Source organism: Bos javanicus, chromosome 14 (genome assembly GCF_032452875.1).
Source record: "Bos javanicus breed banteng chromosome 14, ARS-OSU_banteng_1.0, whole genome shotgun sequence".
Lineage (NCBI taxonomy): Eukaryota > Metazoa > Chordata > Mammalia > Artiodactyla > Bovidae > Bos > Bos javanicus.
In genome coordinates, this window is record NC_083881.1 from 16405617 (window position 1) to 16477705 (window position 72089).

At 44.2% G+C, this 72089-nt stretch overlaps 1 long non-coding RNA gene and 1 pseudogene across 2 annotated transcripts; one reads left to right on the forward strand and one right to left on the reverse strand.

Moving 5' to 3' along the window:
- The first annotated feature begins 6313 nt into the window (after positions 1-6313).
- Positions 6314-9408, forward strand: LOC133260381 (ribonuclease H2 subunit C-like; annotated as a pseudogene).
- A 10958-nt stretch (positions 9409-20366) lies between these two features.
- LOC133260384 (uncharacterized) lies at positions 20367-47027 on the reverse strand. 2 transcript variants are annotated; one of them, XR_009740799.1, is made up of 4 exons: positions 46762-47027; positions 34366-34611; positions 33994-34092; positions 20367-22526 (listed from the first exon to the last, which is right to left on the reverse strand). It is a non-coding gene; the product is annotated as an uncharacterized LOC133260384 (long non-coding RNA). The 2 variants fall into 2 exon arrangements; XR_009740800.1 differs by lacking the exon at positions 46762-47027 and adding an exon at positions 45878-46212.
- Positions 47028-72089: the final 25062 nt, after the last annotated feature.

Sequence of the window (72089 nt, forward strand, 5' to 3'; positions counted from 1 at the left end):
GAAGACAGAGTCTCAGTGCCCCATAAACCCCTGGGCCAAGTTCAATCACTGCTTGGCACTCAGACGACGCTGAAGTGCTTGTGGAATGAACGAGTGCCTGCACAAATGAACAGACCCTAAACACCACCAGGGTGTTCATGCTGCTGTGGGTGAGAACTTATGCACTGGTGCTTTTAAGTCAGGAGTGAACCCTGATGGTGCTTAAGTTTTAAAAATTATTATTGCAGACCGACCTGACAACAATGAAAAACACAGATTAGAACAGTATGAAATATGATGGGGAAGAAAATGACATTGATTTTTAACCCTGAGAATGTTATTCAAAATGGCACAGCTGATGGCCATCAGGCCATCCAGGTCCCCAGAACTCCACATGCCCACCTGGATCATTTTTCAGAGAATCTTCCCCTTCCCCTCACCCAATCCAGTCATCTGGACTTGGATGGCATTGAGTCCTTCCCCAGCCTCAGGGACCCCAACGACCTTCCCTTGCCAACAAGTGTTTATTTGTGGAAGCAGGCACAGAAATGTGGGAGCAGGAGAAACCTGGGCCGGGATTCAGGGTCTGTCACTCCCTGGCAGTGCAACGTCTAAAAAGTTACTTCACTTCTCTGAGCCTCAGTTTCCACATCTGGAAAATGGGTGGACTTTTACCTACCTGAGGGATTGTTTGGAGAATGACAAGACAGATGATGGCCATTAACAGACACAGTACAATGTCTGACATTGAGTGGACAATGGACACAGTCAAGTTCCCTTCTCTTCCTCTGTATTAGGTATTTCTCTCTGTCTTCTTCACTGGCCAGTCTGCACGTCCCCCATGAAAAACTTCACTCAGTACCCACTTGGACCAAGGAGAAGCAGTTGACACAGATAACCCTTGGCAGCCCCTCCCCTCTGGCTGCCACAGTTTCTCACACCTGAGAACCCATTTCCTGCCTCTGCTCACTGATCCTCCTTTGAAAGCACTGCTCTCTTCTTCCTTCATTCACTTATAAGCTATTATGCATTCAACAAGTACTGAGCAGAAACCCCTACTTGCAGGCACAGTGGTAAGGAGGTGAATGAGGCTCCTGCTGTCATTGACCAATGGAGTTTCCCCAACTGCATGTGCTCCAACCTGGGGAAAGAGTGTGGGAATGAGGGCAAGGCTCTGATACCTCCTTTAGGACTCAGCTCAGACACTGTGTTGGCTCCCAGGGGTTCCCAAGGCTGCCATAACAAACTCTACCAACTCAGCAGGTTCTAACAACAGAAATTTGTTCTCCCACGTTCTGGAGGCTAGAAATCCAAAATCAAGGTATCGGCAGGGCTGGGCTCCCTCTGAAGGCTCTAAGAAGAATCTTGCCTCATCTCTTCCAGCTTCTAGGGGCTCCTGGAAAACACTGCCATTCCTTGGCCGGTAGCTGCATTGCTCCAATCTCTGCCTCCATCATCACACAACCTTCTCTGCATGTCCTCCTCTGTCTCTTATTGGACTTGGGGCTTACCCTAACTCGTATGATCGCATCTTGATCCTTACCTTATTACGTCTGCAAAGACCCTACTTCAACCAAGGTCACATTCTGAGGTTCTGAGTTGTCATGAATTTGGGGAGGAGGCATTATCTATCCCATGTAGACAACATCTCTCCCCAGAAGGCATCTTGCTGACCTGCACCATCCTTGGTCCCAGGCTGGGCCACCACGACAGACACCTCCTCATCTTCCCTTTTCATCAGGGGCATCTCATGGGTGGGGACCATGTCTGAGAAGGTACTCAGTAAATGTGTATTGAACTGAACTAAACCATTTCACTGGAGAAGGAAATGGCAACACACTCCAGTATTCTTGCCTGGAGAATCCCATGGACAGAGGAGCCTGGTGGACCGCAGTCCATGGGGTCAAAGAGTTGGACACGACTGAGCGACTAAACCACCACCAAACCACTTCATAGGGACTGCTGCTGCTAAGTCACTTCAGTTGTGTGCGACTCTTTTCGACCCCATAGACAGCAGCCCACCAGGCTCCCCTGTCCCTGGGATTCTCCAGGCAAGAACATTGTAGTGGGTTGCCATCATAGGGACTAGCAACTCTTTAATGAACTCCACGGTCAATGTATACAAGATATAGCTTTCGAGCAGCTTCCCAAAATCCCAAGTTGAGCAACATTTGCCAAATGCCTATCAAGGAGGAGTTAGAGTCCGTGAAGAGAAGCCCAGAATCAGGCACGAGAAATGATCTAAGAGAACTCATCTGTTAGCACAATGTCACCACCACGTCCTCTTCTCCGTCTAGCCAACATAAGCCTTTGGGATGACGTCGTGAGAGGCTGCACGTTAACACAGAAGCCAATGCCGAGGGGGCTGGAGGGAGGGGTCTGGTTTCTGAAATGTCAGCTCTCATGCAATCTTATAGGAATTCTAGTCTTCCATTCAAACACCGTATCATTCTCTTCTTGCAGGGAGTTTGGGTTTTGTTTTCCCTAAAGATACCCATGAGTCTCTTTTGTTCTTCATTTTACTTATTTGATTTAATTAGGATTCCAGGGCCTGTGGTCCAGAAATCCCCAGTGATGCTCCCAGAACAAGTTGATGGTCCAGAAAATGGTGATTTGAGGACAGAGATTCAAGAATCCCAAGTGTTTGTAAGTTAGGAGGATGCAAGCACAAGAGCCTAGTCCTATTCAAAATTGGAGGCTGTTTCTGCATTTCCCCCCAAAAACCCTCTGGCTCTCCTTACGTTCAGAGACCAGAGGCCACCCCAGGGCAACTGCAAAATCAAAACCCTTGGAGACAGCCTGGAAGTGAGGCAATGTGGAGACATCTATTCTCAAGATAAGACTGAGGAGAAAATAGTAGAATTCACTAGCAGAGCCTCTGAGACACTTATCTTTGGTGAAGTGTTGGAGAAGAAAACAGAATTAATCCCCACTTTGGCTATAGATGTGTTTGACTTAACTTATCTGCAGGGCAAAACTAAGAATGCTGGTGGTTTGAGAGGGCCCAGATAATTCTCCACTTGAGACTGAGACCACCAGGGTCTGTGCACACAGGTGTAACAATTGCTTTTTACTTGATAAGCTGTATCCAACTCTTTTGAGATCCCACGACTGTAGCCTGCCAGGCTCCTCTATCCATGGGATTATCCAGGGAAGAATACTGGAGTGGGTTACCATTTCCTTCTCCAGGGTATCTTCCCAGACCAGGGATCGAACCAACATCTCCTCCATTAGCAGGCAGATTCTTTACCTGTTGAGCCATCAGGGAAGCCGGTATAACAATTAGCCTTCAGAAAATGTTTGCTGACTGAAGTAATCCACGAATGACAATGACTAACATTTCCTGCCCCCTTACTAAGCACTGTACCCACATTACCTGGCTCAGGTATCACAAGACTCTTCCAGATTCTCCTCAGCACCTTCCTGAAACCCTTTATCAAATACCTTCTGGAATTTCCCTGGCAGTCCAGTGGTTAAGACTCTGTACTTCCAATGCAGGGGATAAGGGTTCAATCCCTGGGCAGGGAACTAAGATCTTGCATGCTGCAAAGCCAAAAAAAGAAAAAAATCAACTGTCTAAAATAAAATACAGCCTCCACCCCACCCACTGCATTATTCTTTCTCACCCCTTTTGTCTTTATTTCATACCTTTAATCATAACTATTTATTGTTTAATTTGTTTTCGTGACTTTATTTAGCTGATGCCCTCACCCAAATGGAAGTCCCATGAGGACGGAGAACAGGGTTGCCTTGGCCACATCTGCCTCCTTGGTTCCTGACACAGAGAAGGTAACCAACACAGGTTTGCTCAACAAATGAATACTCAACCCCTCCAGAGGAGGGCTGCAGGAAGACCACTCTGCGGGCAGCCAGGGGAAGGATGGAGGAATCCAGAGAGTTTAGATGCGCTGCTATCCCCATCCCACGATGAGCTACAGCTGTTAATAGAACAGCAAGGACTTAGGAAACAAGGAAACAGAATCCATAGGGAGCTGGACACTAACTGATGCACAAAGGGGAGGAGGTGGGGAGCAAAGAAGAGAGAGAGCACGCAGTTGCTAGCTTGACTGACTCTCAGGATGACTGTGCCATCAGCAGAGAAGTGCAGGACAAAGGCAAAGGGAGGTTCGCCTTGGGGCTGCTAGCCAGGAGGTGAGAACCCAGAGACAGGAACTGAGGTCTCCCATGTCCAGAGCAGGGTCCCCTGCACCCCGGAGTTGGCACAGCCCTGTGGATCTGTAATCTTGCCTACAGTCTGTCTGGGGCTTCCCAGGTGGTGCAGTAGTGAAGGATCTGCCTGCCAATACAGGAGATGAAAGAGAGGCAGGCTCGGTCCCAGGTTGTGAAGATCCCTTGTAGAAGGAATTGGCAACCCACTCCAGTATTCTTGCCTGGAGAATCCCATGGACAGAGGAGCCTGGTGGGTTACTGTCCAAGGGGAATTACAAAAAGTCGGACACTATTGAAGTGACTGAGCACATAGCCTATCTCCCCCACTAGGTCTTAGGGACCCATCTCAGAACCCCCTTTTGAGACTTTCCAGTCCCCACTCCAGTACTCTTGCCTGGAAAATCCCATGGATGGAGGAGCCTGGTAGGCTGCAGCCCACGGGGTCACTAGAGTCGGACACGACTGAGTGGCTTCACTTTCATGCATTGGAGAAGGAAATGGCAACCCACTCCAGTGTTCTTGCCTGGAGAATCCCAGGGACGGGAAGCCTCGTTGGCTGCCATCTATGGGGTCGTACAGAGTCGGACACGACTAAAGTGACGCAGCAGCAGCAGTCGCCACTGAAAACACCTCTAACAGTGGTTTGCGTGGTGACCTTTCGAGTCTGCAGAGGAGGCTATATGGCAGTTTCTGAATGGACAACAGCACAGAGGGAGCCAAAGTGCCTGGCTGTGTGACCCTGAGAAAATTAACCAACCTCTCTGTTTCTCAGTTTCCTCCTCTCTAAATTAGGGATTATGATAACACGTGCCTCCTCATAGAGTTTTTGCGAGGATTAACTGAATTAATATACATAAGTGCTATCTGTGGGTTGGCCGTTAATACCATTTCTGCTATTAAACATAATGCATTACAAAGAGCCATCTGTAGCTATATGGCTTTGGGGACATCTCTTAACCTCTCTGAGCATCAGGATCCCCTGTGGTAAAGTGGAGATGAGGATGCTATCTCACTGTAGTGGTTTGAATCATGGCCCCAAAACATAAAACCTTATTTGGAAAAAAAAGAGATCTTTGCAAATGCGGTTATATAAAGGATCTCAGGATGAGATAATCCCGGATTAACTAGGCAGATCATAAATCAAATGGCAAGTGTCCTTTAAGAGAAAGGGTGAGGGAGATTTGAGGCACAGAGGCAAAGATGAAGGCAGAGACTGGAGTTACGCAGCCCACAAGCCATGAAACGCCTGAAGCCATCAGAAACCCGAAGAGGCAAGGAAGAGTCCTTCCTCATCTAAAGCCTCTAGGAGGGGAGCAACCCTGCCAATACCTTGATTTGGGGCTTCTGGACTCCAGAACTTGAGATAATGCATTTCTATTGTTTCAGACCATGGGATTGTTATAGCACCCACAGAAAAGCAGTAACTCCTTCATAGGATTCCTGCAAGAATTAGAAGAGATAACATCCATAAGGGCTGCCCTGGTGGTGCTAGGGGTAAAGAATCTGCCTGCCAATGCAGGAAATGGGTAGGGAAGATCCCCTGGAGAAGGAAATGGTAACCCATTGCAGTATTCTTGCCTGGAGAATCAGACAGAGGAGCCTGGCGGGCTACAGTCCATGGGGTTGCAAAAGAGTCGAACAGGACTTAGCGACTAAACAGCAACAACATTGTTATAATTTACCTACCTTCCCTGGACCTTTGTCTCCCCACCTGTAAAATCAGAATTTACATGCAATAAAGGTGTCCAAGTTTTTGCTACCTTCTGCCAGCTCCTTCACCCTTCAGCTCCCTCACATGGCAAGTTGGGACCATGTTATAATAATTCCTTTTCTCTCTCTTTCTACCTCTGTCCATCATCTCAAAGATCCGTGATGGACAATGTCCCCAGTGAACAGTCTTCATATCTCTATATCCATCATGGAGGATGGTGAGCACTTGCCTTTATCCCCATCTTCAAACTGGAGGTGATGATGAGATCACAGAATCCTGAGCAGTCACCCTCCAGATCTTCCAGTCTGAAAGAAGACCCTGGGCAAGCTACTCAACCCCACTAGGACATGACTGCCCAAATTATATTTTCGGAATGATAATATCCTCCTCCTTCTCAGGGCTTGATGAGGAGGAAGCACTTAAGGTGACCATATAAATGTCGAAGGCAAAAATAATATGGTGGAGGTAATAACACATAGAGAAGTAAAAATGTGCAGTGACATTAAGAATGTCAATGCCATTTGAAATATAAATATACAGTGACTCTGTAAATGTCGATGATAGCAGAAAGGACGAGAAGAAGGAGATGGTGATGCTTCATGGGTGTACTGGATGGGAATCTGTCGCCAGACTATGCAAAGGGGCTCCCCCTAACGACTCTCCCTGGCTCCATTCTCTCCTCTCGTCACTCTTGCCCTGCCACCAGGAGCCAGGATTGGAACGACACTCCTAGCAGAAGTGGGGAAACAATGGATTCATTTATTTTTCAAAAAAATAAAGCTGGCCTGCGAGCTACGGAGTCGCGACGGACCATGGAGAACAGCGACAAGGAAGGCATCGCCAAGCGCTGCGTCCACCTGCGCCCTGATGCCCTGGCCGACCCCGCCCTCGTCTCGCTGCACCTTCTGCCCTGCGGGGTCTGGGTTACCACCCCACCCCCACCCCCCACCCCCGCTCCGTGGGGCGCTTCTTCGGCCCAGCCATCCATCCGCCAGGGTCTTGATGCACTGGAAGTGTCATTTCGGGGCCGTAGTCTACGTGCCGAGGAGGTGGTGGTGCTGCCCGGCTTCGTGGGATATGCGATGACAGAAGAGAAGGCAGAGGTGTTGGGGAGGCAGGATGACCACAGCGAGAGGAGCAGGAACTGGTGGAAACCCCGGAGGCACTGGAGCGGGACTTTGATGGCTTGATTGGGACCTCGACCGCTTGCTTGGAGCCACAGCCAATTTCAGCAGCTTCACCCTGTGGGGCCTGGAATCTATCCCTGGTCCGGAAGCCAAAGTGCGTGGGCGCCTAACCTGGTGCACCCTAGCTGCAGCGATTCATGTACAGGTACCCGAAGACTGAGAACCAGAGCTTGAAATTGAAAGCCACCGATGCCTTCACCCCAATAAACCCCTTCTTCAGTGTGGAGCCAGAGTCCCTCAGGCAATAAAGGAGCTCTTCACAGAAAAATCAATCAATCAATCTGACCTGATCACTCCCTTTCTTAAATCTCTTGCATGGTTAGGAAGAAAGTCAAACTCCACTTCCATACCCAGACTCTGATGCTGGGAGGGATTGGGGGCAGGAGGAGAAGGGAACGACAGAGGATGAGATGGCTGGATGGCATCACTGACTCGATGGACGTGAGTTTGAGTGAACTCTGGGAGTTGGTGATGGACAGGGAGGCCTGGCATGCTGCAATTCATGGGGCCGCAAAGAGTCGGACACGACTGAGCGACTGAACTGAACTGAACTGAACTGAAAGGTCCTTTGTATGTGGAAGAATAAACAGCCTCTACTTGTTTAGGTAACAAATAACATGATAGCAGAGGGCCCACCCAAGAGGCACTCAGCCAATACTAATTTCCTTGATGCCCCCACACTTCCTATTCTCTTCAACAGGGCAGAAAGAGAACTCTCTTATTTGCCTATTAACAAACAGTGTTTAGCTATTAGCTGCAGTTGACTAAATCTCAGATTGTTGGACACTGGTTCCCCATCCTATGGCCTGTGGGGACACAGTGACCTGCTTTTTCACTCTAAGGCCTCAGTCCCAGCGAATGTGGTCAAAGTCTTAGATTCTCAAGAAATTTTTAAGGAAATATTTTTACCCTCAAAATTGCTTCCATCTTTTCACCTAGAATGTTGATTTATTTTATTATTCACTGACTGAAAATTCATGAAATTTTGTGGTTAGAGTAAAAATGTCACACACAGTTCCATATGTCCATGCAGTGGGGCTGAGAAAATCTGACAATGAAAAAAACCACCATTTCTTCCCCTAGAGTTTAAGGGCCTCCAGTCTCTCTCTTTCTTTCTTTTTTTTGCTTATAATATTTATTGCCTTAATCAGCAACATTGCTTTAAAAATTATAAATAGATACAAGACTCTATAAATAAGGATAATGGTCAAAGCACTGTATTTTCTTAAATTAGTTTCAAAATTCAAATTCTCAAATGCAAATGTAATATTTTGGAGTCATGGAGCTAAAAGGGGGCCTGAGAAACCAATTGTTCCAAATCAGACAGGCAACATGGAGAAATGGAAACAATGCTGGCTTCCATGAGGCACAGGACTTTGGGCAGATCACTTAACAACAAAGTCCTGGCCTGTAAAATGGGTGAATCTCATCTGCTCAACACTCCTGAGAAAACTGTGATAGTAAGTAGAAAAGTTGACCATGCTCTAGTGGCCAGGGATAAATACTCTCCACCTTCTTCATCTCTCTGGGCTCAAGGCCCATTTGGCTTGGGGAAGCAAGAGTAAAGAGATAATTAGAGAAAGTCATTGAACACATGTATGTAAGCAGTATTCAGATTTAGAAACAGGATACGATAGTACCCCAGAAGGCCCCTACATACCTCTTTCCAGGCATTAGACTCTCTGGGGGCAGCCACTATCTTCATTTCCAACACCTCATTTTATTTGGACCTGTTTATGATGTTCGTGTACATGGAACTAGACAGTTGAACCTTTGGTATGGCTTCTGCTCAACACTGTTTGTGAAATTCATTCTCATTGTTATGTGTTGTTATAATTTGCTTACACTTGTTCCCTGTAGTTCAATTACATAACAATATCACATTCATGTATCTGTTTTACTCTCGATGAGCATTTGGGGCTATTATGGACATTCGTGTGCGTATCCTTTGGCAAATATATGTGTGCCTATCTGTTGAGTGTATATCTAGGAATGAAATCACTGGGTCATGGGGTATATATATAAGTTCAGCTTTAGAGATACAGCCAATTAGTTTCCCAATTATTGTATTCATACCAATCTCTCCCCTCATAACCAGTGTGTGAGAGTTCCAGTTGCTCCATATCTCAACAGTTGATATTGTCTGTCTTTTTAATTTTAGCCATTTTGGTGGGTTGGAAGTGGCATCATATTGCAGAATGATATTTTTAAGGTGTAAACTGGGTTATGTTACTCCACCAATAGTTTTGCTTTGCATGCAGAATAAAACTTAACTCTTCAGCTTGACCTATAAGGCCTTGGTTACCTCTGACTTTCTCATTGACCTCTCCCTCTACTCACTATTCCTCCACTCCACCAGGTTCTTTCTAGTCTTTGGATATGCCATGGTCATTCCCAGCTCAGGTCCTTCATATATTCTGTTTCTTCTGTCTAGAATGTTTTCTTTCAAATCAAACCATGAATGACTCTGCCTGGCTCATTCATACATTCAACAAATATTATGGAGTGATTATCAGATTTCTTATCAAATGTCACCTCCCTCCAAATATCCTTCCCTGATCACCATCAAGTGAGTCAAGATTACTCCACACCACAACCACCACCCCACGTTCACTCTCTAGACCCTTATAGCTAAGTCACTTCAGTCGTGTCCGACTCTTTGTGACCCTATAGACCATAGCCTTCCAGGCTCCTCTGTCCATGCGATTTTCCAGGTGAGAATAATGGTATGGGTTGCCATGCCCTCCTCCAGGGTATCTTCCCTACCCAGGGATTGAACCTGCGATTCTTATGTCTCCTGCATTGGGAGGCAAGTTCTTTACTACTAGCGCCACCTGGACCTTATCTTGCTTCATTTTCCTCGCAGCACTTATCACTACCTCCCATTTCCTCTTTTAAGATTTTGGCCTTATCACACAAGAATATAAACTAAGGGCAGATACAATCAGCGTATCTTCAACTAGAACAATGTACACAGTAGGTATACAATAAATAGTTATTGGATGAATAGAGAATAAAAGGGAAGGAATTCAGATAGCCTTCTCAAGGATAACAGAATACTAAAGCTAATGGAGTCTCTCCTATGTTTTTCTGTCTTGCTTCACACCATCATCCCACTTGACTGACAAAAATGAAGCTCAGAAAGATAAAGTGAATTGGCCAAGTCAGCAGCAAAAATGGGGTTTGAATCCAAACTCATGATTTCAAGTTCTAGTACACTATTCTGCCTATAAAAACAGGGGACAAAATCTGATCGCATTTGAATGACTCTCTAATTATTGAATGCTGGACATGAGGAACTGCTTCAACCTGGAGAAGTCCTCTCTCGTACCATAAAGGTTGACAACACATCAAGAGACTATGACACAGGAATCACCTCTGGTTTTTCCCCAGATCATCTCTGTCCTTGGTTCAGAGGAAGAGGATAATATTGGGAGGATAAATATAGATGAGGGTAGCTCTGAGTCTCCCATTCTCTCAAGAAAGGTACATAAACCATCTTGGCAGGAGCAATTTTACTGGGCTCCAAGGGCCTGAGATCTACCAGGAGATCATGCCCTACCGGGTGAGGGCCCTGTCTCATATGCTTAGTTTGGGTGAGAATCAGTGTGTACCACAATGTGATCCTCCGTGGCCAGTTGCATAATTGGATATGTAATCAGTACCTTCAAGAACTTAAGCCAAAAACACTCCTGACACCACTTCGATCTTGCTGAATCACCTCCAAACCCCATGACTGGGTGATTCATTGGTCTCCTCTGGGATCATGACTATCAGGTGCTGACCCAGAAATGAGAACTAAAGTCATAAGGAGAAAGATCCACTAGCTGGAACTCTGGTTTTTCCAGTGCTTCAACCTACTACTCCCTGAATCTCCAAGCAGTGATGAAGACCATGTTGGTCCATCCTTATAATCTAAATAAATAGAAAAAGATAACCAGAGACCAAGTAGATAGGATATGGAGCTAACAATTGAGGAAAAGTCAACTTGGGATGACAAAAAACATACAAATCAACAACCTTCTATCACAATTCCAAAATCCAAAAATCTCTGAAAACCTAAACTGTTTTGTTTTGTTGCTTCTTTGTTTTGTACATTTGCAGCAAATTCATTTGGCAGCAGATCATGACAACAAAAACTGACATGAGACTATTTTTAGGGGCTGAATCTATACTGTGTTCCAATGCCTGTGTTCATGATTAATTGATCCAGGGGTTGACAACTGACCCAAGTGGAGTACAGCAGAAAGTCTTCAAAGATGGCCACCATCTATTCCTTTCCTCCTCCTGTGAATTTGCTACTCCTTACATCCAGATAAGTCTATTTTCACCTATGCTTGAATCTGGGTTAATCTTAGTGAATTTTTCAACCAAAGATTATGGCAGAAGTGATGCTATCTGACATCAAAGTCTAGGTCAGAAGAAGCTTTGCAGCTTCAATCTTAGTCCTTTGGAACATTTGCTCTTGAAACTCCACTGCTACACTGTAGGGATATCAAGCAGCCCCCATAAAGAGGCTCACATGGGGAGAAAGTGAGGTCTCCCCATTGATGGGCTGACTGAGCTCCCAGCTGACAACCAGGAACCACCTGCCAGCCATGTGAATGCACCATGTTGGGAGTAGATCTTTCAGCAGCACCAGCTGTTGCTGCATGAGCTACACATCTGAGCCCTGCCCAAATTCCTGACCTGTAAATCATGAGATGAAACAAAATTATTGTCTGAAGTCACTACGTTTTGGGATAATTTGTTGTTCAGCAACGGATCACTCGAACGTGAAGCTAACCATAGTCTCTCTCTCTCTCTCCCAGGAATTTGAAATTTCAATTGGGGTTAAACAGATATTGGAAGTTTTAGGAGCTGAGTCTCATTAAAAGCAACCCTTGGTGTGCATTAGAATCACATGGAAAAGCTGTGTAAAATGTATAAAGTTCTAGGCTACCACCCTTCTCCCAAATTTCTAACCTAGTCAGATTGGGTAGAACTTAGGAATATTTTCAGCAAACATTTTAAGCAAGCATCCCAGCTGATTCTGACATTATGGATTAAGAGTATGATTTGGATAAACAACTTAGAGAACCAGCACACACACATTCCCACTTAGACTTTCCCTCCCCCTGGGTCCCCAGATTAGCCTTGACTCAAGCCCCTGACAATCAGTGCTAGTTATTTGTGGCCTAAAAACAGGTTGGATCTCAAGGTCATGTGTATTGACAAAAGCCTATGTCAATTAAAAAAAAAAAAAACTCAGTAGAGGAGATGGTGGTGCTTGAATGCTCATTAACCCACAGTTCCCTCTAAATTGAATTTGAAGACTTAATCATCTTCCTAATTTTAGAATCCTAAAATATCTAGGATTGTGAGATTAAAGGCCTCTTTAAACTGCAATGTGAAATGCTATATATATTTTTTTTCTCCAAAAGGCAGAGCTCAGCAGCCACCTTGGGGATTCTTCTGGGTTATATCACAGACAACAGGATCCTCTCAGTAAGACAGGCCGGCTGTGACAGCCATTATCTGCAGACAGAATTTTCAAAGGGCTCGTCAGTGTGCGTGAACTCTGGCTGAGGCAATTGCTTTGGGGAAAGATTTTCTTTGAGGAGTTCAGATAGGAGAGATGATTTACAGGCACTGGACTCCCACAGCCCTGCTCTAGTCAGACATGAATCGGGTCAAGGGCTGTGCGTTCTTTCCTATTTGAAGGTTTATTTGAGAACAAGAAAAAGAGAGAAAAAAAATCTCTGCAAGTTAAATTCGTGGACTATTCTTTTCCCACAGCCAGTCCAAAGAGGCAAATACTGTGTAAATGGACATTCGATAAGTCTCAAAGTGACAAGCCTGGAGTTTTCAAATATGGGGTCAATGTTAGCAAACTTGGCAAGCAGGTGACATTTACTTCAGCAACCTTCTCCCAACTCTGTGTTTGGTATTACCTCTCCTTGCTTTATCCTCTGTCTTCAAATTGTCCTTCTGTTCCTCCACTGTTCCCCACACTTAGTTTCCCCACCTAGAGGTGACTTCTTTAGGAAATAACTGAAGCTCCAGCAGTGTCTTCCTCTCCGTTCTTCCATCAGCCCACCTCCTCCAGCAAAACATAACTTTCTCATATCCATGCCCTCTGGACCCTCCCCGTGCCTCACCAATCTGATGATTCATCCTTTTGGCAGCTCTAATAGAAGAGAATTTTTATTACTATCCTTCACATTTTGGTTTTGCAATTTATAGGGACCTCACAGAAGCAATCCCTTGGGAGTAAACTAGTAGTTAAAGCTTCAGGCTCACTGCAGTGAGGTGATAGGGAGACACTGTACACTGTTGATTCTATACATAAAACAGATAACTAATGGGAACCTACTATATAGCAGAGGGAAATCCACTCAATGCTCTGTGGTGACCTAAATGGGAAGTAAATCCAAAAAAAAGAGGGAATGTATGTAAACATATAGCTGATTCACTTTGCTGTCAGCAGAAACCAGCACAACATTGTAAAGCAACCATACTCCAATAAAAACTAATCAAAAAGAAGATATGGTGCAATATAGAAGATATAAAGAAAATATATACACACACACAGTGGAATACCACTCAGCAGTTAAAAAGGACGGAATTTTGCCATGTGCAGCGCCATGGATGGACTTGGAAGGTATTATGCTGAGTGAAATAAGTCAGACAGAGAAGGACAAATACTTCTCTTTGTATGACATCACTTATCTGTGAAATCTAGGAAATACAATAAACTAGTGAATCTAACAAAAAAGAAGCAGACTCACAGATACAGAGAACAAAGCAGTGGTTACCAGTAGGGAGAGGGAGGGAGAAGGGGAAAGATAGGAGTAGGGGAATAAGAGCTACAAATTATTAGGTATCAAATAAGCTACAAGGGTACATTGTATAACACAGGGACTATAGCTAGTATTTTATAATAACTATGAATGGAGTATAACCTTTAAAATTTTGAATTATATTATATGCCTATAACATATAATATTTACAACAACTATATATGTGTCAATTTAAAAAAAAAAAAAAAGACTTTGAAGGGAAAAAAGGGCAATGTATGATTCCTTCTCTGTACTAAGCCAGCTCAGAGGCTCAGGGAGTTGCAGGGTCCTGGGTACTGAAGAAAGGAGAGTTCATTCTTAATGAGGGTATAATTGAGTATGTCCAGACTTTTGGAGTAAAAATGACCTTTCCTGTAACTTAGAATCTATTTATTCTTCCCTATGCAAATTTAAAAAACTTCTTTTTTAAATCTGGAAAATAAAACCCACTCAAAAAATTAAATTTCAAGAAATGGAAACCTGAGACTCACCCTCCCAAGGTTCTACTGGCTGATTCCATGGCATGTTTTTGTGCATGGTTTACACTCAAGACACATCACCACCCTCAGCCCTGCGTGGAAGAAAGAGGACACTGATCAGTTCCTCTGACCAAAGCTAATTTTCTAACTTGTCTACCTTAGACCCCAAGACTTCCTCCATGACTCTCTTTTCACATTAAAAAAAAAAAAATCCAGACAAGAAATCAGAGCTGACTTCTAACCCAGGTTCTGCTGCTCACTATGGGGTTTTGAACTTAACAGAAAAATGAAGACTCCAAAACTTGGAAATTCTCTTCACCTTAAAATATCTAGGATTCCAAGATTGAAGGTCTCTGTTTAAAATATGAATTAATTCTCTGAAAAGACAGACACATTCATTGTGTATTGCCTACTCCCCCTTACAGATTTCCCTGGTGGCTCAGACGGTAAAGAATCCACCCACAGTGCAGGAGACCCAGTTCAATCCCTGGGTCAGGAAGATCCCCTGAAGAAGGGATTAGCTGCCCACTCCAGTATTCTGGCTTGGAGAATTCCACAGGCAGAGGAGCCTATAGAACAGCTAATATTTGCCCGTTTCACTGCTGTGGAACCCAAGGTTAAGTAATGTGCCCAAGGACATATGGTTAGATAGCGAAGATTGAAGCCAGACAATCAGACACCAAAGACCAAGATCTTAACCAGTGTGCAAAGCAAACTTATCTTAGTCCAGTCTCCCATAAATAAAAGTGTGTTACTGCTCAGTGTATTAAGATGGATAAAGCTAAAGGGGATTTGAGCTATGATCCAGGCTGTTGACAGATCCCGAGATCATTCTGACAGCAGCTCGGAGTGACAGAGGGGTGAATGTTTTTGGAGTGACAGTCCTGTCCCCAGAGCTTTTCAGGCCCCCAAAGAAAACCTTCTCTGTGTCCCTGATGTTCTTAAAAAGCACAGCAGACCAATTTCAACCATCCTGGACAAATGGTGGCCACCATCCCCCAGCCTGTGGAATGGCACCCTGACCCTCCCCTGGAAAATGCTTCTGGCCCTTTTCTAAGATGGGAAACTGGAATGAAAAGGAGGCAGGGAGGAGATGTGAGGAGTGGAAAAAAAACAAACAAAAACTAGTGTCCACATCTGTAAAACGCAGAGAGAAGCTGGACGAATGAGAGAACGTATTTCCACAAATGGAACCCAAACACGTTTCACACACTCTCTCGGCCTGATGAAGGATTAGCTGCTAAAGGCCACAACTGCGGGTACCACACTCTGTTTACAAAGCTCCTCCGCCCTGCATGGAGACGTGACTTTCCGTGTCCTCACTGAAGGGCTGGTTGTCTGGTTACCTGAGCTGCTTCAACCCAAACAATTCTCAGAGTCTCTAGGACAGGAGTCAAGGAACAAGGCCTGGAGCCAGGTTGTTCACACAGGTTCACCGTCAGCTGAGCTACGTGTGTCTTCAAGAGTTTTCTGTATGCTTCAGAAAAGTCAGTGTCATGAAAGGTGAAAAAAGGTTGAGGAACTGCTCTTGATTAGAGGAGATAAAAGAAGCATGACGACTATGATCCTCCATTGCATTTTGGACCAGAGCAGGGGGAGGGATGGATATTACCATAAAGGATAAAATTGGACCAACTGACAATATTTGAATATGAAGTGTGTGTTAGCTAACAGTGTTTTACCCTAAAGCTAAATCTGATTAGGCCAGATACTGTTAAAAAATTTTTTTTTGACCCACAACTTGTAGCCACTTGCCCAGGAAACCAACCTTTTATCTACAATAAACAGCCCAGGTAGCAGCCTGTTATAAGTCAGACTTGTAGAAAGCCAGATTGCTCTCTCTAGTAACAATGCAGGATGCCAAACAATAATTCAGTAACAATTGGTCCCAAATGGCCAGGACTTGATTAATAAGGGACACCTTCCTAATGCTTGTTCCTGCTCCCAACTTAGGATCAACTAGAGAAATTCAATCATGCACCCCTAACCAATCATGTGGATCCCCCACTTCTAGTTAGCCCACCTCCAGCATCCCCTTGTCAACAGCCTCCAATCAGGGTATACTTGAAGCCTTCCTTTTTCCCCACTATAAAGCTTTCCCACTCCTCTGCCTGCCTTTGCACCTCTGCCAAAATTCAAGTGATGTTAACCAACTCTCTTGCTATAGTAAGCTCAGCATAAATAGCCTTTGATATTTTTCATTTGGTGGGTCTTGGTTTATTTCCACAGTTCTGCAATTACATGAGAGAATGTCCTTACTCATGGGAAATATCAATGAAGAGTTTAGGAGTAAAAGGTTTTCTGAATGATTCAGAAAAATTCATATACATATATATATAGAGAGAGTGATAAAGCAAATGTGGTTGCAAATTAACGATTAGTAAATCTGGATGAATGGCAAGAAACTTCTTTGTAATCTCCTTGCAACTCTTTTCTAAGTTTGTAATTATCTCCAAATAAAAGAATTTTTTTTGAAGTGTCCCCAGCTAATTGCTTATACTGAGCAGACAGACCACACCTGTTCAATAGATGATGGACTTATGTCTTGTCTGTGGTTCTCCCCTTACACAACCACAAAGGCAGAAGCCAGAGGCTCTCTCGACCCCATCCCTGAAGAGCAATCCCATCGTCCCCACACCCACACTTTCCTAACCCTCTCTGGCATTTATCTGTTTGGATCACTGGCTGCATGGAGAACCAGAGTGATCTTGGAGTCCCTTCTTCCCTGGGCCATGGGGCACAGAAGCAGCAAGATACTCTTCTCATTGTCAGCCCTCACAGACCCTGGGGCTCGTGATGCAAATGGCTCGTGAACTAAGGATTGCAAGGATGTTTGGAGATTGGCCATCAATTTCTTAAACTGAGTTCTTGGAACTGGATGAACTTAACTATTATCTTCCAAAGCTGCTGTAGATGACTGTTTCCTCATCTTACCTTCTTCTTCTTCTCTCATGCAACATATTGTGGCCCCCTCTTCTTTATTAGGGTTTCCCTGGTAGCTCAGATGGTAAAAAGGATCTGCCTGCAATGCAGGAGACCTGGGTTCCATCCCTGGATCCGGAAGATCCCCTGTAGGAGGGCATGGCAACCCACTCCAGTATTCTTGCCTAGAGAATCCCATGGACAGGGGAGCCTGGTGGGCTACAGTCCAGAGGGCCGCACTCTTATCCCTTCACCCACTGGTTCCTAAACTTTGCTACCAGTGGAATCATCTGAGGAGCTTTAAAACATACCGATGCGGGATACTGTGTCCCAGAAATTCTTATTCAATTGTTCCAAGATGAGGTCTGAGGTTTTGGGCTTTTGTTGTGTTTCTTTTGATTTTTTAAGTTCCCTAGAAGATTCTAAGGTCTCAGCCAAGATTGAGAACCACTACCTTAATGCACTGTCAAAGCTCTTCTCTCCCAGACTTCCCACCCTTCTGATTACTCTGGGGTGATTTCTGATCATTTCCTCAGGCCTCACTGAAGCTCCCACATAGGGGGAACTTCCCTGAAGTGGTTAGAATTCACTTGGCCTTTCTTTGAAAATCTTTCCACAACAATGAATTAAAGAAAGATGAGACACATGAAAACCTGCTCTGGTCAATAACAATCAAAAGGAACCATCATCATTTCCTATAAATAAACTCACCCCAGCATATATTTACAGGACAAAACCCCCAGCGGTGGAACAGCACACAGCACACGTCCCCTTGTGACTGCACAAACTGCCACAAGGCAGAAAACAACAGACAGTCCGTCCAGATGTAGATACAAGATACTGACGGTACGTGGGGCAGAGCGATGATGCAAGTGCATCAGATTTACAGCAGCAGGTGGTGGCCCTGCCTAGCAGGCGTCTACATGGTCATCCGACCTCTCAGTCACAGGAAAGAGAGAACAAGAAGGTCCAGCACCAGGGAGTCTGTTGAAAGATCTGCAGTTTGGATTCAAAACAGAGGGGTCTGGAAGATGCTGGGAAAGTATGTACTTGTACAGTTTTCAGTCCAGATATTTGCAGAATTATGAAGAGGGCTTCTAAAAATGACTTGTCTCTCTCCTGTCCCTGGCTTGGTCCAATTAAATGAGTCCCTGTAGGTAGGCTATCCCAGGTGGCGCTAGTGGTAAAGAATCTCCCTGCCAATGCAGGAGACACAAGAGACATGGGTTCGATCCCTGGGTCAGGAAGATTCCCTTGGAGAAGGAAATGGCAACCCACTCCAGTATTCTTGCCTGGACAATCCCATTGGCAGAGGAGCCTGGGAGGTTCATAGGGTTTGCAAAGAGTTGGACACGACTGAAGTGACTTAGCGTGTGGGTAGGGCTCAGACACTGGTATTTGGGGAATTTCAGGGTTTTTTTTTTTTTTTTTTTTGGTTGTACTATGCAACTTGCAGGCAGTTTGTGGGATTTTAGTTCCCCAATTAGGGATCGAACCCAAGCCCTCAGCAGTGAGAGCGAGGAGTCCCAACTGCTGGACCACTAGGGAATTCTCAGCACTGATATTTTTTAAAGCTCCCCAGATAGTCTAGGGTGCTGCCACTTGACTTTGAGTGTCACCTCCACAAGGAATCCTCTTGCCTCACCATCCAGGCAGGACCCTGGGCTCCCAGCCCCCTCAATGGCTCTGCAGTCTCATCATTTCTCCTACAGCCATCCCCTTAGCACTGCCATCTCTTCTCACACTCCTGCTCCTGTTACACACATGTACGCATATACGCACACTCATAAACACTCACACTAACACAGACTCTCACACACAGGGACCCAGAGAACAAACCTCTCAGCAAGTCCATGTGAGTCATAAGAGGCTCTTGCATGTGAGTTGTTCTCTTAACTACACTGTGAGCTTCCGGAAGTAACTGTGTCTTCTCACCCTGTGAGGGTCCCCACAGCATCTAGCAGAGTCCCAGGCTCCAGGAACTTTAAGTGCTAAATGTCCAAAGGGTCCACTGATCCCTTTAGCCAAAACTATCAGTGGACAATTCACCTCCTTGAGCCCCAGACTTGGTATCCTGAAGTAGACTCACATGGCTACTGAATATTCCATACCCTAGCCTGGGTTTGTGTTTTGGCTCCAAGGCTTATGAACTCTGTGGCCTTCAGCTCAACCTGTTCTCTAGGCCTCAGCTTCTGTAGCAGCCAAATGACAACAAGAATGGTAATCCACTCTTGGCTGGGAAATCCCATGGATAGAGGAGCCTGGTAGGCTACAGTCCATGGGATCACAAAGAGTTGGACATGACTTAGCAACTAAATGACAATAATTTTTTAGAGTAGCTTTGGACTCACAGCAAAATTGATTAGAAAACATGGACAGTTCCCAAAAACATAGATAGTTCTCTCCTCCCCACAAACTCCCCAATTATGAATGTTTCCCAACAAAGTAGTACATTCATAATAATTAATTAATTTTGACACATGATTATCACGCAAAGTTCATAAATTGTGTTACAGTCTGATTTTGCTGTTACGTATTACTACCCACATCATAGCATTGTTAGATAATACTACAATAAAGTACTTTGCAATTACATGCATGCTAAGTTGCTTCAGTCGTGTCTGACTCTTTGCAACCCCATGACCATAATCCACCAGGCTCCTCTGTCCATGGGATTCTCCAGGCAAGAATACTGGAGTGGGTTGCCGTTTCTCCAGGGGACCTTCCTGATCCAGGGATCAAACCCACATCTCTTGCATCAGCAGGCAGGTTCTTTACCACTAGCGCCACCAAAGTGTCTGGCAGATAGAAAACACTCAATGAATGTTTCGATGAATGATTTCAGTAGTCACATCTACAGACCAAAGTTTGCTCTGAAATGATCCTTAAAGCCCAACTTGAGTGTGTGTAGCGTCTTCTCTAAACAAGGACAACCGCAAAAACGGTCTCCAGATGGTACAGTGCCTAGCGCCGGTGTCCTCTCTGGGTGACTTTGCAGCTTGGGCTCTGACAATTTTCAGTTTAAAACAGCTACCCAGGAAGTGCCGATCCATGGCTCATCTCTTTAATTCTTCCCCTGTAAGGGAATACAGAGCAAGTGGCAAAAATGTTTGAGATTAATCCTAGAAATTGGACCAGTCTCATAGATGCTGGGTTTCCCTGATGGCTCAGCAGGTGAAGAATCCTCCTGCAACGCAGGAGACCCAAGAGATGCAGGTTCAATTCCTGAGTTGGGAAGATTCCTGGGAGAAGAAAATGGCAACCCACTCCAGTTTTCTTGCCTGGAAAATTCTATGGACAGAGGAGCCTGGTGGGCTACAGTCCATGGGGTTGCAAAGAGTCAGACTGAGCAATTAAGCATGCATGCATGCTTAATCAGCCACAAGGCATGGGGTGGGGGGGTGGGGGTGAGGAGGTTAAGTGTGAATGACCTCAGAATCACCGGCAGAACTTGTTACATAGACAAGGGGTGGGTTCCACTGTCAGAGACTCTGATTCCAGAGGTCTGACTCAGTGGTTCTTCCAAACAACAGTCCAGGTGATTCTGGGGCAGGTAATTCGGATAATTGTTGAGACATTGATCTTGTAGACTAAACGAAGGGGGTTGTGAAGGAATGTGGTTCTGATGTCAGACACTTCAAGTTTGAATCAGTTACCTAATCTGTGAGTCTTAGTTTTGTCATTTGTAAGAGTAATAAAACCCATTTTGCAGGATTATTATGAGTGTCAAATGCCTGGCATTCCCACAAGGGAATCTATAAGATGGGAAGAGGAGGCCTGTTGGGCAAACACATAAAAGTTTCAGGCTTCAGAATCCAGGTGCAGGGTGTATCTTGAAGACATGTGGGCTCTTTCCAAGCTTCTGTCTAGTTGTGGCAAGGGTTTAGTTGTCCCACAGCATGTGAGATCTTAGTTCGCCCAAACAGCAATTGTACCAGTGCCCCCGTGCACTGGATTCTTAACCACTGGACCACCAAGTAAGTCCCTCCTCTTGTGTTTTTTTAATATGGTACATATAGGAAGGGGGCTTCCCAGGTGACTCAGTGGTAAAGAACCCGCCTGCCAAGGCAGGAGACACAGGCTCAATCCCTGGGTCTGGAAGATCCCCTGGCGAAGGGCATGGCTACCCACTCCAGTATTCTTGCCTGGAGAATTCCATGGACAGAGTAGCCTGGTGGGCCACAGTCCATAGGGTCACAGAGAGTCTGACACAACTGAGCATGCACATAGATATATATGACAACGAATATGTGCTATGAAGGGAATCATCCAGAATGAAGAATATGTGACGGTGCAGAAGGAAGAGGAAATAATTAGGAAGGCTAAGTGCTAGAGACGGTGGTGGGAGCTGGACTCAGTGTGTCTGGGTCTTGCCAGGGAGCAAGGACCACAGAGGGTTGGAGCAGAGGGGAACAATTGTTGGGAGCTTTGTAGACTTGGCAGTGAAAGAAGAGGAAGTTCTCCTCTAATTATTTCTGTTTTCTCCATGAAAGTGAGAATGAGGGCGGAGATGGGAGAGATTGGAGAAGACAGGTGGTGAAATCACCCTTTGGGAGAATGGGACAAAAATTGACCAGAGAAATAAAGTTGAAAGGCTGTGTGTGTCTGAGAGCCCTCTTAAAAATGATGGCCCCCAATTTGAAGTGAGGTTACTCAACATTACTGAGTGCTCTTCTCCAGCCTTATTCAGCTCACTTGGTGTACAAGTCAAGAAGAGAGGGAGAGAGGGCAAGGGCTGATTGACACAGCGATCACGGATTCTAGGCTGAGCAGGAAAGTACATGCAGATAAGCACACGTCACATTCACCATCACCGCCGTCTTCGACTGCTGGAGCAGTTGTTACTTTCACTTGTGTTTTAAAGCTACGAAATAGAATTTACTACAAGACATAGCATTTTATTTGCTTTTAAAACTTATTTTTTATATCTATAAAGATATGAAAGACCTTGGGAAAACTGGATTTTTTTTAATCTGTCATGATAGGCTCCCGGGTTTTTTGTTGTTTTTTTTTATTTTGACAGAGTACAGATAAGACATAGGGAAGCCTGGGAACGACTTTCTCATGCAGTCTTCACCCACATAAGGGTCAGTTTCTGAGAAACCATGTGCTCTGCTGATGAACAACTCAGGTAGCGGTGGGAGGCAGATCTGGCCTCCAAGCCACTTTCCATCACTGACTGACTCTAGCCAGGTTCCTTCACTTTTTCACCCCAGTCTTCTCAGTCATGTAATCAGGAAACAGTAGCATGTACCTCCTAGAATGGCAATAAGGATTAAGTAAGAAAATCCATGTAAAGTGCCTAGCAAAGTGCCTGGTATATACCAAACATTCAGTAAAAGATAATCCTATTCTTCTATTAGATACTGACTTTCCCAGTCTCCCTTGTGCCCAAGAATGTCTAATTGACCTTGTTATGGCTTATGAGAGATAAAGAGAAGTCATCTGAGAGGCTTCTGAATTTTTTTTTTTTTTGGTTTCCTATAAAGGAGGCAGACATGATATAATACACATAAGAGTCCCCAACCTGCATATGCACACACACACACACACACACACACACACACTTTCTTTCATCTTTCTTCCTTGAATTGAGATGAAATGCTTGGAGTTGTGGTAGCTATTTTGTGATAAACATGAAGGCAACAGTCAAAAGCTAAAGACAGAAAAGCTGAAATGAAGAATTGACCCTAGATCCTTGATAAGACCCAGAGCTGATGAACCAACCTCAGAATGCTCTTCAGAGTTTTTAAGTGAAATAATAAATGCTTGAGTATTTAAGCCACTATTAATTAATTGCCACAGGACTTCCCTGATGGTCCATGGCTCAGACTCTGAACTCCCAATGCAGGGGGAAAGTTCCATCCCTGGTCAGGGACCTAGATCCCACATGCTGTAACTAAGAGTTTGCATGCTGTGACTAGGAATCCGCATGCCACAACTAAAGATACCAAATGCAGCAACAAAGATCAAAGATCTCGCGTGCTGCAACTAAGACCCAGCACAGCCAAATAAATATTTTTAAAGAATTAAAAAATCACATGTACCCCCATGGTGGATTCATGTCAATGTATGGCAAAACCAATACAATATTGTAAAGTAAAAAAAAATAATAATAATACTAAATTAATTGATTAAATAAAATAAAAAATCAATCATCACTCACAGCCTAAAGCATCCCTAATTGATTCAATAATATTGTCTATTAGGATTTATTCCAAGCTCCCATCATTGTTCCTTTTTTGACTTGGAGCAGGGAGTCACATCTCTGAGCACCAACTGGGCATTATGAGAGGCAGTACTTAAACCAGGTCATCCACAGTAATGTTGAGCTAACCTATTATTTTCCATAAAGTCCTCCTCTACAAAGGCTCCAGTAAATGATGTCAGATTCGTGATCTCCAAAGAAGATTTAGCTTCGGGACCAGGGACCAGGCTTGATCACTCAAGAGCTTTTGAGTAGCAGAGTTTTATTAAAGTATAAAAGGGACAGAGAAAGCTTCTGACATAGACATCAGAAGGGGGACGGAGGGTGCCCCAGTTGCTAGTCTTAGCAAGGCCTTATATACTTTTACCAGACCCACTCCCACAACATACATCTTAAGATAACAACATTAGTCAGAAGATTCTATTGTTATATTGACAAAGACAAAGCAATGTAGAAAAAAGTTTGTCCTTTTCTTCTGCTTGAGAGCCCCAGACCCCTGTCTCTTTCTCAAGGGCCCCGGACTCCTTATCAACCTACCTAAGGATGAACTCTCTCACCAACACGATCAGCAAATGAGGGGCTCTTAGCCCTGCATGACTCAAAAATGCTTCTCAGAGATTCCTCCTTATGATACCATATTTGCAGTCCCCCTGGACCAATCCCAAGTTTCATGTGTCTCATATCATATTAACACTATTCTCACTATTCTGGGTCATTTCCTGGGTATTCTAGTCTGCTTCAAAAGAAAATAGAAAATTTTTCATAATATTTTCAAAATAGAAAGTTTTTCAATAGAAAAACTTCTAATTCTGAGAACCAGGTTCCACAATTGCCCACAAGGGCAGAGAGATGTGAACATGTGAGCAAACACACAGAAACTAAACACAGTGCTTACTTAGCACAAGGGCTGGTCACAGTGGTCTCTCAATGAAAGGCCACTGTTATTACCACGGTCATGACCATTACCAGTATATAACACAGTGGTTGTCACTTCTAAAGTCAGCTCCTCCACAAAGGAAGGAAAGCCCTGTCCTTCCAAGTCCACCCACCCTCTGTGACTTAAAGATCAGGACTTCTTCTGAGGTGGTGTGTTCCCAGGGCAGGAGGGGAATCCCAGGTGCTGGTAAGTGAGCAGGTACCTGATAGGTTACATGAAGAAAGAGGCGGGACTTAGACTGACCATTCAGAAGATGAGTCAGAGCCATGGTGAAGAATCACACCCTATCTTCCCAACCTGGGCTGAAAGTCAAGATGAATTTTGCATTATTCATCACCCAACAAGTATTTATTGAGGTACATGGCAAGTGCTCAAAATTGTACTGTAAAATTCCCCTAGAAAACAAGGGAGACAGTGAGATATATCCTGCAGAGGGGGTTTATGGCTTGATTAAAGGCATTTATTCCAGGAAAACATCCTCAGGTCTCGGCCATTCACTTTCCCGGAATTCTAACTGAGGTACTAAGCTGGAAGATCCCCAAAGATACACAGCAAGCTTCCAATGTGCTCTCCTCTAACACATACACTGCACCTCTAAACAAGCCAGTCCAAGGCAACTAAATGATGATGTGGTGGGACTCCCCTTTATTTGGGGCCAAAGCAATAAGCAACCTCCTTGTGCTCTGGTCTCTGCTCTGCCCCGGTGGGGAAACACCACAGTGCCTGAAGTAGTGCAAGAGGGCAGGACCACAGCCAGGACTCCTGCATCTCCATTGGCAAACCACCCCACCACCTCCACCACTGAGTTGCTGCACAACTACAGGAGGATCACAGAGCCTCCCTGGACCGCCATCGCCCATCTCCCTAAGTGCCAAGTGAAGGGGCTGAAATCAATGACTTCTGTGATGGTTATTTTCACATGTCAATGTGGCTAGGCCATGGTGCCCAGGTATGTGGTCAAACATTATTCTAGATGTTTATGTGAGGGTGTTTTGGGTGAGACTAAGCTTTAATCTGTGGACTTTGATAAAAAAACAAACGTATGGATACCAAGATGGGAAGGGGAGTATGGAATGGATTGGGAAGAGATTGGGAGTGACCTATATATACTGTTATGTATAAAATAGGGCTTCCCAGGTGGCACAATGGACTTCGAGTAAAGCAGATTCACTTCCCCAAGCAAGAGGGAATTCTGCGAGCAAATGGCCTTTGGACTCAAACTCATCTCTTCCTAGGTCTCCAGCCTGCCAGCTTACCCTGTAGATTTATTTTATACTCTTTCTGAGCCCATAATTATAAGAGCCAATTCCTTTTTTTTTTAAGTATATATGTATATATGTGTGTGTCTATGTTAGATATAATACGTATATGTATGAATGTGTGGTTGTTTGTTGGTTGTTTCTCTAGAGAATCGTAACTAATACACTCCCCCAAACACTTTTCTAGTTCTAAGATGCTGGAGTCTGACTGGTGGCAGAGGGGAAGGTGGGGGCCTATTTCTCAGGCTGTGGCTCCCCAGGGCCGGGATGTCAAAATGATCAGGACAATGTCCTCTTTCAGGAGGACTTATGCAATGGGCCTCCTCAGCACAGCAATAAATGCCAGCAGTTCCAGAACTGGGACACTATGTACTGTGGGGTACAGACAGAGATAAATTGATATGAATCCAGCCAAGAGGAATCCAAGGTAGGATGTTAGGCAGCCCACCAGGTTTGCCATCCACTGTCAGGACCTCCCCAGATACTCACTGCATTAAGATGCTGTTACCTCAGAGGCAGGAAGAAAGGTTTTTTGGTGTTTTTGTGTGTGTGTGTGTGATGGATGAGGTGTTGCTGTACAGCAGTGTCTGCTGTAGAGTAGACAAAGAGCCTGCCTCTGCGAGACAGAACTGGGGGAAGGAAGAGGGAGGGAGAGCAGACTGATACTGAAACCCATCTGAAGACCACAGCATCAGAAGCACCTGCCCCACACCAGCTGTCATCTGGATGCTCTGGGACTGTTTCAAGGCTATTTAACAACTCCAGGCAGATCCCAGCCATGGCTTTCAGAACTGGAGAGGCCACAGGTGGGAGATGGCAGCTCACTCTCAAGCTCCACTGCAGTCTCTTCTTCCTCCTTAAGTCCTGTGTGTCCTGTGTCCCATCCAAGGCCCTCTTCTCTTCCATTCTACACCCTTCTATGTTGTCCCAAAACTTCACCCCTCCTGTTCTGCTGTGCTCCTGAGCAGAGCTGCCAGAGAATGCAAGCATCATGAGAGCAAAGACAGTCACCTCCTGTTCTCTGCTATGCCCCCAACACCTGGAACAGCTTCTGGACCATAATCAGTGATTAATAAATATCTGTTTATTAATCTATGAATTGATGAATGAACTGCACACAGCCACGTGTAGACATCTCCACTTGGGCTCTCCTGGACTGAGCGTGTATAAAACCAAACACTTGATTTTCCCTCAAAACCTGGGATCGTCTCTCCACCACCCATTTTCTTGCTAAGACCTGACATCTGGGCATCACCCTAATCTCCTTTGCTCTCTTATCACCTCCCAATTTCAATGAGTCTCCAAGTTCTAATCTTCTTAATATTTCTTACGTGTTCAGTTTTCTCTTCCTTCACCTAGAATGAGGAAGGAGGCACCATCATTCCTTTTGTAGTATAGTCATCTGTTGACCTTTCTGCTTTAGCAATCAGCCATGTGACAGCAAAGCCCTAAAGTTCTGACATTTATCTGTATGCGTGACGGGGTGGTGGTAGAGGAGGTAGTTCCCAGAATCTGAATACTCCCTTCTTATTTGCAGAAAATCCTCCACTAAGTGAGAGACAGTGAAAAGCCAGGCCTCTGACTTCCCCAACAGAAGTCAAGGGAGCCATCGTACTCTCCCTGCAGTCATGATCACATGACTTGGCCCCAACCAAACAGAGGCCTCCTCCCCAGGAATAAAAATCTGGGGGGAGGAAAGCAAAGAGGGAGGTTCACTCAGAACTTTTCCGTGCTCCAGCCTTCGTGGGGGCTGTCCCAGCAGGGTGGCGCTGGCAGTGAGTCCTAACCAGCAGACTGCCCCTGGGGTAGGCCCTGGGCTGTGTTCTCTGCAGCCTGGCTCCCTTGGCCCTGCCTGCTGCCCAATTCCTGCTCTCCATCACTCTGAGAAGTGAGCAGTAGTCTTCTGACACATCCCTCTTATTCATAAGTTTATTGGAATCAGTTTCTGGGCTATAGCTAAGAACTCTGATGGCCAAACCTCGTGTTGCCTGTCCTAAACTCCAGCATCTAACAGAGTGCTTGGTTGTTGTTGCTGTTGTTTAGTGGCTCAGTGTGTCCATCTGTTTGTGACCGCATGGATTATATCCCACCAGGCTCCTCTGTCCATGCTATTTCCCAAGCAAGAATACTGGAATGGGTTGCTATTTCCTTCTCCAGGGGATCTTCCCTACCCAGGGATGGGACCCATGTCTCCTTCATTGGAAGGTGGATTCTTTACCACCAAGCCACCAGGGAGGCCCAGAGTGCCTGGCAGCTAACAGGTAATGTGTTCAGTTCAGTTTAGTTCAGTCGCTCAGTCGTGTCTGACTCTTGGTGACCCCATGAATCACAGCATGCTAGGCCTCCCTGTCCATCACTAACTCCCGGAGTTTACCCAAACTCATGTCCATCAAGTTGGTGATGCCATCCAGCTATCTCATCCTCTGTCATCCTCTTCTCCTACTGCCCCCAATCCCTCCCAGCATCAGAGTCTTTTCCAATGAGTCAACTCTTCGCATGAGGTGGCCAAAGTATTGGAGTTTCAGCCTCAGCATCAGTCCTTCCAAGAACACCCAGGACTGATCTCCTTTAGAATGGACTGGTTGGATCTCCTTGCAGTCCAAGGGACTCTCAAGAGTCTTCTCCAACACCACAGTTCAAAAGCATCAATTCTTCAGCGCTCAGCTTTCTTCACAGTCCAACTCTCACATCCATACATGACCACTGGAAAAACCATAGCCTTGACTAGACGGACCTTTGTTGGCAAAGTAACGTCTCTGCTTTTGAATATGCTATCTAGGTTGGTTATAACTTTCCTTCCAAGGAGTAAGTGTCTTTTAATTTCATGGCTGCAATCACCATCTGCAGTGATTTTGGAGCCCAGAAAAATAAAGTCTGACACTGTTTCCACTGTTTCTCCATCTATTTGCCATGAAGTGATGGGACCGGATGCCATGATCTTAGTTTTCTGAATGTTGAGCTTTAAGCCAACTTTTTCACTCTGCTCTTTCACTTTCATCAAGAGGCTCTTTAGTTCCTCACTTTCTGCCATAAGGGTGGTGTCATCTGCATATCTGAGGTTATTGATATTTCTCCCAGCAATCTTGATTCCAGCTTGTGCTTCTTCCAGCCCAGCATTTCTCATGATGTACATGATGTACAATATGAAAAAGTAATGGATTAGGGATGAATTAAAGGAGGAAGAAAGGAAGCAAGGGAAGGAGGGGAGAGAGAGGAAGGAAAGACAACCATTCTTATTCATTTTTGCCCTTTGGCAACTTCTCAGGTGAGCTTGGGAGTAGGGAGAGAAAGGCTGGGACACTGTGGACCACTCTAAGTATATGAGCTTCAGTGGGATGCATGCTGCTTGTTTGTTTTGTGGTTTTATTTTGTTGGGTTATGTTTTGTTTTGTTTTTCAGCACTAGAATTCTCCTCCCTCTTCACTGGCTGTATCTGGAAGTCCTTAGGAAGTGTGAGAAAATGTACCATCCCAAATTCTGAGAAATCACTAGCAATCAGGCAATAAGTTGACAGCCAAGTACAACAGTGACTCCAGTATGACTCCCTGAGCCGGGAAAGCAAGGCAAGGAAGGAGTAGAACCTGTGCGATTGTGGAGAGAGAATAGGAAACTGAGATTCTGGGAAGGCACATAAATAGAGCTTGTAAAATGCCCATGCTTTATGAAAACCAGCTGAGAGTATAAATAACTTTTCCAAAAACCATTCTGCCATTCCCTTGGACACAGTAATTACACATCTAAGCACCTATCTTAATGAAGCAATCAGAGATATGGACACGTGTATCACAACTACTGAAGCCCGAGCACCAGAAGTCTGTGCTTTCTGCAACAAGAGAAGCCACCGCAGTGAGAGCCCGTGCACCGCAACTAGGGAATAATCCCCTCCAGCAGCAACTGGAGAAAGCCCAAGAGCAGCACCATGGCCCAGAGCATCCATAAATAAATAAAATAAAAACAAAATATGGACAACAGGGAATTCTCTGGTGGTCCAGTGGTTAAGACTCCATGCTTTCAACGCAGGGGGCATGAGTTTAATTCCTGTCTGAGAACTAAGATCCCACATGCCACATGGCCAAAAAATAAAAAGAAATATGGGAAGATTTTATGTATAAGAATCATCACTTTAATATTATTTATAACTAGAAAAACAACATTAAGAAAATAGCTGAGTAATACATGTCTCTTTGATACAATGGAACATTAGGCAGGCATTAAAAATAATGTTCACAAAGGGGTCTTAAAAGTTACAAGAAAATGTGGTGACATAATGTTATATGGAAAAGACATGGGAAAGGAGCATCTCTTCAGTAAATGGTGTTAGTAAAACTAGACATCCATGTGCAAAAGAATAAAATTAGACCACCATCTCATACCATACACAAAATTAAAATAGATTAAAGACTTGAATGTAATACCTGAAATCATAAAACTAAGAGAAGAAAACATAAATGACAATCTCCTTGATATCAATCTTGGTGATGATTTTTTGGATTTGATACTGAAAGCCCAGGCAACAAAAGCAAAAATAAACAAGTAGGGCTGCCTTAAAGTACAAGCTTCTGCACAGCAAAGAAGCCATTAACAAAATGAAAAGGCAAGCTATCAAATGGGAGAAGATATTTGCAAGTCATATATCTGATAAGGGGTTAATAAAAGATGCCTACTCCTTGGCAGAGAAGTTATGACCAATCTAGACAGCATATTAAGAACCAGAGACATTTCTTTGCTGACAAAGGTCCATCTGGTCAAAACTATGGTTTTTCCAGTAGTCATGTATAGATGTGAGAGTTGGACCATAAAGAAAGCTGAGCACCGAAGAATTCATACTTTTGAACTGTGGTGCTGTAGAAGACTCTCGAGAGTCCGTTGGACTGCAAGGAGATCCAACCAGTCCATCCTAAAGGAAGTCCTGAATATTCATTGGAAGGACTGATGCTGAAGCTGAAGCTCCAATACTTAGGTCACCTGATGTGAAGAACTGACTCACTGGAAAAGTCCCCGATGCTGGGAAAGATTGAAGGCAGGAGCAGGGGACGACAGAGGATGAGATGGTTGGATGATGTCACTGACTCAGTGGACATGAGTTTGAGCAAGCTCTGGGAGGTGGTGATGGACAGGAAAGTCTGGCATGCTGCAGTCCATGTGGTCGCAGAAAGTCGAACACAACTGAGCGACTGGACTGAACTGAACTGATTCAAAATATATAAAGAACTCATACAACTCAACAGCAAAAACAAACAATCCCATTTTAAAATGGGAAGAGAATAGACATTTTACAAAGACATATAGATGGCCAATAGACACATGCAAAGGTGCTCAATGTCACTAATTATTGGAGAAATGCAAGGCAAAACAACATTGAGATCACTTCACATCTACCGGAATGGCCATTATCAAAAAGACAAGAAATAACAAGCGTTGGCAAGGATTTGGAGTAAAGAAATCACTTGTGCACTGCTGGTGGGAATGTAAATTGGTGAAGCCGCTGTGGAAAACACTATGGAGATTCCTCAAAAAAACTAAAAACAGAACTACTATATGATCCAATAATTCCATTTCTGAGTGTTTATCCAAGGCAAACAAAAACAGTAACTCAAAAAGATAAACGCACCCCCCTATTCACTGCAGCATTATTTACAACACCAAGACATGGAAGCCACCAAAGTGTTTATCATTGGATGAATAGATAAAGAAAATGTGCTATATGTTTATAATGGAATATTATTCAGCCATAAAAAGAAGGAAATCTTGCCATTTGCAACACCGTGGATGAAACTTGAGGACATTGTGCTAAGTGAAATAAGTGAGACAGAAACAGACTGATACCATATGGTCTTACTTATACGTGAAATTAGGGAAAAAAAACTGAACTCATCAACAGGGAAGAGATTGGTAGTTATCAGAGATGAGGGTGGGGAGCAAAATGAACGAAGGCTGTCAAAAAGTACAAACTTTTAGTTATAAAATTAATGTGCAGCATGCTGACTATAGTAATATTGTGTTGCATATTTGAAAGCTGCTAAGAATACAGATCTTAAAAGTTCTCATTGTATAAACAAAAATTGTAACCATGTATGGTGATGGATGTTAACTAGACTAATTGTGTTCATCATTTCACAATATATACAAATGTCTAATCATCACATTGTACACCTGAAACTAATATAATGTTGTATGTCAATTATGTCTCAACTTCAAAAGTAATAAAATACAATTTAATAAAGAAAAGATGCATGTAAAATAATGAATAGAGCATGGTCACAAACAAAGAAAAATACCTACATGGGAACAAAGACTGAGAAGAAATGATCAAAATGTTATCAGGGGTTGTCTCTACATAATGGAATTATGTAACTTTCTATAGTTCTCTACAATGGGTCAATATTAATTTGTTGATCAAGAAAAAGGACATACAGTAAAATCCTGGAGTTAAAAATGAAAATTAGATCACCAATGCTATATTTTGTTTTCAGGTTTTTCATTATTTTATCTATTTATTTCTTTATTTTAATTGTATGTGTGGCTGCCCTGGGTCTCTGTTGCTGTGCACGGGCTTTCTCTGGTTGCAGCAAGCAGGAGCTCCTCTCTAGTTGCAGTGCGCTGGCTTCTCACTATGGCTTCTCTTGTTGCTGAGCACAAGCTCTGGAACACAGGCTCAGCAGTTGTGGTACATGGGCTTAGTTGCCCTGTGGCATGTGGGATCTTTCTGGACCAAGGATCAAACCCATGTCCCCCGAGTTGGCAGGTGGATTCCCAACCACTGGATCCCCCAGGGAAGTCCTCATATTTTGCATTTAATTCAGAGCTTTTGGGTTGATTCTGAGGCTAAAGAAGCCCTACCTTCTGCCCAATCACCTTACCTGCCACCTGCCACCTTCCTCTCAGGTGAAGTTTGAAGGGAAGTTTCTGCCATCTCCTGGCACACAGTCCCCTCCTTTCCCCTTATGATTCTAGCCTGTTTCTCTCACCGAAACTTCACCCCTACCTTCTCAGATCTTTAGTTTGGATTCATTAACCTGGCCCACGGGTGACGCGTCTTCTAAGGAGCTACTCTCTCAGGTAGGTGTGTCTCTACAAGGATGCGACAAAATAACCCATTTTCAGTGACTAGGACGTGTGGCATGTGTCACAACCATCCACCACTTGAAAACTTTGGGATGACAACCCATAATTTAGCAAGACTCATCAGTTCCTCCTAAACCCTCTGTCTGAACTCTGAGGAGTTGCTACAGGTTTATTCACTCATAGGTCCAGCACCTTAGCCCATCTAATGTGGAGAAACAGTTATGCACATCCTGTCACAGAATTAATATATTTCCTCATCAAATACACAGTTGCTCTTTACTCAGTATAATATCACAACCTTTGTATTAATCTCAGTTTCTCCTTGCAACAACATATTCTTCTTGCAACAACATATTCTTCTTGCAATAAATGTTAGAACAAAGCTCATATAATTAAATACCCTTGTCACTAAACTATTATACAGCCAAGATCAACTACTCATCAGGTCTGCTCCAGCTTGTTCTGAAATTGTACATAAAATAGACTGTTAGTGTTAATCGCCTCAGTAAAAATAATATTTATAATATAATAGCAATGGCTCATTATGTGCCAAGCACCGTACCAGACTCATAATACCCTTTAATGTTCACAAGAACCCATACAGAAACTGAGCCACAGAGAGGCTGAATACCTTGCCCCACATCACACAACTAAAAACAGTGGAGCTGGGCAGGCTTTCTCAGAGCACCCTAAGTACCCGCTTCCCCTTTCACGGGTTCTATTCCATCATCCCAACTGTGTCTCCAAAAGAGAAATAGTTCTTATCCCCAACAAACAGCACTCTTGAACTTCTGCTTTTGGTATACTAAGATTCTCTCTGTTTTGCAACTCAAAATTAACTGTTCTAAAACCTCACACCTTCATGTCTCCGGTGTTTTTATTTTTTCAACTTAAGTATCCATCTCATTTTCTAATGTTATTCTTATGCATTATTTTTAGCATTTTTAGAAAGTTTTCTAAGAGCTGAATCCCCTCTCTTAACATATTTTTACATTTTAAAAAGCCTACCTAGAGGAAGCAGACTAGAATCATTCTAGGAGCTGGGTACATGGTCAAGTAAATATTATTTTAATAAATGGGAAAAAAATTAATGAAGCCAAGAATATGCATGGTGGAATTTGGTTTGTTGGCAGCAGTCTACTAAAGAAGATATTTCTGAGTTATCTTCCAGGGAAAGCAAAACAAATCAAAACAGAAACTAGTGCTCTTGCCACTTTTTCAGGCTCGGGAAATGGGAACCCATGGAAATTTCTACCTAATGATTTGACCGGCCAGGAATTCACCCTGTCTGCTTTCAAAGGGTTGTCCTCCGAGGTCTGGCTGTGATAAAAGTGGCAACCATCAAGAAGTGACTCTGAAAAGAGAAGAATGAGACAGGAAAAGAAAGGTAGTAGGTCATGTGACTGCTAAATGTCAACTACAATTGCAAGATGCCAAGAACTATTGTCCAACTGATAAGATATCATAAGTCAAAAAATAAACATGTGACAACATTTAGGTTTATGCTTGTAACCATAATGTTAATTTATAAAAATTAACATTTGAAGATGATGGGTGAATGTGCACCTCTAGGAAGTGGGGTGGTGAGGTCAGGAGAGAGCAAAAAGCTTTTTTATCTCACATATACCTTCTATACTATCTGAAATCTTAAACAAGGAATAGGTATTGCTATTGTTCTTCAGTCGCTCAGTTGTGTCCAACTCTTTGCCACCCCATGGACTGCAGCACGCCAGTCTTCCCTGTCCTTCCCTATCTCCCAGAGTTTGCTCAGACTCATGTCTGTTGAGTTGATAATGCTATCCAACCATCTCATCCTCTGTTGCTCCCTTCTCTTGCCGTCAATTTTTCCCAGCATCAGGGTCTTTTGTTGTGGCTATAATAGAAAAATAAAATGGTCAAAAATTACAATAATGTATATATACATATAATATATATCTATCTATATATGTGTATACATGTGCATATACATGGAAACATGCCTGCCATGAATATATGCACATGTATGTATATACATACATCTTCTCAAATATTCTTTTTTCCTTAGGGTGGTTTGTAAAGCTCATGTGGGTACCTGTTTTCACCTCATCAACTTCTGTATGCTTTCCAAAAAAAATGAGTGAACCAAAACTTTTAGTCAAAGATCCTTCTATTTAGATAAAGAATAAAAACACCCTTTCCACTGACATTCACAGAGAAGCTACGATTACTAGAAGGCAAGGTGCTAGGCGTCGAGATGCAGGGATGAATAACTCCAAGGGTTTCTGATTAAGATGAGGGTAAAAAGTGCAAATGGCTAACCATGATGATAATACAAATACAGTAAGTGGTAAAACTGAAGAAAAGAGCTCAAGAACTCCAGATGATGGCAAAAAGAGCATCAATCACAGGTGTGAGCTCTTCCTTGGTGGAGAGGGGAAGTGTCTGGAAGGCAGAGAGTTTGCAGTTACTTTCACTTGTCCTGAAGTTTGGGAGCTGAAAGACACCCACCTCAGTTCTCCCCATTTGTCATCCTGTTCCAGCCAACTCTAGGCCAAAGCAGAGGCCAGGATCCAGACACAAAGAAATCCTTTCCCTCCCTCTGCCACTCTACAGCCGGTTTATCTTAGGAGACAGGAAACTAGAAGACTTTCTGAGTCTCCCTAGAGCCTAGATCCCCAGAACTCTGGGCTGACATGTGAATCTCATTCTTTTCCAGGAACTGAGGGCCTCTGAAAACAAGAGGCATACAGACCACCCCTTGCTTATGAGAAGTTGTGGAACCCTCCCTAGTAACCAGTGACGCACAATCTGGTGCTTCCATTGTCTGCTCATCAGATTGGCAGAATTGTCAAAGACTGGGCAAATTTATGTTGTTGAGGGTGCAAGATAAAGGACACACCCACTCATTGCCGGTTGGGGTAGAAACTGGCTTAACCTCTTGGAAGGGCAGGTGGAAGCAACTCCATTAAGTTCACATGCAAACCCACAACTGACAACCCCACAAGGACATCTTTGCAGAAAGATATATGGACAAAACGCTAACGTGGATGCTTGTTATAGCAGAACATTGTAAACCACTGAAATGACAATCAATGAAGATACAGTTAAATTGATGGCAACATATCTATCTTAGGGAATACCAAGTGCAACAATTAAAAACAATAAGGCAGATCTCCTTGTCTTGTCACAGGTAGGATGACAAGCAAAGAATGCAAGTGTCATAGAGGTACAGGGTGTGATCTGACCTGTATTTTTAAAAATAGATGTGTTTGTGTGAATTCAAGTGTCAGAGAAAGTGTCCCTTGTTGTCTAAAATTTTATTACATGTATTCATATTTCACTTACTGAATTTTTATAGTGAAAGAAAAATAAGAATATTTTAAAATTCCTATTTCACTTATTGAATTTTTTAAAGCAAAAGAAAGAGTATTTTAAAATATGACAAGAGAAAGTGGAAATAATTTTTTTCTCTCTTTTTTGCTGTGCCATGTGGCATATGGGATCTCCCCTGACCAGGGATTGTTCCCCCTGCATTGGGAGTGTGGAGTCTTAACCACTGAACTGCTGGGGAAGTCCCAAGAATTTTTAAGTCAGGGGAGACCAGTGGGCTGCCCAGAACTCTAAGTGGTGAATTCAGCACAGTTCAGGTATTTGTCTTCAGCCCAACAGGCTAAGCAGACTTTGCTATACCAGACCTGAGTGGTTTAACCTCCCAGCAGCAAATTCAAAGTAGCTAAGCTTAGTGGTGACTGATGGAGAAATACGGACTTGTCACCTACAGCGAGGTGTCTCAACCTCCGCACTGTTGACTTTGGGGGCTGGGTGACTGTCGTATGTGGCGGTGACATCATGACACGTGTAGCAGAATTCCTGGCCTCTATCCTCCAGATGCCAGTATCACATCTCTCCCCCAATTGTGACAACCAAAAATGTCTCTAGATGGTGCCAAATGTCCCCTGTGGGGGTGTTGCCAGAATCGTCCCCAGCTGAGAGCCACTGATTTACAGCGAGAAATGTAACTGCCAGGAAAGCCAGATGCTGCTCTGCAGGAAAATGACAAGAGCAACTGAACTACAACGGAAGGTCGCTAGGAGAGCAGGAAGTCAGGACAAAGGCAGTTAAAAAAAAAATAAGAAAATATGATTTAAATATCTGATGACTTTGACCTAGGACAGCCTCACACTCTCCAGAGGAATCTCTGTCTCTGGACAGTGACCTTGGTTGGGCACTGCAAGCTCTTTCCCCTCTGACCCACACTAACTAATGGTTCCCCTTTGATCAGCACTTTTATCCCCTCAGAGAACCAATGTGGTCCATTGTGTGAACAGTCCTTAAACAGACCCATGACCTTGAATGACACAGGCGTGTAAACCCATAGAAGCAGGTGACCTCTGAGGGCAACAGAGCTCCAAATGCTCCACCACAATCGCATCCTTGCTTTGAAACTGTTTCATCTTAAAACTCTATATGAGTTTGCAACTATACTTCAATTAAAAACATAAATCTAGGTAAGAATCTGAGGAAAAAAAAAAACTCTATATGACTTTGCCTTCTGCTCTGCCTTATATGCATGTTTTTATTTTAATAAAAAGCAAATACATTTCCCAAATCCTAAATAGTAAACTTCGGGACATCATGTTGCCGACGAAGGTCAATATAGTCAAAACTACGGTTTTTCCAGTAGTCGTGTACAGATGTGAGAGTTGAACCATAAAAAAGCCTGAACACCAAAGAATTGATGCTTTCAAACTGTGGTAGTGGAGAACACTCTTGAGAGTCCCTTGGACTGCAAGGAGATCAAACCACTCAATCCTAAAGGAAATCAACCCTGAATATTTACTGGAAGGACTGATGCTGAAGCTCCAATACTTTGGCTACTTGATACAAAGAGCTGACATTGGGAAAGACCCTGAAGCTGGGAAAGATTGAGAGCAGGAGGAGAAGGGAGCATCAAAGGATGAGACGGTTGGATGGCATCACCGATGTAATGGACATGAGCTTCAGCAAACTCTGGGAGATAGTGAAGGACAGAGAAGCCTAGCACGCTGCAGTTCATGGGTTGCAGAATCACTCAACATAGTGACCGAACAACAACAAACTTTGGGAAGCTACACAAGTTTCTCCTGTGGCTTCATGCTTTCCCAGGCACCTGCCAAGGTATAAAGTATAGACAACTTCCTGCTGTTTCCTCATCTCATCCAAGGAGAATATTTCCATGAGCTTGAAAAAGGTTCAAAGTTGCTTGGGGAATCTTCTTTCTTGAGGGCACCTTGTGCATCTATCTGACCTCCACAAGTGTACTGTTTACACTCCCGGGTCCAAGGAAAGCCCTTTCACGGTCACCTGTACTGAGTAGCTCACAGCCTCTGCAGCAGCTGAGCTCCAACAGCAACACAGACAAGAAAATGACGTGCTAAGCTTTCTCTGTCTCCAGTAGAATTCTAGTTAAGACAAATGCTGTATGATTTCATTCACTCATTTAAAATTTTTTAAATAAAGCATTTAAAAGCTAAATGAACAAACCAAACCATACAAAAATGAACACATAGATACGAAGAACAGAGCAGTGGTTATCAGAGGGGAACAGGGATGGGGGAAGAGAAAAATGGTTAAAGAGGGTCAATTGTATGGTGACAGAAACTAAACCTTTGATGAGCACGCTATAGTCTATATAGAAGTTAAAATATAATATCGTACACATCAAACATATAAAATGTTATAAACCAATTAAAAAAAATACAACCAAGTGACTCGTTTTAAGCAATACTGCTTCTTGAGTTTTTTGTTTTGTTTTGTTTTGTTTTTTTTGTAGAAATTTCTCTTAGCAAGAAAGAAATTGGGGTGGGGAGGTTGGTACATGGGAGACTCTATTTCTAAACCAGACTTCCTTGGAATTTTATTTTCTCTTATCTGAGGGATTTTGTGTTTTAATGTAGGGTCAGAGGGCAGGTTAAATATAGTATATTTCAATCATGGCTCATTTAAAGCATGTGTCAAGACTGGCTTTTGCAGGGGATAGAGCACTCATGGTTGAAGAAAAACCACAGCAGGGGAGCTGCTCAGGAAATGCTGAGCTCCTTCCGTCTGTTCTCAGGTCACAGAGTTGGACCCTGCAGTCTGGGACGGGTCTAAGATGTTCTGAGACAAACACTTTGGAGGTTTCAGTCATGACTTCATCAACCTCACTTTAATGTCATTTGGAAGCCTACATTTTTTTTTTCGTGTTCCCATCTCTCCTCATCCAATCCCTTCTTTATTTATATGCCATAAATACAGAATCTGAGAAAGGACAGAACTAGTCACATCCGTTTCCTCTGATTCTTCCCAGAACTGGGATGGAGTTTCATGTCTTACTGTTGCCTCCCTTGCCAATTCTATATGTGATTTTGATGTACTTTCATCATTAATTGTTTCTTGGTAGAACAAGATTTTCTGTTTTTACAATTTCCCTGAAAAATGACTAAGAGAAATGGGCTATGGATCTTCACCTTTTCTTCCCTTCAGAATATTTTTCAAAGACTCAAATATCCATCCTCGTATTCTCGTCAGTAATTGGAAACCCTCTTGAAAGTTAGCTTGGTGGAGAGATAAGCAAGGCATTGATTCCTGCAATTTCTAGGCCCATGGGAAAAAAAAAGCCACACCAGGGACTATTTACACAGGCTGGAGGCAGAGAGAAATGAGAAGCATAGTTCTGCAAAAAGGGGTTTCATGTTAAGAAAAGTAAAGACCAGCATGAATTAGGCTGTATGTCAGAGCAGAAAAGCAACCCAGTCCACTTCAGCCTAGAAGGAGAAATCAGACCAAAAGAAGGCCACACTGAGATTTCCCAGGGGTGCAGGTTTGATCCTTGGCTAGAGAGCTAAGATCTCACATGCCTCCTGGCCAAAAAGCCAAAACATAAAACAGAAGCAATATTGTAATAAATTCAACAAAGACTTTTTAAAAAAAAATGGTCCACATCAAAAACAAGTCTTAAAAAAAAGGTCATACCAGGATGGAGCCAGAAACACATGAGGATTAAGGATGTCTGTTTTGGACACGGGCAACTTGGGTTTGAACCAGCTGTGCCACTGTATTAACTACAAGTGACTTAGGCTCTCTCTGCTTTAATTCCTTACATGTGAAATGGGGGCAAAAGCATTGCTTCATTCAGCAAGTGTTAATGAATACCTAGTATACATCAGGCACCCTTCTCGATGCTGGGAGGTGGGGAGGGGACAATGGAGGGTAAAACGTTCATGATCACTGCTCTTGGGGAATTTACATCCCAGGGAGGAGTGATGAGAACACAGAACAACAGAGGATGATTTCTGTAACAAATGCTATAAAGAAAACCAAACAGGATGATGTGACAGAAATCGGTGGGAGAAAGAGGGCAGTGAAACATTAGAACAAACAGGTGGCTGATGGGTGAAGGATGGAAACAAACCAGCCATGTGAAGATGAGGAGAAGCACATTCAGGCAGAACCTGCTTTCAGAGGGCATTCCATAAGGACTCAATGAGATAAAGTGTGGAAAATCTTAGTGCAGCACCAGACACAACAAATGGAAGTTACTCAACAGACGGAGGCAACCATTATGATTCAGAGGCCTTGGGAAATTCCCCGAGTCGGGGCATGAGGAAGCTGGGTGAGGGAATGACAAGGGCATCAGGGAGGAAACTGAAGCCAAAGGGTTGACGGTGTATCCTCAGCCATGCAGGCCAGATGGAACAAAGGAGTCAGGGGAGGCCTGTGAAGGGCACCAGGACTAACTGCAGAGCTCAGCCCCATCCAGAAGGGGCAGCTGGGCACACTCCACTTCCCTCAGTTGCCCTCATCCCTGTGACTCGTCCTTCTGGTCTGCACACAGCAGGACTCTCAGCTCACCCTACCCATGCAGCTCCCCTCCTATACCTGGGAGGCCTCTGTCCCATCTGGTCTGGACACTTGGACAGGAGGTGGGCAAACAAGTCAGACAGCATCCGCCTAATCTCCTGTTTTATAGATAAGGAAGCTGGGGCCCAGGGAGGTGATAAGATACTAATGGGAATCACAGCTCCTCTCTCAAACTTGACTCCAGCTTGTGCCTCCCTCAGTCAAGGAGGTTGTCTTTTTCCACCTTGGCTCTCCCTGTGTCTGTCCTGTAGCTCAAGGGATGGCATGAACAGAGCAGCAGGGATAGGGGGATCACCTGCCCAGCCAACCAACCCTGGTTATCCATGAGGTCACTGGTGCCACAGTGAACTATCCCCAACACCCAGAGAATGAAGCTCCAGGGCACCTAGTTTTCAGAACTGTGAGAAGAATCTTATGGCAGGTCATGGGGATGGTGAGGAGACCATGATACCATTATCAACCATTGTCATAATGGTTGATAATACCATTATGGTATTATCAACATTGAGGGTACTCGTTGAGCAGGCCATGTACATAGCAGGGCAGGACGGTGGGGACCAGCAGTAGAAAACACATCTGGTCATAGGAACAATTCAATCATCCAAAGAGTATTAATGGTACCACCTCAAACACAGAGCTGCAGGGACTTCCATGGTGGTCCAGTGGTTAAGAATCCACCTTCCAATACAGAGAAGGCAGGTTCGAACCCTGGTTGGGGAACTAAGATCCCACATGCAGCAGGGCAACTAAGCCCAGGCATCAAAACAAGGGAAGCCCGTGCCCTGCAACGATGAGCCGGCACCACAATGAAGACCCGGTGCAGCCAAAATTTAAAAATTAAAGAACAAAAACATGGAACTACAGAAAGCAAGAGAAATAGTGACATCCCCTTCCATTTGAAAACCGCTTTCTTGTCCCACCCAGATGGCTTACAGAGGAGACAACCACAGACCAAGGAAGTTAACTCAGATGTTGTGATCCCCCATGCCCTGCTCTCATGAAGTCAAAGCCCATGATACTGGAGTACGCCTTCCATGGATGAGGAACACAAAGTTCCCATCCATGAAACCATGAGGCAACAGCACCACACACACAGGCCCACCCCAAGAGGACCTGCTGGTCAGGGCTCTGGACTTCTGAACCACTTATACTTCCTGGATGACACCATGCACTTTTCATCTGCAGACTTTGTAAATACTCTTTCCTTTGCCTGAAATCCTATTCCTCCTGTCTCTCCCCAACATGAACCTCATTTTCCTGGCTAAATCTTATTTATTTTGTCACAACGTAAATATCACCTCCTCCAGGAAGTCTTCAGGCTTCCCTGATAGCTCAGACTGTAAAGAATCCATCTACAATGCAGGAGACCTGGGTTCAATTCCCAGGTTGGGAAGATCCCCTGGAAAAAGGAATGGCAACCCACTCCAGTATTCTTGCCTGGAGAATCCCCATGGACAGAGGAGCCTGGCAGGCTACAGTTCATGGGGTTGCAAAGAGTTGGACACGACTGAGCAATTAACACAACCACAAGCAACCAGGAGGTCTTCTCTGACACTCATGGTTGGTCCTCCATCCATGTGCCTCCCTGGTACCAGATGCCTCTTAGAGCACTCACCAACCACACTGTCGTGCAATGGCTTGATTGAGTTTCTGTTGCATTATGTTACACTACATTCCATGATGGCACAGGCTATGTCGTATTTGCTGGTATATCCCCGGGCCTCGACATGCACTTGACCGGTGGTCATCTACAGAACCATGAACAAGAGCAGAGCCCTGCCCTCTCAGGGCTCGCAGTGTGGACACTCACAGCCCAGGATGTCTATTCCACAGCACACTCACCCTGAGAGCCCCAGGCCTCTTATGGCTGTCTTGCTCCCTCTTTTAGGAATCTCTACCCTCCCTCATTGTCAACAACTCCATGTTAGTCAGATGGGATCTGGATAATGCCAACCCGCTCTGGAGCCAGCCAGCTCCTCGCTGCAGACTGGGCACCAGTCCATCAGATTTTCTCCCCTCCACTGGCATGAGAGGCCCAAAGGCAGCCAGAAAAAATCAGCCTTGGGAATATTTGGCCTTTCCAGGCCCTTGGGATTAGAGTACAAAACTCTGGTCCAGGGAGACAAGCTAACCACCGTTTCCCCTATTGATTGGTGGGAACTCCTTGCATTCATTTAGCTACCTGGACCCACTAGTTTCTCTCTCTCTCATTCTCCCAGTCGTATCACCATTTGTAGATTAACTTCTATTTTTTGTGGCAAGTCTATGTATAGGCTATGGTGCGCCTTTTGGGGTGTCTGCTGGGTCAAGAAGATCCCCTGGAGAAGGAAATAGCAACCCACTCCAGTATTCTTGCCTGGAGAATCCCTTGGACAGAGGACCCTGACAGGCTATAATCCACAGGGTCTCAAAGAGTTGGAAATGACTGAAGTGACTTAGCATGCACACATGCTTAGTTTATATGACTCCTTAAGCTCAGAAGGTAAAGAATCTGCCTCCAATGCAGGAGAACCAGATTCAATCCCTGGGTCAGAAAGATCCCCTGGAGTAGGAAATGGCAACTTACTCCAGTATGCTTGCCTGGGAAATCCCGTGGACAGAGGAGCCTGGTGGGCTACAGTCCATGAGGTCGCAAAGAGTCGGACACAACTGAGCAACTGAGCACACACACACTGTTATGAGGCGTGCTGAAAACTCACACCTCTCCCCACCCCCAAAAAATGGACAGTGACCTGAACAGTCTGAAGCATGACCTAGATTCATTAACACAGAGAGAAGAGTTCAAATATCAGGGGAAATAAATAGAGGTAAGCCTAAGAAAGAGAAGGAGTGAAGATAGCTAGACGGGGGTAGAACTAAGAACAATTCTCTTCGGCCATGTATTCTGACATAGAATACCAGGAACATAGGAGGCAGAAAGCTGAACAAGGGTACCCCCAAAGTCTTGCATGAAAGCCAGAGAAAGATGTGCGCCAGTGGATCCAGCAGTGGTGTGCTGACCAACGCTTAACAACCACTCTCGGGGGAAAGCCCTGGTCGCTAGTGCGTGCCCATTTCTGGAGTGTAAATACTCCCACCATGGCTGATTTCGAGTTACCAGTAGCAGAGCTGGGAAGAAATGCTCACAACTTGCACTCTTGAACCAGCCCTAACATACCCCTGGCCAGCCAGGTAACCTGAGTGGGTTTTGCAGTCTGGGGCATCCAGGAACCCTAGGTGTTTAACATTCACACTTAATCTTTGCCATATATATTAATAATAATTAATAGCACTATCTGTGAATTAACATTCTACATGTGGGGGTGGGGGGAGGTCATTTGTACCCTACCCTCCCTGCCTCCCCAGGAACGTGAATCCCAAAGAGGATGTGTCTGGACGGCTGGAGAAGCTACCAAAAGTCATGGAGAATATTTGGGCAGGGAGGAGAGATGAGGTTGCTCGTGTTGACAGTGGAACTTTGGAAAAAGAACAAAGATGCTTAAAAGGGGAATTCTTTTTAAGTTTTGCTTTGTAGTATGTATTATCATCCTCCAGATTTCCCCCAAGTAATCTTGAGTAAAGTCGGCATTTTTTTTTTTCACTAAAACTTTTGGAATTCAATTTGATCTGAGGAAGGATCCAGTAAGGTGCTGAGTTTGGTCTCAAGGTGGGTATAGGGTGAGAGAAGGGGCTGCGCAAAGGGGCCCAGTCACATTAAGCAGATGGAAAATAACAGTAGTAGCACATAACAATAACATAATAATACCAACACTGCTTGCTGAGCACCAACCACATGTCTGGTTCTGCTCCACTTGCTTTATGAATATTAACATATTTCATCTCACAACATCCCTGTGTGGTAGGAACTCTACAGATTAGCAACTGGTTTGAGCCCAAACAGGCTGGTAGCAAAGCCCAAGCTCAACTGATTATTATACTACCTCTCTGGGTAGTATATGGAATACAGTGTATATTTTAATCTTTTTATTCATTCTACTCTTTTTTAGAACAGGAGAAATACTAATAACCTCAGATATGCAGATGACACCACCCTTAATGCAGAAAGAGAAGAGGAACTAAAGAGCCTCCTGATGAAAGGGAAAGAGGAAACTGAAAAAGTTGGCTTAAAACTCAACATTCAAAAACCTAAGATCATGGCATCTGGTCCCATCATTTCATGGCAAATAGATAGGGAAACAATGGAAACAGGGACAGACTTCATTTTCTTGAGCTCCAAAATCACTGCAGATGGTGACTGCAGTCATGAAATTAAAAGATACTTGCTGCTTGGAAGAAAAGCTATGACAAAACTAGTCAGCATATTAAAAAGCAGAGACGTTACTTTGCCAACAAAGGTTCATCTAGTCAAAGCTATGGTTTTTCCAGTAGTCACGTATGGATACGAAAGTTGGACCACAAAGAAAGCTGAGCACCAAAGAATTGATGCTTTTGAACTGTGGTGTTAGAGAATATTCTTGAGAGTCCCTTGGACTGCAAGGAGATCAAACCAGTCAATCCTAAAAGAAATCTACCTTGAATATTCATTGGAAGGACTGATACTGGAACTGAAGCTCCAATACTTTGGCCACCTGATGCGAAGAACTGATTCACTGGAAAAGACCTTGATGCTGGGAGGGATTGGGGGCAGGAGGAGAAGGGGACGACAGAGGATGAGATGGCTGGGTGGCATCACCAACTCAATGAGCAAGAGTTTGAGCAAACTCCAGGAGTTGGTGATGGTCAGGGAAGCCTGGTGTGCTGCAGTCCATGGGATTGCAAAGAGCTGGACACGACTGAGTGACTGAACTGAACTCTTTTTTACCGAAGAATAGTTTATTTACAGTATTATATTAGTTTCAGGTGTACAACATAGTGGCTCAATATTTTGTAGATTATACTCCATTTAAAGTTATTATAAAATATTGACTATATGCCATACAGTGTATCTTTTTAGAGAAATTGTCTATATTTCAATACAGAACCCCTTAGAGCTCTGTGGTTAGGATATTTGAACAGATATTCCCAGGAGAGGGACTTCTCTGGTGGTCCAGTGGCTGAGACTCTGTGCTCCCAATGCTGGGGGTCTGGGTTCAATCCCTGGTCAGGGACCTGGATTCCACATGCCACAACCAAGGGTTCACATGCTGCTATTAAATATCCCACATGCTGTAGTGAAGATCAAGGGTCCCATGTGCCACAACTAACAGCCAGCACAGCCAAATTAAAAGAAAAAAAAAAATATATATATATATATATATATATATATATATATTCCCAGGAAAGCTAGAAACCTAATGTACCTTTTGGTAAGCATTCCTTTGAAGAGAAAATGAGACCTTTACATGGACTGTAAGGGAGAGAGGGGGTTTCAGTCATCAATCACAGCTCTGGATACCATCTCTCGGAGGCTCCTGAAATCACTGCAGAAATGCATTGTGCACCAGCTGCATCCAATTCAATTCAACAGACATTATTAAGCACCCTTTGAGGGCTACTCTGTGCATCGCACCCAGCCAGAGGGGCGGGGCCAGGAGCGGAGTGGAGAAGCAGGCACACCCTCACCTCTGTGACGGGAGAGGGACGTGCGTGCGTGCGTGCGTGCGTGCGGGGCAACTAAGTGAGTGAGGCTCAGCACGTGACACAGGCATCATGAGAAACTTCATAGGATGATAAAGTCAGGGCTCGTCTTCGAGGGATTCCAGTAGGGTACAGGTGAAGGGAGAGTGAGGGAGTTCCAGGGAGGGTGGTGGGGGGAGCCCGAAAAGTGCAGAGGTGGCGCAGACAAGGGAAAGAGTGGGACCATGAGCCTGAGGAGGAAGCTTTAGGCACTGAAATCAGATGCTGTTCTCCGGAGTTCACAGTCTTCTCCACGTTATTATTATCTTTTAATTGAAATGTTCTTAATTTTTTTGTTGTTGTTTTTTGGCTGTGCCACTCAGCATGTGGTATCTGAGCTCCCCAACCAGGGATCAAACTCTCACTCCTTGCCTTGGAAACTCAGAAACTCAGAGTCCTAACCACTAGACCACCAAGGAAGTCCCTCTCCACATGATTTTATAATTTAAATATGAGATGAAGAGGTTAAAGTTATCATGAAAGCCTAAAAGATCAACAGGACTATGTTCATCCTGACCAAATAAAGAGCACCTTAAAACAGAATGAAACATAATAATACTTCACTAACCTTAACTCATGATGATGAATAATGAACCAGCTGGTCGAGGCTTAAAATTTCCAAGGCAGCGCAGAGTTACTGTGTGCAGGTCAGTATCTAAGTACCTCCAGCCCTTTCCCCTGCTCCTCCCTCTCAATTTTTCCATCCTTCCCCCAGTTCAGATCTTAAAGCCCCACAACTCTGAATTCCTTCCCTCTGGTCCTCTCCAGGTTGCATTTTCCTGATTGTGTCTTTTCTATCAAAAAATCATGTCTTTCCTGTCTTCTGTGTTCCAGGCCCTTGCAGTCTGAGATATCCCTAACTGGAGCCCAGGTGATAATAAGAGATCATAAAAATTATGATCTTCAACTGGGAAAATATTAGCTTCAGAATCAAAAGTGCAGGAAATGGGAGAATGTCAGACCACTAAGAGAGATCAGGGCAGGGTCTTCTAATTCCTTTCAAATCATACCCAATAGGAGACTCTCTATTCTACCTACAGGGCTGGCACTGTTTGGGGAAATTGCTTTAGGAAACCAACAGCCAGATTTCATAGAAGAAAAGGCAGACCACGGCTACAGAGTGTCCTCTCTACCCTCTTGTGCCCTGGTCCCTGTTTTCCTTCCACTCCCTCCCCCTGCCGAGGAAACACAGAGATGTTTTTGGAATGTAATTCTAGATAACTCAGGCTATCTATCGAATTACATTTCATCTGGCAGTCCAGACCGGCTGGATGAGCCAGCATAAAAAGAGACCAGAGGTGGAGGAGGGAGGAAAAAGCCATGGGGGAGAGCAGGGTAAAAAAGAAGGTGATGACAAGAGGAGCTTATAGAAGCAAAGACCTGGAAATCTGGACCCAGCAAGTTCAGCTTCTGAGCCCAGTGTCCATCTGAAGGCCAAGGGCACTGCCAACAGTCCTATGGGCATCTCCAGCATTTCCTAATTGCCTTGGCCAGAGTCCACTGCAACTTATATCTCTGGACATTTCAGTGTTTACAGAGCCCTTCCCAGATAGACAGCCTCCCCATGGCCCTGTGACAAAGACTACTGCTATTAATATACCCATTGTACAGATTAATAAATTGAGGCTGAGCAATCCAGTGATTCACCCAAGTTTGTTCAGTGAGTGAGAAAGGAAATTGGGGCTTCACTCCAGCTCTTCTCATTCAAGAGCTCCCACCTTCTCCTTCTTCTCCATTACTATAATGACTACTTAGAATTTCTATAGATTCTATTTAGTTGATGTCCTCAGATCTACTATGAACCAGTACCTTGTAGTAGACAGTGTCATAGGAAATATAGAAATGAGGGTATAGAGAATTGTCCTCTTCCCTCAAGTTACAAGGCTGAGAGATTTTGAAATAATGTAGAGCCTTCTGGCCAATGTGCTTTCAAACACGACCTCTCCTTCAGAACTTCACCCTACAGTCACTCATTCAATAAATGTTTATTGGGTACTTGCTCTGTGCCAGGCCCTTCCTAGGTGCTGAGGTTACAATGGGGACAGTTAAGGCCATTGCTCTATATGGATGTGAGAGGTGGACCATAAAGAAGGCTTAGTGGCAAAGAATTGATGCTTTCAAACTGTGGTGCTTCAGAAGACTCTTGAGAGTCACTTGGAGAGCAAAGAAATCAAGCCAGTCAATCATAAAAGAAATCAACCCTGAATATTCATTGAAAGGACTGATGCTGAAGCTGAAGCTCCAATACTTTTGCCACCTGATGCGAAGACCCGACTTGTCAGAAAAGACCCTGATGCTGGGAAAGATTGAAGGGGGGAGGAGGCAACAGACAATGAGATAGTTGAATGGCATCACTGACTCAGTGGACACGAGTTTTAGCAAACTCCGGGAGGTAGTGAAGAACAGGGAAGCCTGGCGTGCTGCAACCATGGTGTTGCAAAGAGTCTGACATGACTTACTGACTGAACAACAACTCATGAAGATTAGATTCTAATGGCAAGGGACAAGTAAGAAACCAAGAAAATAAACAAGTGCGTGCCAAAAGAAAAACAGATGCAAAGAGAGCTTCTCTTGGACAAAAACAAGCTCAGATCATATGAATGTCAGGCTGAGTTTCACAAATCAGCCTCCAATCTTCTAAATTAATACCAAGTTGGTTCTCTATTTACCAGATCCTATAAAAATAAGTCCCCTTATTACAAAACCACAGAAAACACCATATGAGAGCCCTGGTCAAAAGTCAAACTGGGGAAGACAGCTGCAAGACCCAAGGAAAGATGTAGCTGCTGATAAACCACAGCCTCATCTTCAAGGCAGGAATAGATGTGAAGCCTGAGAAAAGGGCAGATTCATTCACGCTGGAATGATCTGGGAAGATGACATTATCATTATGTCTTCAGGGTCGAATTGGAGACTCTTGTATATCAAAATTAAATTATTCGCTTACAGTATCACACAGAAAGCCTTCAGCTTCCAGGATGTCCATATGTGTTTGTTCACATGTGACTTTTATATTTCAAAAGATAATACCTTCAGAAAGTAGCCAAGCCCACCCCATACAGTGGGGCATTTGACACCCACTGTGCTTGTTTGGCAATTAACCACACACTGTCCATGAACTTGAACAGCTGTCTTACATTGTTCATAATCTCTTCCAGGGTTGGACTTCTCATGCAATGGTGATTTATCTACCAGCTGGGATTTATAGGGATCACCTCTCACCCTTGGGGCTTCCCAGGTGGCTCAGTGCAATGCAGGAGACGCAGGCAGACCCAAGTTCAATTCCTGGGTCAGGAAGATCCCCTGGAGAAGGGCACCCCAATATTCCTGCCTGGAGAATCCCATGGGCAGAGGAGCCTGGCGGGCTACAGTCCATGGGGTGGCAGAGTCAGACATGACTGAAGCGACTGAGCATACACCTCTCACCCTTGTGCTGTTTTAACCTTGCACTATAATATAGCCTTCATGTAGTCCACAATGTGTCAAATTCCTGCTATGTGCTGGGCACTGCATTAGACACTTGGGGAGGGTAGACTTCTGGGAGATGTTAGTCGATAGAGACAAACTCTAGCCATCACCCAAATGAGTCTATAGTTAGATATTACAGACTGAACAAGCAAAAGGAAGGGAAAGAATTCAACCCAATGATAATGGATCACATTTAGGAAATATGATCTGGACTGGAGAGAAGGGAAGTGATTCCCTATGGAAGTGGCACTGGAGCTGAGAAGGAGAGCGGAGGCAGAAGGCAGGGAGGCCCTGGGCGGGAGGAGCAGCAAGTCAACACGTGCACCGTGCCAAAGTTTGCGTGGTCGACAAACTGGGACCACAGCAGAGACAGGACTAGGAGCTAGAAGGGAGCAAGGCGAGAGACTTGGATGGATCTTTGCAGAACTTCCCTTAAAGGCAAGGAGAAGCCCTTGAGGTGTATGCTGTGTCATAGGGTTTGCACATCAAAAAGGTCTCCTACCTGCTAGGTGGAGCAGCCTTCTCTAAATACTGGATTATACATCCTTAAGAGTAAAAATGTTTTATGTAATTTTGTGTGTTGTATATTTGTATATTCATATATATTGTATAGTTTGTGTACATTATCAAACATATAGATATAGAAGTTTTTAAAGGGAACTAAGAAATAATTTTCAAAGTCTTGGCAAAATGCTGGTAACTGTTGAAGCGGAGTAGTAGGTACATGGAGTTTCATTACTATATTTTTTTCAGTGTATGCTTGAAAATGAGCACGAAGAAAAGATTTTCTTGAAAATTATGATGATGACTATATATTATCATTAATTAATATCTCAAAGCACAATGTACACTTAGGGTGAGGTTTGTTACCAACAACAATAGATGTTGCCCGTATTTCATGTGATATATTTTTGGGGCCATGCTGTTGGGTAGGTGAGATCTTAGTTCCCCTAATAAGGAGCAAAACTTTGCCCCTTGCATTGGAAGCACAGAGTCTTAACCGCTGGGCTGCCAGGGAAGTCCCTTCATGTGATATTTTTGACCACTCTGAATTCGGGGGCCAACTTGGTGTCTGACTTGATTAGATCCAAAGACTTGATCATTGTCGTTACGGATTCAAGATGTACTGGCTCGGCCACTAGCCTTTCACTCCCTCTTGCTTGCTTTAAGTATTCAATCTACAGCTATGAAGCAGGAAGCCTTTGAAGTTGCTTGTCCATTTTCTGAAAGCTCATTTAATTAAATGAGCTTAATGGAATCCATAAACGGCTTCTCCTGGAGAAGATACAAGATGCAGCACATTCTAAGACACTGAGGACAAATGGGCAAGGGAACTTGAATAGACTTTGCCAAAGATGGCATACAGATGCCAACCAGGACATGAACAGATGCTCAGCTTCACAAATGAGGAAACGCAAGTCAAAACCACAGGGAGAGGTCACCTCACACCTGTTAGGATGGCTATGATCAGAAAAATGAAAGTAACAAGGGTTGGTGAGGATGCGGAGAAAAGGAAACCCTCATACACCACTTGTGGGAATGCTTTGGACAGTCACCATGAAAAACAGTATGGAGGTTCCTCAATGAATTAAAAAACTACCATGTGATCCAGCAATTCTACCTCTGGAATATATCCAGAAGTATATCCAAATGAAATAAATTCAGGATCTCAAAGAGGTATCCGCACCCCCATGCTCACTGCAGCAGTATTCCCTATAACCGAGATATGGAGACAAACGTCCACTGACGGATGAATGGATGAGGAAAGTGTGGCACCCTTATTACAGTGGCATTTTATTCAGTCTTTTTTTTAAAAAGGAGGAAATCCTGCCATTTGCAACAACATTAATGGACCTAGAAGAATTATGTTAAGTGAAATAAACCAGATGCAGAAAGACAAATATCGCATGATCTCACTTATATATGGAATCTAAATAGTCAGTCATAGAAACAGTTGAATGGTGTTTACCAGGAGCTAGAGAACAGGGAGAGGTTGGTCAAGGGTACAAAGTTTCAGTGACGCAAGATGAATCAGTTCTAGAGATCCCATCTATACAACAATGTGACTATAAAATATTATACAGTATACTTGAAATTGCTAAGAGGGTACATTTTAAGGGTTCTCACCACAAAAAAAGGGTAGCCCAATGAGATGATGGATATGTTAATTAGCTGATTGTTGTGAATATTCACAATATATGTGTACATAAAATCATCAAACTGTACACATTAAATATGTACAACTTGTAATCATCAATAAATCTGGGGAAAAAAACCCAACAAGCAGAAAACCATGAGGGCATCCTTGAGCCCTGCCATGTTCTGGAGCCTCCAGTATGCCTGTCAAACCAAAATCACAAGACTATCTGGTACAAGGATTGGGGCAAGGAGCCTGGGTAAAGCCACTTGTTGAATATAAGTAAAATTTTATTCCTAATACTAATAAAAAGAAAAGTTCTAGTATTTTCTGCCTGTACCCCAATGGATCACATGGTACGCAAAGTTTTGGAGACTCTGCAATAAAGACTAGACAAGAAGGATCCAGTAAGGACATAGAGGAGGCCACTTCAGTATGGAATGGAGTGAGGATGGGGTGACAATGGCAATAATGGAGGGATAAAGATGGATTCAAGAGATATTTACAAGTATATCAATGCCAGATTAAAACGGGGATGGAGCAGGACACAGAAGCACTTCTGGGTTTCTGTCTAGCACAGAGTTGTACCTTGTACAAAAATGTATATTGATTCAAATGTTGAATTAAATTAGCACAGTGTCATAAAACTGAAACTTATTCACATTACTTAAATGAGGTATTCATTATTTACAAAACAAATACTCATAGACTTTGAGAGTGAACTTATGGTTGCCAGGGGAAAGGATGAGGGGAGGGGATAGTTAGGGAGCTGGGGATCAACTTGTACACTGCTGCTATATTTAAAATGGGCAGCCAACAAGGTCCTACTGTATAGCAGAGAACTCTGCTCAAAGTCATATGGAAGCCTGGATGGGAGGGGAGTTTGGGGAGAATGGGTACATGTGTATGTATGATTGAGTCCCTCTGCTGTCCACCTGAAAGTATCACAACATTGTTAATCAGCTGTACCCCAATATGAAACAAAAAGCTTTCAAAATAAATAAATAAATGGGTTGTTCCTAATAGTGCTAACATAATACTTTCTCTGTTTGCGTTTTTTAATAGTTCTAGAAAGCGCACCAGGTTTGCACTTAGCTAATCTCACTTGTGGTAAGCTTTTGATTTTGAACCCAGAGCTCAGGCAGAGTTTAGGAGATGACCGTGGACAAGCTGCACATTCAAGCCTCTGCAGTGCAGCTCGCATTCCGGGCACCTTGACTCAGTGAGAGGTCAGCCCTTGCCCTCCCACCACCCAGAACCAGCTTCCCCAACAGAAAGTACCATGTGAGGATATATCATAGTCAGGATGACAGGGACATGCTTGTAGGCTGAGCCCCAGGCATGGGCCAAGCAAACCACCACCCTCTCTAGTTTAACCGGAGGGGCTCCAGGAAGCTCAAGCCCCAAAGGCCGCTTCTCTTTCCTATTCACCTGGCACCACTGCCTGTGATCCCCTCCTCAGAAATGAATTCCTCTGCATTGAGTATCAGCTCCGAGCCATTCTAGGATGAGTAAAACAATATCATTGACCCTTCATATGAGTGGGTTTATCAGATCGCTTTTCTCAGTGGCAAGAAAAGCCCCGTTTCACAAGAACCCTGTATGTATGAGTTTGAACAAGCTCCAGAAGTTGGCGATAGACAGGGAAGCTGGGCGTGCTGCAGTCCATGGGGTCGCAAAGAGTTGGACACGACTGAGCGACTGAACTGAACTGAACTGCATGTATGGTAGAGCACAGAAATTAGCATGCAAGATGCCCCACAAATACAACATCTTGCAGTGTTCTTGCCTCATTCCCAGGCTGCAGAGAGTAGGCAGACAGAGGTACCCCTTCCTCCTCACAAGCCAGTTCCCCCACCTAGGGAGATGATGCTGTTCTAGAATACAGAACAATATTGATACTATAGTTAAATTTTTAAAGCTCTAATTTACTAAGCAATTACGTGTACCAGGCCCATGGGGAAAGCACTTTACAGCTAAAATCCCTTTTATGTTTTACTATAAATCCACGAGGTAGCTAACTATGATTGCCTGTACTTAACAGATGGGTAAAGATCAGAGAGGCTAAATAGTTGTGTAATGATGAAGCCAAGACCGTATTCACGATAGCAGCATGTTGCAGATTAAAGAAAACTGCACCAAAAATCAAGAGACTTGAGTTTGAAATCCAGCTTTCCCAGTCAAGAGCTACGTGCCTTCAGGCAACCTCAGGGTCTCGGTTTTCTCCTCTGTAAGATGAGAACCCAGGGACGTCCTCGGTGCACCCAGCTCGGACATCCCATGAATCTACTGAGACATAACCCTCCATCTGCCAAGGCTTCCCATCCACATACACACTTTGTCTTGAAGGCAGTTTCATTAGCCACCCTGTGCCCCAGCTCCGGAGAAGGCAATGGCACCCCACTCCAGTACTCTTGCCTGGAAAATCCCATGGACGGTGGAGCCTGGTGGGCTGCAGTCCATGGGGTCACTAAGAGTCGGACACGACTGAGCGACTTCTTTCACTTTTCACTTTTCACTTTCATGCATTGGAGAAGGAAATGGCAACCCATTCCAGTGTTCTTGCTTGGAGAATCCCAGGGATGGGGGAGCCTGGTGGGCTGCCGTCTATGGGGTTGCACAGAGTCGGACACGACTGAAGTGACTTAGCAGTGCCCCAGCTCAGAGGAGCAGGCAATTTTCAGAGAGCGGCCAGGAGTTAACAACAGTTGTCTTTCTTCAATTTTTAAACTAAACTGAAAAAAAAAAAAAAAAAGCTACTCTAGTGCTAATAAGATCAATGCCTGGGCATTCAGCGGGTTGGATGGAAAATATCAACCTGCTGAGTGGACAGGCCAATGGGAGGTAGGCTGGCATGTTACAGTTTGTGTTCCTGTAACCAGGGGTGGGAGGCTTAGGGCTTCAGCTGTCCCATCAGCTGTGACCTGTTCATGTTTCTCAACTCTCAGAGCCACCCTGCCTCAGGCAGAATTACTTTCCACAAAGACACATAACAGGTGGCCTCGGGTCCCCACATAGCCCCCAGGAAACCCGTGGAGACCAGGCCTTGCCGCAAACAACTTTTCAGAAGAGGAAGTGCCTTCCTTTATAATCCGGAGGAGCCTACATCCGGGACCTACCTCTTGCTGACTCATCTCATGTCAATCTTGATCATCCCACGTGAAGTCCATGAATAAGCTACCCCTGGTGCTGGTCATGAATCTCAGCTTTGCCGTTTATTAAGAACACCTGGGTTGAAATTCCAGCTCTGCCACTTATTAAAAACACCACTTGACACCTCCAAGCCTCAGCCTCCTCACCTGAAAAATGGATTAGAGTACTTTACAGGGTCGTTGACAATATTAAGATTTTACTTACATGGGAACAGATCTAGCCCAGGAGTCACATACATTAAGCACTCAATAAGTATTTGTTAAATCTCAATCATAAGTTGTAAGTCTCCAAGCCTGAAAGAGGAAAGTTAAAGATTGTATGTCACTCAGGGGAAAATGATTACAGAATTCTACAGCCCTCAAAAGCCAATGGAGGGATTTCCCTGGAGGTCCAGTGGTTTAGACTCCATCTTCCAGTGCAGGGGGTACAGGGACCTAAGATCCCACATGCCTCAGGGCCAATAAGCCAAAACATAAAACATAAGCAATATTGTAACAAATGCAATAAAGGCTTTTTAAAAAGTGGTCTACATCAAAAAAAAAACCAAACCCTTTCTTTAAAAAAGGACATTGGAAATTTAATTCCATTTATTCTGCAAGTCTTTACTTGCTGAATATGCTGACTATGTATTGAGCACAGGTATCAAGGACACAGAAAAGAACGAGACACACAAGAACTTGCTCCCATGGAACTTATTTACTGTCAGCTATTTGAAATTTTATAAAGTTTAAATCTATTTGGGGACCACAGTAACCTATTGAGCTATTAGGCCATTAAGGAAAATCCAGTGTCCAGCCTCCACACTTGGCCTCAGCAAAGGGCTCTTGCGACACTCTTCGTGGTGGCCCTATCACAGAGCACATTCCCAGGCTGGAAGAACTATGACTCTGACCCAGTGTGACATTTCTTATATCCTCGGGTATCCTTTCTGCTGGCCTAAGTGGACAGGCCGCATAGTGAGTATGACATAGCCTCTCTTCCCCCCAGTATGTACCTCAAGACATGACTAGATGATCCATGAGAAAAGAGCTTTTTGTCTTCACAAGTTCAGGAAACAATGCCTTGAACCACGTTCAACGGGTTTCTTAGCTGCAGGCCTTATCAGAGCCTTTAGTAAGCTGAGGATTATAGTATGCAGCCTTTGACCAAAGCACTGCTTTGACCATGAAACACTTCTTTATTCCAGGGTAAGTCTGACCTTTCCCGACAAACATTTTCAGACACTCTGGATTCTTGGAAAGCAGTCAGGAGCCCTGAATTCTGCCACTGACTCACTCTGTGGTCTCAAGCAGGGCAGGGTACCTCCCTAGATCTTAGATTCCTCATCCAGAAAATGTGTCTGTGTGTTCAAGATGGGGCAGGAAGGTGATGAGGAGGAGAGGGGAAGCTGGATCACATCACCTCAAAGGTCCCTTTCAGCAGGACCAGTTCATGATATGCAGGGTCACCAAGCTCTCTGGTGTACTAGCTGGCTCATGACTCTGAGTATTGGCCCACAGGTTCCAGAGACCTCTCAACACTCAGCACCCCTGGGTTTGACCGTGACATATTCTTCTTCATTCCAATGACCATTCCTATTGCCTTCAGTTCTATTAGTGTAGTATAGGGAAAGTCACTGTCATATCCGACTCTTCAACCCCATGGACTGTAGCCTGCCAGGCTCCTCTGTCCATGGGATTTCCCAGGCAAGAATACTGGAGTGGGTTGCCATTTCCTTCTCCAGATGATCTTCCCAACCCAGGGATTGAACCCTGGTCTCCTTCATTGCAGGCAGATTCTTTACCATCTGAGCCACCAGCTTAATGATCAGTTCTATTAACGGCCTCTCTATTTCTATGGCCCACTAGTTCTTGAAGAAATTGCTCAAAAGCTTGTGTTAGCAGTCAGGTGGGGCCCTGAAGCACCAGGATCAGCGAGAGTCAGTTCTATCCCATCTGAACCATTTCTAGAGGAGCTGGGGAAAACTATGCAAACAGTATGAGCTAGTACTTTATACTGGAATGGGTAGTCTTTCCCTTCTCCAAGGGATGGTCCCAACCCAGGCATCGAACCCAGGTCTCCCGCATTGCAAACAGATTCTTTACCAGCTGAGCCACAAGGGAAGCCCTCAACATGATCAACCATGTACAAATCAATTTCTGTATCTATATCTACCTACATATACAGATATATCTATATATTACAGATATCTAGATAACTAATATATATATGTTTATATACAGAGTTTCCCTGGTGGCTCAGATGGTAAAGAATCTGTCTGCAATGCAGAAGACCCAGGTTCAATCCCTGGGTCAGGAAGATCCACTGGAGAAGTGAATGGCAACTCACTCCAGTATTCTTGCCTGAAGAATTCCATGAACAGAGGAGCCTGGCAGGCTATAGTCCATGGGGTCGAAAAGAGTTGGACATGACTGAGCAACTAACACTTTCACTTTCAGACATCTATATCTATTTATTTATCTATCTAAATCACCCATCAAGAAACAGAGAGAGGAGAGCCTAGAAAAAATCCAATAAATTATTAGCAGTGGTTTTCTCTGGGTCGTGGATAATGTGGGACTATTTTCATTCTTAAACTTTTCTATATTTTCCAAATGTTCATCAATTAGCATATATATTTCTATGATGCAATGAAACTAGTCCCTCCCCTCTTTTTAAAAAGTCACTTAGTGCAGGTCTGGGTATGAAAGAAACCATCCATCAGATTCTGTCAGATTGCCCCAGCCAGAGTCCTCCGCGTTCCTTCTCCCATTACCTTGGCTTGTTTCCCTGATTCCTAATCTCAACACCAACTCCCAAGCACAGTTTTTAATAGCTCCCCAACTGAGCTCCTGGCATTTCCATGTGACCTCTGGCTCTCAGTTTATGCAGGCCCCAAGGCCTCAGAGTAGCCACATATATTTGTGCAGGCTGTCCACTGCACAACTCCAGTGTTCACAATTACATAGATGACAACATGTATGGCCCCTCCTGAGTTGTGCAGTGCACAGTCCACACAACCTTACATGGCAGCCCTGCCTGATGCCCTGAGCCATTACTCACAATCATGTAAACATTTGCAGTGAAGTGCTATGCAGAATACAGCATAGCTGGATCTGGGAGGCAGCCACCTAATGTATCACAGCATGGGCTCTGAAATCCAACAGCCTTCTTTATACACTGAGTGGCCTCAGACAAATTTTTAAACTTCTCTGGCAGATCAGCTTCAGTTCCTTTACCCACCTGTAAAGTGAGCACCAGTGTCTACCCACCAGGGTCGTTCTGAGGATTCAATGCAGTTTAAATATGAAGCACGTAATCAACTTTCTGTCCCATGGTAAGTGCTCAATAAACGTTAATTACTGTACGTTTGATTTTCCCTGAAGTCACACACAGACACCTAGAGACAAGCTCTTCAATGCTAATTAAAACTTGCATTCTTATTACCTCCATGTGGGTAGGAGGGGGGTAGTGGGGGGCGGAGGGAAGTGAGCCAGGGTAAAGATGAGTTCCTTGGGGCCAGACTGGATCATGGGTGCTCACTAAGGTGCTGATGGCAGGGGAGGTGCCCACTGTGGAGGAGGTAAGCCTTCTTGTCTGCCCAGCATCTCTGAAGGATACCCCTCCCCTACGAGCAGCCGGGTGGTTCACATGGGCTGGCTCCCAGCCTCTGAGCTTCAGACAGTGCTGATCAGAATGCTCCTAGGTGGAGCGTTGCTTCAGGAAATGGGCAGGTGACCCAAGCCAGGTCAATCGTGTCATTGCTGGTACTTAGACTGGAATTTGAGGAATGATGCTCTTTTTTTTTTTTTCTCAGATAATCAACTCAGAGGACAATGGAAGCTGGGAGGGGCCAATGGCTATCTTCGTCACTGATGAGAAAAGCCTGCCTGGTGCTGAAGCCAGTGCAGAGATGAACAAGAATGTGTAATGGGGCGAGGTGGGTGGGGTGGGGAAGAGACAGAGAGGCACAGGGCACCTCAAGTCATGCCCACAGCCCAAGAGCCACCCATGGACTTTCAACGCTCCTGAACCAAAACATTCCCTCTGCGCTTTCCTTTTTCCTTAAATTGATCTGAGTTTGCAGATCTTGGCTTGGCTAGTTTGCAGACCTTGGCTAATATGCTCAAGAAATATACCTGTTGGGGCAAGTCACAACTTCCCAGAGCCCTGGAGCATCTCCTGCATCCCAGCTCTTCAACACTTGGACACTAAGCCAATGAGCAGGACCCAGAAGGCCCTCCAGTTTCTCTGTGCCCTAACAGACCCTCAAACACCTGGCCTCTCTCGGCCTAGCTCAGCCCAAAGGCATGTAGACTTTGCCAAGTCGTTTACTTTGCCTGGGAAACCCCCATGCAACCAGGGGCCCTTCCTGGTCGCTTGACTTCTCTTTTCTTTCTGCATTTGCTGGAAATGCTAACAAACAGTCCGGCAGGAACCGGAGACAGGCATAGCTCCTGCAGGGCATCCATATGGAAATCCATGGCTGCGGAAGAAAGAGGGAAAGGACCCCTTTCTTTCTCTGAGTGACAGCTGCGAGAACCTATAGTTCATTCCTTTCTCCCACAGCCCCATTCCACGCACAGCTTTCCGGTCTGAGTCCCTCCCTGCCATCCAGCACTTGGCTCAGCTCCAAGCAAAAGACACTCCTGTAAAGGTAACCTGGGGACTTTCCTGGTGGTCCAGTGATTGAGAATCTGCCTTACAATGCAGGGGACTTGGATTCGATCCCTGGTCTGGCAACTAAGATTCCACGTGTATACACACCGCATCTACTGAGCCCACGTGCCTCAGAGAGAAGCCCATGTGCCGCAGCTAACACCCCATGCAGGCAAATAAATAATGCATACAGTAATTACTCAAATGTAACCAGAAGCAGGGAATCCAGCATGGAGGAGGAGTTTAGAAGAAACAGCCATCCCCAGCCAGCTGAGGCCGGAATTAGAGCCCTTCTGAGTTGCCACAAGGAGCAAGGGAACTGAAGACGTTTACAAAACACCTGTGGAACTGCTTTGCTATTGCAAGTGTCTCGTTCCAAAATTCCCTGCCGATAGTGTGCCTGGTTGGCTCATGGGAGCAGCTGTGAGCATCCCCTCCCAGGTTTAAACATCTATTAATACCAGCCCTCCTTACCTTTCCCCAGGTAGATGGGGCAGGAGAGCTATAAGACCCATCTGGGCTCTGGTGTCGTTAAAGAAATTGGCACCCTCCTAGGTTATCCATTAAATGAGAAATTAATCCTCATAATCTTGACTCGTACTTTGACTAAAATTGCCTGTGAAGTCAGCATAATCACTGCCACAATCATTGCTTCCCCTGTACCAGACACTCCACTAAACCTAACGACAACCTACCAGGAGGTTTATTATCCCCGGTTTACAAGTTAGTTGCCCAGGAACTTGCTTACAAGAAGGTATATGCCCCAGAAGAGCTCAATTCCAATGAATTAGTCAATAAATAAAATCTTCTGAGCAATTAACTCAAACAGCTGTCAACCTCTGACAGGTGGGTTCGTCCCTGCTCCCCATGGAGCACCACCTCCTTTATTATATTCTTCCATGTGACTTGGTTCCGAGAAAAGTCACACGTTGGCACATCAGCTGAAGGCCACTGGAGTTTTAGAAAGACCCGGTTCTTAAAGAGAAAGAAGGTCGGGGATTAAATTCTGGCTCTGCCACTTAACTAGCTCTACACTTTTGAATAAGTTAACTCACCAAGCTGAGCTTCAGTTTGCCCACATGAAAAATGGAGCTCAGAATACCTCTCTCTCTGGGGTTGTGTAGGGATTTGAGATATCTGTAAAGTGCCTCAGAGTGAGTATAAAGAAAGTGCCTGGTTTTATTAGTAGTTAGGTGCTATAATTGGTTGATCTGGAGCAGAGTGATGGGCTTGATGAATGGGAGGATGGTGAGAGCAGAGAACCCACTGAAAGAAGGCCCAGGAGAGGGGGCTGATGGGGACTGGATGGCCAGTGGGACAGGAGTCACCAGACAGCAAGGTGCAAGGGACAGAGAGGTTGCAGAGTGGAGCAGAAACTGTGCAAGAGATGAGTGCCATGGAAGACAAACGGCTCCACCGCCACCATGCCAAGGACACCATGGCCTGGAGCCCAAGAGCTGGCTGGAGGCAGAACCCCCACAGGACCTCCCTTCCAGAAGGACCACTTGTCTAGACGCTGAGTAGAACCAAGACCCTTGAATCGACTTCCTGTGCAAAGGGGTGGAGCCTTAAGAAAGTTCACTTGCTCTTCCATTAACAGATAAACAGCCCCTCTGTCTCCCCCTTCCCCTTCCCCCCATCGCTCTCCCAGAGGCTGAGTGGAAACACTCCCCAGAGCCTCCTCTCTCTGCAAAGCCATGGAAAGGAGACTTTTAAAAAGCAAATATTCAGCTTCATAAACATGTCATAAATCCATAACCAGTTCTCCACGTTCTTTGTGTTCTTATGCGGTACATCTAATATCTATCTACCCCTTGACTCTGAGCCCACATTTCTGGGTCCAGGTTTCTAGGAAGTGTCTGTTCACAGGAGATTTTATTGCCATTTATTACTTTTGTGTGGACAGGGCAGTTGCTGCTTTTTTATTTATCTCCAAGAAAAATGCATTCCTTGTGGCACTCAGACAAAACATGATATTAGATATATTTTTTTCTTTTTCAGAAGAAGTTGCTTCTACTTCTGGTAAGAGATTGTCTAACCTGAATCTCCCAGAGGCCGCTTGCCTTCATGGTTTCAGGGTGGTTCTCCCTGCGTGGGAACCTACACCTATTTCCTTCTCTCAGAACAAATGTGCTTGAGACAAGCACCTCCTGATGCCCAGCAAGCTCCTTAAAAATTCTATCCATAAATAGGCATAAACCACCAAACGAGAGGGAAGCCAACTCGATTAACCAGTATTCAATCAACTGGAACTCTTGGTTAACCAAAACTTTGAATTTGACTTCAAAGGAAAAGACTAAGAACGTGGAGGAAAGAAGCTAATACCAGAGAGTTAGCTTTAGAAACAACCCCCTTCCATGGCACGTCCCTGCTGGTCCAGTGGTTAAGACTTTGCCTTGCAATGCAGGAGGTAAAGGTTTGATCCCTGGTTGGGGATCCTTGCCTCGTGGCCAAAAAAACAAAACATAAAACAAATAATACTGTATCAAATTCAATAAAGACTTTTTAAATGGTCCACATCAGAAAAGAAACCCCATTCCAGTAGCTGTGATTATTAATATTATATTATTACTACTTATGCTATCTAGAGAAGGAAATGGCAACCCACTGCAGTATTTTTGCCTGGGAAATCCCATGGACAGAGGAGCCCGGCGGGCCCCAGTCCACAGGTTTGCAGAGTCAGACACGACTGCGCGACTAACATTAATATTATAGCCAGTACTTACCAGCAGCTCACGGGGTGCCACATACCAGGCTAAGTAGTGCACACATACTGTCTAATTCCATCCTCACAACAACCTTTGAAGAAGTACCCTCTTCATCCCCATTTTACAGATAGAAAGCTGAGGCTCAGCGTGGTTAAATTACTTGCCCAGTCACACAAGACTGCCCTTGAACCCAGGACTCTGATTCTAGAATCCACAAGCTTAACTACTCTAGGAAATAAGTAAATTCATTTCCAATATCTACACCTCCTACTAAAACTAAAAAGAGCCCATTGCCCGCTCTTTTTACAATCAAGGAAATGGATGTCCTCCAAAGCAGGAAGCCTGTAGGCACCCAGCCAGCCTGTAGACACCGACAGAGCCAGGTTGTGAAACAAGTTCAGCCCTCAGGACAGTACCCTGGGCGGCATATTCACAAAGATGGCACAGGGACTTCCCTGGTGGTCCAGTGGTTAGCACTTGGTGTCCCACTGTAGGGGGTGACTCAGGACTGATGACGTTACTCCCATTTCACAAGTGATGAGACTGAGGTACAAAGAGATTAAGCACTTGTTCAGGGTGTGCTAAATTTATGTACTATTTGTATAAAACTGCTTCCACGTATATTATCTTATTTGATGCCATAGCAAACTTCTGATTCACAAATATTTCATTTATTTTAATTTTTAATAAATGTGTTTTTTGCCACGCCGCATGGCTTGTGGGATTTTAGTTCTTCACCTAGGGATCAGACCCGGGCCCCCTGCCATGGAAACATAGAGTCCTAACCACTGGATGGCCAGGGGAGTCCCAAATATTTTCTTATTTTTATCACTTCCATTTTAGAGATGGAGAACTGAAGTTTTTGTTGGCCCAACCACTTTTGAGCTATGTAAGCTCAAGCAAGCACTGAACCTCTTCCAGCCTAATTTCTATAAAATGGTCAGGGTGAACCAGACTCTCTCTGAATTCTCCCTGCTCCAGCCCCCAGCTGGAATATCCAAGGTGATAAAGAGAAATGGCCTTGTTCTCTGGAATGTCCTTTCCCTACGTCTGGCAAAGCTGAAGTCTCTTGGCTTTAATACAGGGAGGTTGGCACCTCCACAGTGGTTGTGAGCAACTATGTGGCTTAATTATCCACGTGCCCAAGGGCAGAGGAGAGGGAGTGCATTTTTACACTGATCTAATCAAAGCCCAAGAAGGCTGAGCACCAAAGAATTGATGCTTTTGAACGGTGGTGTTGGAGAAGACTCTTGACGGTCCCTTAGACAGCAAGGAGACCAAACCAGTCCATCCTAAAGGAAATCAACCCTGAATATTCATTGGAAGGACTGATGCTGAAGCTGAAGTTCCAGTAGTTGGCCAACTCATCAGAAAAGACCTTGATGCTGGGAAAGACTGAGGGCACGAGGAGAAGGGGGTGACAGAAAAAGAGATGGTTGGATGGCATCACTGACTGAATGGACATGACTGAACAAACTCCAGGAGATGGTGAAGGACAGGGAAGCCTGACATACTGCAGTCCATGGGGTCACAAAGAGCTGGACATGACTGAGCAACTGAAAAACAACAACAAATCAAATCCTGCTTCATTCAGCCTGAAGCCTCTAGGATCTTGTCACAATTCTGTCTAATGAACACCTGATGGATGGTCTGGGGCTGGCTTCCCCTGATGTGATGTTGAGGAAATGAGATAGGGAGTTCATCCATGAAAAGTCCTGGGGACATCACCCCAGGGAAGAGCCATATGGGAGACACGGCCACCAGGTCACGCCTCTCAAGGTCAGTGCAGCAGGGGAACTCCCCCATCACATGGCATGATCAGAAGCTGAAGCCCGAGTGTTTTTCTGGGTATTTTTGTTTTGTTTTTTTCTTTTCTTAAGGCACTCCACTCACTTCAGTTTACATTTAAAAGGGCACTGTGTTCTGGCAGGATTTACTTTTAAAATAAAAGGTAGGGAATAGATAAGAAATTAACAGACCTCTTGAGTACATGATGACCTGTCAAAGTTTTGACACCTGACATTTGGAGAGTGGGGAGTAGATGAGAAATAACACAGTAAGCTTTTCACTGACTCAAAAGGTTCGGAGAACTGGGCATTTTGTCAGAAGCTATCAAACAACTACAATGTATTCAATTTGGAGGGACTTAGCTTTCCACCTACTATTGGAATTTTTTTTTTAATATGTTTTTTCTATCCAATTCTAAATCTTCCTATCCTAGAGAATTCCCCACTGAGAGTTCCAGGGTAAGACAGAGCCCATCTTCACTACCGAAGCCTAAAAGATACTCACTTTCCAATCTTCCCATGCAGCTGTCACATTCAGTCAGCTGGGTCCATGAGCTTTCAATCAGAAACTGGTGGTGCAAAGAAGTAAGGTTAAGAGAAAGGCATTCTGGTGAGACCAGCAGCAGAGTAGCAGTGTCTGATATCCAGGGACAGTGGTGGTGACTGCAGTGCATGGGGAATATGCTCTGCTCAGGGGAGGTCTCAGCAGTGTTCTTACTAGGCTGCTTCTCAGGCATGATTTTGGCCTTAGTCCTGGCTGCCTACCTTTGTTCCATCTCATTTTCTAAGCCTGGGTCGTCCTATAATTCTATGATCTCCCCAATAGTCTGCCAATAAATTGTTTTTCTTCTTAAATCAGCCAGAGTTGATTTCTGTTGTTTATAATTAGGACCTCTGATGGATGTACTAGTTATGTGACTTGGACAAGTTACTTAATCTCTCAGACCCTTAGCTTTCCTATCTGTAAAGTAGGGATCATACTCCTATGTCTTTCATTTATTCACTCAGCAAATATGTAATTACTGGAAACCTGCTAGGGTCCAGGCACTGTCTAGCCCTCCTACACTTACAGACTTAAGAGTCTGATGGGAAAGACAGAGATTCACAAGTTTTCTTGTTAATCTAATAAATTAACAGAAATAATTTATTGCTGTTGTGGAAGATTTTATGAAAAATTCTTGGAAGCATAATTTATAAAAGCCCCTAAACAAGCCAAATGTATGTCAACTTGTGAATGGAGAAACAAAATGTGGCATATCCATACAATGGAATATTATTCGGCCATGAAAGAACTGAAGTATTGACATACACCAAAATGTGGATAAACTTTGAAAACATCCTGAGTGAAAGAAGGCAAGCTACAAAAGACTACATATTGTATGATTTCATTTATATGAAACATCCAGAATAGGCAGAAAGTAGATTGTTGGTCTCCAGGGGCTGGGGATCCAGGAGGGGAGATCGAGGGTGATTGTGAAAGGTGACAGTTTTCATTTACGGTGATAAAAATGTTCCAGAATTATATAGGTTATCAGTGGCGAGGGTTGCACAAATCTGTGACTCTACTAAGAACTACTGAATTGTATAGTTCAAAAGGGTGAATTTTAGAGTAGGTGAACTCATCTCTAAAGAGGGCTCTCCCTCTTATTCTACTCCTCATCTCTGTCTTCCCTTTGTCCCCTATCCTCTTTCTCTGCAAATGCAGATAGTTTTTCTCAACACTGTTGAGAAAGATAAGCCTCTGGTATTCCTAGATGTGCAGGCTTCTAGCTTAGCAGCCCCATCAGAAACAAATGCCCTCGCTCTCTCCAGGTCACTTGAAATCAGTTCTTGAAAGACCTTGATGGGCTCTGCTTAGTTCACATGACCATGGATAGGCTCATCACTGGGGGTGGGGGGAGGTATCAGTAAGGACTATGACTGGCTCAGCCTGGTTACCTGGAAACTCCTGCAGTGGGAGGTGGGCTCTGTTAGTCAGCCCCACCAGAACCCACATAAAGGGGGACGTCTTCCCCCAAAGGAAAGGAGTAACTGTTACCAAAAGAGGTGGGGATGGGATGGTATGCTTGATCATCTGTCCCGCTTCACCATGATCACTACAGAAACCAAGTCTGTTTTTTGATGCCAGATTAACCTCCCTAGACACAGTTAAGACCTAAAGAATGAGTAGCAACTAGTGAGATAAAATCCATACCTAAGGAAGAATGTTACAGGTGGAGGTAACAAATCACAGGTCATAATACAGTTGACTCTTGAACAACACAGGTTTGAACTGGGCGGGTAGAACTGCAGGTAAAAAGGCCAACTATGAAATTTTGCATCATCCTGCTCCATTCCGCCTGGGAGGTGAATCATTTCTTTATCCAGCGTATCCCATCCCTTAGTTCCCTAGTAGCTGTCTGGGTATCATCAGATCGACTGTCATGGTATTGCATGTTTGTGTTCCACGGACACTTACTTTACTTAATAATGGCCCCACACCCTGGCACATTACTGATGGGGTGCACATTGATTAAGCCTCTCTGGATGGCAATTGGGCAATCCCTGTCAAATTTAAAATTCCTACACTCTTTGATTTGGAAATTATCATCCCAGGAACCTAACCAACGAATATTTTGGTAAGTGGGGAAAAGGTGGGTATTCAGGTTAATTACCATGACATGGTCAGAGCAAGGGATTGGAAACCAGCTACCAATGGGGGGTCAGTGAACTAGATTATAATGTTTCCACAATACAGTAAGGCTTGCTCAAGGAATAAAGGGCTTCACCTCCCTGGTGGCTCAGTGGTAAAGAATCTGCCTGCCACGCAGGAGCCGCAAGTTCGATCCCTGAGTTGGGAAGATCCCCGGGAGGAGGAAATGGCAACCCACTCCAGTATTCTTGCCTGGAGAATTCCATGGACAGAGGAGCCTGGTGGGCCACAGTCCATGGGGTTACAAAGAATCAGGACACGACTGAGTGACTTTCACTTTACTTTGTCCAGTGAAGTGAGGTTTGTCCTTCGAATGTTACCTCTTTTATAGAACCATCCATGATTTCCCCATAAAGAATACGTTCCTTCCTCCAACTGCGCCCCTTGACTATTTTGCACACATGTACCATATACGACATTTTATTACAATGGATCTGTCTCCCTAAATGATGATCATAATCTCAAACATTTATTAAGCATCGACTATGTGCTTGGTGCACGACAGATGTCTCGTTTAACTTTCACAGGAACTCCACATGGGTCCCTAGACTACAAGTGTTATTACTGCAGAGATCATCTGAGTATATGTTTGGGTTTTTCGTTTGGCTTAGGGGTTTCTTAATTTCACCTTGCTTTTGCTTTTGTTTTGTATGCTTTGGAGCATTTGTTTCTTTTCTGTGCGTTTTTTCAGTCTTATTCTTCCAGTGCCTAGCATTGGCATAGCAACAAATAATTTTTAAACGAATAAATGTTAATATCACTTTCACCAATAAGGACACTCAAAAGTAAAGACTTGGTTGAACTTGTGCATGGCTCTCTCACTGTGCCCAACTGTGCTGGTGATTGAGGACAATCCCTCATTCATTTTTGTTTCACCAGTGTCAGGACTTTAAGGGGCATTCAGTAAGTACCACATAAAATCTTGGAGAAGGAATAAATGAATGTTTGGTTACTGCATACCCCATAAGATTATAACTTGATGACAACAAATCAAAAAAAGTAGAGTAACAGCTAAATTCTACCACAAGTCTATAGAAATCAACTTTCTCGTTTATGACATAGAAATGATGTAACTCACCATAAGAAATACTAGGAAGAAAATACATACATCTGTGTAGCAAACAGACTTGTGGTTGCCAAGGGGAAGGGAGGAGAGGAGGGAAGGATGGCAGTTTGGGATTTGTCGATGTAAACTATTATATCTACGATAGAATGAATAAGAACAAGGAATACTGCCTAGCACAAGGATCTATATTCAGTATCCTCCAATAAACCATAATGGAAAAGAATATTTTTAAAATGAACATCTATGTGTGTATAACTGAATCACTGCTGAAGAGTGGAGATTGGCACAACACTGTAAATCAACTGTACTTCAATTTAAAAAATAAAACTTAAAGAAAATATGTCTGCCTAACTTTCTTAGGTAAAAGAGACTTTTAAAATAGCCCTCCATCTCCTCTTATTTTATATGATTCCTGGCATGGCTGCATGTAAATCAAACATTTGTAGATCAAATTGATTTAAATATTGTAGAAATTCTTTTTCAAGAAATACTACTGGGAAAGTGAAGACTGCTTCAATAAGATGAAAACATTCTGCTTCAATGAAATGAAATCAGCTCCCAATTTGTACCACACATGGGCCCAGCAGGTTACAAAACTCTGCTCCAATGGTTTAACATAAGCGGTTTTAATGAAGGCATAAGTTACAGAGGTGTAGATAGAGTTAAGGGAGCTTTCAAGAGACAAGGACAGCAGGAAGCTGTTGTTACCTCTGGGTCTTCAAGGGCAAGGAGAGAAAAGCAATTCTGCAGAATCCAATGAGAATTGAAATTAGGGCAGAGGAGCTGCCTGGCAGGAACCAGAGTCATAGAAGGCTTGGGCCAAAGTGCTGAAGCAAAGAGGAAGAAATATTCTGACCTCTCTCCTCCCACCCTCTAATTTTTTTGCCCATAACTCCCATTGACCAAACCCAAATGGAAACCAGAGGGCAAGAGAGCCCAGATGAGGTGGTCTACAGGGCTCAACCCTAAGTCTAGAGTGTGTGCATGTGTGATGAGTCACCCAAGTCGTGTCCAACTCTTTACAACCCTATGGACTGTAGCCCACCAGGCTCCTCTGTCCATGGGATTCTCCAGGCAAAAATACTGGAGTGGGTTGCCATGTCCTCTTCTAGGGGATCTTCCTAACCCAGGGATCGAACCTGGGTCTCTTAAGTCTCCTGCATTTGCATGTGGGTTCTTTACCACTAGCGCCAGCTGGGAAGACCCTAGGTCTAGAGAAGGACAGAAAATGATTGTGGGGAAGAGAAAGGGAGAGAGGCTGAGAGCCACCTGCCTGGGCCACCCTGTTGCATCCACTCAACATCCATCTTGTCCTTCACTCAGATGAAGAAACTCTCATCCCCAACATTATTGAGACACCAAGTCTCACAAACTGCCATATCATGGAAAAGAGATCTCAGAACAGTCACATTCTCACCTGGAACCTAACTTGTAACTCACCCTTTACCAGAGGTAGCAGAAAGACAAGCAGAAAAAGGAAACTGTACTTGATTAGATAAGACACCTACAGCAACTACCATCCACTCCTCAGTTGCTGATCAAGGAACCGAAATCAACAACCAAACTTCCTTTTTCCATTACCCAATCCACCTTCTCCCCACTCTCAGCACTGTAGAGGACTGGAGTTTTGTTTACTTGATAGATGAGTCAACCTTTTATTTCCATAGGATTGGAGCCCTTAGTGACCCAATATTTACTGGGTTGTCATGGTTTTTCACTAACCATTGCTACTGTATGTGAGAGCACCAAGTGACCCAGTAAGTCTTCTGGGCTCTGGATGTGGTTTTTTCTTGGCTTTGTTGGGTGGCAGTAACCTACTTTTCCTTGATAATGAGGATCAATCAAGCTCTCCAGCCAACACAGTAATCTTCCGACTGCCTGTTGGTCCAGTGGAATGGTGGTGATGGTTTAGTCGTTAAGTCATGTCTGACTCTTGCAACGGCATGTGCTATAGCCTGCTGGGCTCCTCTGTCCATGGAACTCTCTAGGCAAGAATACTGGAGAGGGTTGGAATGCCCTCCTCCAGGGGATCTTCCCGACCCAGGAATCAAACCCACCTCTCCTGCTTTGGCAGCCAAATTCTTTACCACTTAGCACCACCTGGTAAGCCAGTGAGGCGCCTCAAATGGCCAGGGACACTTTCAGCTTCAGCTGTAATGCAACTGTGTCTGTGGTCCCTGGTAAAACCAGGACCTCCAAACCCACGAACCCAAGATCTCAGGGATGAAAAGCCCCAAAACACTCTAAGCGCGTTGTTAGGTATAATAATCTAAAAACAAGATGAAGGTACTCCCACCTCCCCCTGGGTTCCAAGACCTTGTATTCTGAATCTGGCAGAACACTATATATATTTACTCTATTTCTTAGGACAGGAGACTCAAACCTTTAGGACATTATTTCCCAGCGGTCTTTAGGTCATTCTATGATTCTATCAAGCCTCTGAGTGATGGGCCACACAGTCATATCAGCTAATTTTGTCAACAAGAGGCCAGTGCTCTATTTCCTCTGCTGTAAACTGAGTTCCTCGGTTATTTAGGGGTGAGATGGTATGGGACACCAAGACAATTGAGGCCCCTCCCCGAGTCCACGTGGCAGCTGTGTTACAAACCAGTCATGGTCTCAACTCTCCTTTACATGGAAGAATTTTCTTCCTAAGGTCCAGTATCCTACTCTCTGTTTTATTCTTCCTGTTGGTTTCACATAAACTTCAGAAGGCAGAATGGTGTCATAGGAAGAGCATAAGTTTTGGGGTCAGAAGACCCAGATTCAGATCCCATTTCGGCCTCTTATAAGCTGTGCAAGTCTAACTATACAATTTCTTTGTGAATAAAATCAGGATATTACACTTACTTTGCAATTTTCAGGGTGAATTAAATAAACTAATGTAGATTAAAAGTCAGGCACACAATACACATTCAATAGACGTTCCTCCCTCTCTTCTGTCTTCAAGCTAAATCCCACACCTGAAACATCAATTTTAGAAGTTGTTTATAACAAAATGTATACTTTAAGGAAACTTATAAAATATCACCCACTGAATTTTCTCTGCCTCGGTCTTGCTGCCCTGATGATGCACACGGCATGGATTTACAAGAAAAACCTACAGCTTTCGGCTTTTCAATTCTTCATCTTTTTCTTTCACACATGGCCAGCTCAGCATTCTTCTCTGTCTCAATGTTTCTAAATCTGCCAGTTTTGTGCAAACCAAAATCCCCTGTCTGGGCTTGAGTCCAGTTTTCTCAGCAGATGATTTCTTTTGGTAAGCCCTAATACTTACAAATCATCCTCTGGTCTAACTCAACCCTTGGCCCCAGTTTACACGTAAGCACATGAGACTACAGGGCTTAAAGGAGTGCAGGGTGGAGGGGAGGGTGTGTGTGTGTGTGTGTGTGTGTGTGTGTGAGACCCAGTGTTTGAATACCTTTCCTACATGGGAGTTCCATACTGTCAAGATTGTTGTTTGCAAGCAACAGAAATCAACCCTGTTGATTTCTCTTGAACACAAAGATTTTATTGGAAGACTATCAGAGTCGATAGCATCAGCAAGAGACTGAAAAAACAGGTGTGGAAAATAGGTGGGAACTGAGGGAGCCCAAGGACTATGGCAGCACCCCTCCAGTGATGCTGGCCAGGAATGTCTTCCAACAAGAAACCACCAACTTCCTTCCATCGTTCTCCTGGGAGTGTTTGTAATCAGTCAAGTCTAAGTCACATGTCTGTCCCTGACCCGACCACAGCAGGGAGCAAGAAAATCTGGTCCCCTCAGGTCCTATATTTGGAAATAAGCACTACCTCCCACCAAGACACAATGGGGTATCCCCCCCTAAATCAGGATGCTAGCAGGAGGGTGCTACTAACCAGATGGTAAACACATACACACAACAAATTTTCAACACAAATGCATTCACTTGGTTTTAGGCATTTTATAATTCTTGGCTTATTTGTTTAAAAGAAAGTTTGTTAGAACTTATTTATAGTGAGAAATAGCTCTATATATATTTGTAACATTTTTCACAGCCTGTGAAGAGGGAGCTTTTCATTTCATGGTTCAAGGCTGTGTGCTGCAACCACTGGCAGAGAAGAGCCATCTCATATGGACCAGATAGGGGAGGGCAAAAGAGAAGAGCCCCTCTGGATGTTGTTCCAAAGAGAGTTCCCGCCTCCTTCTGGGCAGGTCTGGGCAAGTAGGAAAAGGTCCTTTCAGCAACACAGGCAATCTCCCCTACCCACCCCCAGACAGAGAAAAC